General features: G+C 52.5%; 1 protein-coding gene across 2 annotated transcripts; it reads right to left on the bottom strand.

Annotated features, from left to right (window-relative positions):
- Window positions 1-30,667: 30,667 nt before the first annotated feature.
- Window positions 30,668-45,122, bottom strand: LOC140265216 (uncharacterized). 2 transcript variants are annotated; one of them, XM_072361116.1, is made up of 13 exons: window positions 44,727-45,122; window positions 39,542-39,662; window positions 38,749-38,853; window positions 38,413-38,504; window positions 37,800-37,872; window positions 33,483-37,127; window positions 33,312-33,368; window positions 33,090-33,146; window positions 32,895-32,954; window positions 32,753-32,817; window positions 32,450-32,525; window positions 32,241-32,287; window positions 30,668-32,149 (listed from the first exon to the last, which is right to left on the bottom strand). In XM_072361116.1, exons 6-13 carry the CDS (start codon window positions 33,801-33,803, stop codon window positions 31,948-31,950), a joined length of 885 nt encoding a protein of 294 aa, XP_072217217.1. In that variant the 5' UTR covers window positions 33,804-37,127; window positions 37,800-37,872; window positions 38,413-38,504; window positions 38,749-38,853; window positions 39,542-39,662; window positions 44,727-45,122; the 3' UTR covers window positions 30,668-31,947. The 2 variants fall into 2 exon arrangements, with proteins under 2 accessions (XP_072217217.1, XP_072217216.1); XM_072361115.1 differs by having other exon boundaries at window positions 32,895-33,146.
- Between the last annotated feature and the right edge of the window lie 25,436 nt (window positions 45,123-70,558).

The raw sequence follows: 70,558 nt of genomic DNA, 5'->3' as shown, positions 1-70,558 counted from the left end.
AGAGTGGTTTGGGGACCACATCCGCCAACTTCCTCTAGGAGCAAACTCTAGGGTGCAATCCATCCGGCCCCATGGACTTGTAAACATCCAGCTTTTGAAACAGGTCCAAAACTATCTCATAGTGGATCATGCAGGGCTTATTCTGTTCCCCCTCCATCTACCAGTGCAGGGGCCCGTGTTCCCAGGGAGCAACAAGTTTTACTATTAAAGACTGAAGCAAAGAAGGTATTAAGTAGCTCAGCCTCATCCCGATCCTTGGTGACTCAGTTGCCCTCAGCATCCAACAAGGGGTGGAGATTTTCCCTAGCCTTCCTCTTGTTGTTGATGTGTTTATAAACATAGTTACTGTTCTCCTTTACCTTAGCAGCCAAGCTCAGTTCTAGCTGCACTTTGGCTTTCCTAATCTTCTCCCTGCACAGCTTCACTACATACCTGTAATCCTCACTACATACCTGTAATCCTCACATCTGTAATCCTCATACCGGTAACCCTGTCACATCTAACTCCCCTCCCTTCCCCCCTCGGACCCAGTTTAAAGCCCTGGTAGTCAATCCAGAGAGCTTGTTCCCCAGCACACTTCTGCCCCACTCGCTCAGTTGAGTCCGTCAGGAGCCCACATACCCAGTTTCTCAAAGGCCTGCCCGAGATCCAAATACCCAAAGCCTTGATCAAGTCACCACCCCCTCAGTCAGCATGTTCTCCTCCATCTTCCTGGGTCCCAGCCGTCCACTGGAAGGACAGAGGAGAATGCTACCTGCACCCCTGATCCCTTCAGCATCTTTCCAAGGGATGCAAAGTCCTGTTGAACATTCTTTAGTTTCCTCATTGCAGCATCCTGGGACCCAGCCTGAATGACAACAGAAGGATAGCAGTCTTCCGGTTTAATGAGCCATGGTAGAGCCTTCCCACTGTCTCTAACATGTGTCCCTGGAAGAGAGCACGCCTCACTGGAGAGATTATCTGGGTGGCAAATGGGAGCCTCAGTGCCCCCCAGTAAGGAGTCCCCAGTTACTAAGACTCTCCGCCCTTTTTTGGTGGCACTGGTATTGAGGCAGTGCCCTGACCGGCCTCGCTCCCTGTGCTTGTTACTCCCTGTATTCTCAGTGTGCTTCTCAAGGCATGAGTTTGGACCACTTTGCAGACCTTCATCCCTCTCCTGTGCAAGAGCCTCTGTGAGGAACACACTCAAGAATTTCCAGTCAGGAAAGAAGAACTGTTTATTCAGCATTGTTTATTATATAACAGCTCTCTGTGAAGAGCTGTTTATTCAGCACTGCAGTAGTGTGTGCGCCCACTGCTGACCATTGCACAACTTGTCGGTGAAACCCATTCTGTTATATACCCTGGGTCTGGCGCAGGTAGAGCCTCTCCTGGCACCCACTGGTCGAGCATCTCAGGCTCACAGTCTACCGAAGCTCTTACTGCGTTACACTTCCACAGCTACGTTACACTTCCACACAATGTCTGTTAGCAACCCATTGTCTTTGGGCATGTTCTGTGCTTCTTACATCGAGAGGAGGGCAATGTTTTCAACAGCCTGCACTAGTTCTGTCCTGTACCGGACTCTCCCCTACCCTACATAATTACCTCACCTGACGCCTGTGCTTATTTTACTATGGTCAGAATGCCCTAGTCTCAAGTTTACTCTGATTGGAAGCTTTCTCTGTGAAAAGCAACTTAAGCTACAAACAGAAATACTGGCTATTTCCACTGCAAAAACACAGTCTGCCTCTCACACCTCAAATCTCTCACTCAGGGACGCTGCAGGGGACACTGCAGGGGTTGGCAGCACCATGGGGGCTTGGGAGCAGACGCTTCCTTCTGCTTAGAGTAGAGACGAGGCTCCAGCCCCTTTCCCCTCTCGGGCTGTCTAGATCTCTGACCTGCAGGTGAGCAGCTGGATTGGCTACTCCCACTCGCATGGACTCAGGATGAGGCTGCGTGTCTGCGGTGGAAGTAGGCTCACACCTCCTCCTGTCTGTCTCCCTCAGAGATCCCCAAGAGCTCCTCGGGTTGCTGCTATCTTGCAGCAGCCTGGCCGTCTGCTCCAGCAGCTCCTCGAGCAGGGTACACCGGCAACCAGGTTCTTTTAACTTAACTAGCTCGTAGGTATGGTGAGATGTTTCCTTTATTGCCATCTAAATGGAAACCACAGTGAACTGGACGACCCGCTGCTGTTCTTCTCCAGTGCCAGAGAAGTCCACGCATCCCAGCGCCACGAAAGGTGGTCCGTACAGCCCAGCACTGTAGGAGGCGGTTCCGCCCAACACCGCTTAAAGCCACTGTGCCCCAGCCTCCATTTGGTGCTGGGCCAGAAGGTCGCACTGCCCCACAGCGCAGAAGGCCACTGCCCCGCCCTCCATTATGTGCTGGGGGCACAGGGTCGCACTGTCCAACAGCACTGAAGGCCACTGCCCCACCCTCCATTATGAGCTGGGCCAGCACACAGCACAGAAGGCCACTGGCACAGCACCCCCACGGCATTCACTGTCTGCACACCCTTGCGACAGGGACGAGAGGCAGTGGGCGCTACGGGGTCAGGGGCAGCTGTCCTTGCAGACCCCACAAAGGAGAGCGACTGTCGGTGGCCTTTGGCCACAGCTTTTGGAGGCCAAGGGTCTTTTCAGATCCCCGTGGCCATGCTGCGAGACAGCGCGGGACGGGGACAAGCCAAGTACGGCCGGCCCTCTCCCCGCCGGGGCCCGGCACAGCCCCCGGCCTGCGCTGCGCAGCGGGAGAACAGCTGGGAGCTGGAGGTGCTGAAGGCCCAGCTGGAGGGCGAGCGGCTCCACTGCCAGGAGCTGCAGCGCCGCTGGGCTGCTGAGAGATGTGAGCTGCAGGAGGCGGCAGAGCGGGAGCGGCAGCTGCTGGTCGACCAGCTGCGTTGTGCCTGGGAGAAGCAGCAGGCCCAGGAAGAGCAGCGGCTGAAGGAGTGGGAGCAGCGGCAGCGGGCGACGGTGACCCGGCAGCTGCTGCGCTGGAAGGAGGCCGAGCTGCAGGCAACAAAGGAGCTGCTGCAGCGTGAGTGCGATGCGGCCCTGCGCCGGGCTCGGGAGCTGCAGCAGCAGCTGGCCAAGGTGCTGAGGAACCCTGCCAGGTGCAGCAGGGAGGCCCCTGCCCAGCTGCAGGACGTCCTCAGCAAGCTGCGCTGGGAGACGGATGGTGAGCAGCCTGCCTGCATCCGCCACCTCCAGCATCAGCTGGAGCTGGAGAGGAGGCTCTTCAACCAGTACATCGTGGGGAGCTGGGAGGGCAAGTCCCCTCACACAGAAAGCCATGGAACATCCTGCTCCCAGGACAGAGAAGGAGCTCTGTGCCGCCACCGTGCAGAGCAGGGCTCCAGTCGACCGGCTGTGAAGAACACTCACGTCCAGGTGAGATAACACACTGAGAGAGTGGGGATTGTTCAGCCTGGGGAGGGGAATTTCTGGCGACACCAAAGAGCAGCCCTCCAGTGCCTGAAGGAGACCAGGAGAAAGCTGGAGAGGAACTGGTTGTAAGGGAGGGTGGTGATACAACAAAGGACAACACCCTGAAAGTAGAAGAGGGGAGATCTGGATGAGATATAAGGAAGAAAGATGGGGCACCGTGAGGGTGCAGAGGCGCTGGCACAGGCTGCCCAGAGAGGCTGTGGTTGCCATACCCCTGGCAGTGCTCCAGGCCAAGCTGGAGGCACCTTTGGGCATCCGGACCTAGTGGAAGCTGTCCCTGCCCATGGCAAGGGCTTGGAACGGGAGAGTCTTGGAGGTCCCTTCCTACACAAACCATTCTGTTATTCTATGATTTTCTGGTTCTAGGTGCCAGAGACAGCCAAGGAAGACCTGGGGCTCCTGGGCAGCCGTCGCTCTCCTCGCCGGGGCCCAGCACAGCCCCCCGCCTGTCCTGCGCAACGGGAGGAGAACAGGCAGGAGCTGGAGGCACTGCAGGCCCAGCTGGAGGGCGAGCAGCTCCGCTCCCAGGAGCTGCAACGCCGCTGGGCCAGCGAGAGACGTGAGCGGCAGGAGGCGGCAGAGCGGGAGCGACAGCTGCTGTCCGACCGACTGCTCTCCAAGTGGGAGCAGGAACGGGTGTCAAAGCTGCAGCGCCAGCGGGAGCAGAGCCTGAGGCAGTGGAAAGCAGAGATCCGCCAACTGCTGCAGGAGAAGGAGGCCCAACTGCGCCAGATGCAGGAGCTGATGCAGAAGCGTCGCAATGACACCATCCGCCAGGCATGGCATCTGCAGCGGCAGCTGACAGAGGTGCTGCTGAAGAGCGGCAGCAGCAGAGTGGACCGCAGAATGCAGCTGGAAGTCCAGCGGCAGCTCTGCTGGAAGTCCCGCGGAGAGCAGGCAGCCCATACCCTGCGCCTCCAACTTGAGCTGCAGGAGCAGAGAAGACACTTCCTGCAGTACATCCTGGAGCACGGGGAGGGGCAGCCACCCGCCTCCTGCAACGGGGCCAGGGCCTGCCATCGGGCTGTAGCAGAGGTGGGTGTTCAGGCTGCAGAGCAACAAGAGGCCTGCCCACCTGAGCGCAGGGAGCTGCAGGAGCAGGACCTCCATCTGCAGAGGAAGCTGAAGGAGCTGCAGAGACAGTGCAGCCTCCTTGAAGAGCAGAGCTGCCTGCTGTGGAGCAGAAGCTCTCAGCAGATGCAGGAGGAGGTGGAGTGGCTCAAGGACAAGTCGCGTACACTCAGCCTCCGTACCCAGCAGCTGTGGGAAAGAGTCTGTCAGCTCAAGGAGGCCTCTACCACATCTGAAGAGACCACAGAGAAAGCAGAGGAAGTCAACCAGCCGCAGGGACAGAATTTGGAAAAGGAGAATGAGACAGCCAAGGAAGACCTGGGGTTCCCAGGCAGCACAACCAGCAAGCTTCTGGAGCAGTGTAGCTGCCCCCTACAAGTTATGAGCAACCTGGAGAGGCAGTGCCAGGCCCTGAAGGCCCAGAACCACCTGCTGAGAGAGGGATGCTCTCCAGAAGTGTGCCAGAAGCCGCAGAGTCTCCAGCAGGCTGAGGTCAAACTTGGAGCGCTCGGCAAGCGTCTGGACGAGAAATGCATGCAGCTCCAGGAGAATGGGAAAGAGCTGAGGCTGCACAGAAATCCTGAACAGGAATGCTCCAACCCCCAGGAAAAGCAGGGGGAGTCAAAAGTGTGGCCAATGGCAGTCTGCAGCATGCATTCTTGCAGACCAACATCACCACTAATACGAAGATTCTTAGCTCGTCACAGCTACGATCCTTTTGATGGCCCTAATGAGGACCCAGAAAATGAGCTTCCACTGACAGCTGGACAATACATTTACATCTGTGGAGACATGGATGAGGATGGCTGGTTTCTGGGAGAGCTGACGGACGGCACAAGAGGACTGGTCCCTTCCAATCTGGTGGAAGAAGTTTCAGATGATGACCTGGATACCACCGTGCCTCCATTGCTTCGTGATCTCCTGCTGGATACTGATGATGAAACAGAAGGAGCAGTGGCAGAAAGTTATGGTCACCATCTAGAAATCTGTGCATGTGTGTTGGCTCAGCCTGGAGGATGCCAAGATTCCTCTCCATAAGACAGCAACATCTAATCAAGATTCCACCTTTCTGGATGAAGGCTACCTCCTGCTCCACTTGATGTTCAAGTGGAGTGTGGTCCAACAGCAGCGAGACCTTAAAAATTCATCATTTGTATGACTGAGAATTTATTACATTGGACTAGATTAAAAAAAAAAAACAACACCAAAAACACCAAAAACATCAAAATACCAAAAACACCAAAAACACCAAAACAACATCAACAAAATTATTTAAAAAAATTAAAAAATAAAAATAACCAAACCCAAAATGCGTGTCCAATCTTCTTGTTTTCTGGAAGTCTGCTTTTGTAAAGGTACGAGGAAAGGAAGAGGCTGAGGAGAGCCTCCAAAGTCTTTCTCAAGCTCTCTACCTACAAGTATTAGAATCGAGAGAGAAAGGAATCATCACTGCTTGCCTCTGTTCTTTAGGGCACCTGAAGTACCTTGGAAGGCCACACTTCCTGAGCCCTACAGACAGTCTGTCCCAAAGCAACTGTTTGATCATTTCCATTGGGTGACAATGCATAGCGCTTGTATCATCTGCAGGCACGGACTCAGATGCAAATCCACATCCTTAACTGTAGGTCTGTACATCCTTTCTATACATACTCCAGCTCCCCCTTGAAATTTTCTGTCTGTCCCTGCATGTCAGCAGAGCACTTAACAAGTCTCCTTCATGTCTAGACACCAACTGCCCACACAAGTGCATGTGATAATGCACACGGCTGCGGCCAGCACTCTGTGTAAGGGAAGCTGTCAGAGAGCTGCCCATCAGGGAGGGATTCCTTGGTCTCAGCCTCTGCTTGCTTTTCTGGCTGGCTGTGAGGGACACTCACATCCAGGTGAGATGGCACACTGAGAGGGTGAGGATCTCTGGAGATAGGAGAGTTGCATTCCTTGAAGCCAGATGTGCATTCTTCATTCTCGAGTGTTGAATTCTCTTTTGGTGTTGAATGTCAGGGTGTGCATTGTGCATTCACGTGTGCAAAAAGGTGTTTGCAGGTGTACTGTTTGTTCTTGCACACTTGTGTGTATGCACATGGTTGAGAGCAAGGCTGTGCAAGTCTTCATGCATGAGTGAGCGTGCATGGAGTTGTGAGCAAGGGGGGGTTGCAGACATGTAGGTGTGCAGGGGTGAACAAATTTGTGCAGCTACACAAGTGTGTCCATGCACTGCAGAGATTTGTGCATGCATGTGGGAGGGCGTGCAAGGACGAGGTGATACGTGTGTGTGTGTGTGTGTGCAGGCGGGGAGTGCAAGACTGGGGTCGTGCCCATTTGCACAAGCACAGAGGTGTGCAAAGTGGTGGGCGATTGCTACTTGCAAGAAGCAAGCGTGTCAGTGCTCCAGTTGCAAGGAAGTGCATTGCTGGACCAGGTCAGAGCCGAGCCTGCAATGGCAGCCTCCTTTGCACAGCCCACCGAGGGTGACACAGTTGTGCTTTCTGAGCAGCTCAGGGACGTTCTGGACAGAAAGAGCCGAGTCCAAAGTGCCTGGTGTGAAGTGCTCCGAACATTGGGCTCTCTGGGCGAGCTCCGGGCTGACAGCTCCGCTCCCCTCTGCCCTCGCCTGGGCCTGCTGGGAGCTGCAGGGCCTGCTGGGAGCTGCAGGCCCCGCAGGAACTACCACTCCCAGGATGCTGTGCGGCAGCTCCGGGCGCCGCCATGACAGTGCTGGGTGCAGGGCTGTGCAGGGCTGGGCCTGTGGGCTCAGGTCGCCGGCTGCTCCTTCCCTGAGCCTGCCAGGAGGTAAGGCACTGTGAGGATGGTTTGGGGGAGCGGTCTGCAGTGTGCTGAGCAGTTGCTGTGCTGCCTGGGAAGGACGCAGCTCCCAGCCCACGGCTTGAGAAGGGAGAGCAGGGCCCATGTCTGGGTGCGGCAGTGCAGCACAGGCAGGAGCTGCCGAGGAAGCATTTCTCTCTCGGGGAGCTCTGCTGGTTTTGCTGCTCCAGGTGGATCTGTGCTGGGCGTTCCTGGTTCTCCGTTGGCACTTTCTCCATAGGGATGAATGGCAGCTCCCCCTTCCTTCCCAGCAGTGCCTCAGCAGCTGTCAGTGCTCCTGGAGCCCTGTTCTGTGCAGCTGTCTGTGCCATGGCTGCACTGAGCAGCGCTCTGAACGTCTGCAGCTCAGTTTCCTTCAGACAGACACACAGACATAACCTTGCCTTCTGCCTTGCTTCCTCCTCTTCTCTGGGCTATTGGCTACAGTCCTGCAAGAGTTAGGCCAGCTCTCTCCACTTTCCTGCTCTGCTTTCTGGTTCTGTGTGGAGCTGTATGGAGCAGTGGGTTGTGACATGGGCCGTGTTCTCCTTCCCTCACTCTGCCTGCTGGGTGCTAAAGCTCTTGGTTTGGCTTGGTTTGGTTTGGTTTGGTTTGGTTTGGTTTGGTTTGGTTTGGTTTGGTTTGTTTCTGGGGGGCTGCCATGCTCCAAGCAGTTCTGTTCCTGGCAGTGAGGCTGCAGGGAGGTCGGTCATCTCAGCAGTCATCGACGCTGTAAGTGCTGCAGCTCTGCAGCCATGTATGGCATTCCTAGTGTGCAGAGACAGACGGGACCCAGAGGGCTTATGGGGGGGCCGTAGAAGGGGGGGACATAGATTGGACTTGGAAAGAAGATGGAGGGGATATGGAGAAGACTAGGAAGAGGACGTAGAGAGGACATAGGTGGGACATGGAGGTGAGAGAGATGGGGCGTGAACTGGATAGAGAGGGGTGAGAAGGCAAGGTGGATGGTGGGGACATGGGCACAGGTCAAGGGCCAAGTCCAGCTCTGCAACCACAGCAACCTGTCGGGGACGCCGGCCTGCGGCTGGGGCTGGAGCAGAGCAAGATGGAGGGGGGAACCCTCAGGAACCGAAAACATCTCAAGATGGGGCTTTCTCCATCCCTCAGCCTGCAGCACAGCCACACGACCTAGGCAGGCCTCAGACTCTGATCCTGCTGCTGGGTACTGCAGGGTGCAGCCTGGCTCAGTCCTCTCTGCACCTGGCGACTGATGGCTGTGTGTGGGATCGCAGCGAGCCTCCTCCACATCAGGGGAGGGGATCCTGGAGGGGAGGGCTGTGTCCGATGGTGGTGGCAGATCTGGGACACTGCCCTTTCTGCTGCCCAGTTTGCCCTGAAGGTGGGCCCTGAAGGGGGCGCGGGGAGGTGGGCTTTCTAACTGAATGAACGGCCGCAGGCAGAGGTATAGCAAAGGTGAACGCAAGACATTTAATCATTTAACGTACCAAACAGTAAATAAATGACAATATTCCCAACCATTTCCCACCCTAACAATTCTTTCTGATCCCACCCCCTAAAACTCCCACCCCCAATCAGTTTCTCGCCCCCTCCCCCCCCCGCTCCCTCCCGCCAATAGTTCCCTCCCTCTGCCAAAAACCTCCCAGCCCCCTGTTGTAATACCGGAAGAATTGTACAGAGCAGCAGCCGTGGATCAAGAGAAGGACTTCACAGAGCAGCAGCTGTGGAGCAGGATCAACAGCACGAGGACCAAGGACACCTCTAGGAAAAGAATGAATGGCTCACGGCTTTGAAGGTAAGTTTTAGGGTTGTTATTGCGGTAGCTTTCCTCCAATGAGTGTGTGTGATTTTTAAACGCCTTTGTCTGTCTGCTATAAAAGTATGGCTTTTCGGGCAGTCAATGGACGCAGCTCAATTTAACCATGTTGCTGTGTGGCTGTTAGTCCTAGCGCGCTGGCCTTTTGCGTTCAGGTTAGCCAACTATTGTCTCAGGAACTAGAATTATTAGGAATTATCCATGTTCTCGTGCTGTTGATCCTGCTCCACAGCTGCTGCTCTGTGAAGTCCTTCTCTTGATCCACGGCTGCTGCTCTGTAAAATTCTTCTGGTATTACAACAGCCCCCCAGATTCCCACCCCAGGAATTCCTTCCTCCAAATTCCAACACTTTGAGAGTGTAACATTATCAGAGTACAATTTCTCCCCCAGAATTGCCACCCCACCAAGTTCCCTCCCCCTCCCCACATCCCCAGGGCCAGCAGTTACAGAGTCCAGTCATTTTGGATGCCAGCCATCTCCCACCGCAGACATTTGTCTCCCCAACGGTTTCCCACCCCCCAGATTCCCACCCCAACAGTAGCAGAGTACAGCCATTTCATTGCCCACCCCAAACTCCCACCCTCCAACCAGTCCCCCGGCCCAACAATTCCCCACCCCAAATTCCCACCTGCCAGCCATCCCCCGCCCTAATATTGGCCACCCCAAAAATTCCCACCCCCTCCCCCCCCAGCCAACCATCTCCCACCCCCCACCCAGCATTTCCCACCCCCCACCCAGCATTTCCCAGCCCGGAGCTTTGACAGTGCAACGCTTTGGCGGTCCATCAGCTTCAGAGCCCCGCAGTGCCCCAGTCCAAGATGCCGTTTGCGGACAGCCCAGTTTGGGAGGGGTAGGGCTGGGGCCGGTGCTGGTGCCCCTGGAACACTGCCGCTGCTCTCTGGGTGTCGTGGGGGCCGGCGAGGAGCCCAGGGCTACAGGGAAGCGCATCGGTCGGCTACGGCCACGTCTCCTGCTACAGCAAGTGGGCCGGTTTCTTGGTACACTCCCGCTGGAGCCGCTGTTGGGCTGTGATGGGCACCGAGTCCTCCTGCTGGCCGCCGTGCTGGCACAGGCAGCTCCGCCTAGCGCCGGTGTTTGTGGCCTAGAACATGCTGGCCATGCGGTGGCTTCCTGGTTGTGGCGGGGATGCTGCCAGTGTGCTGCTTGTAGCCGCTGCTCTTGCCTCTTGTGGTGGTGCAGGTGGGTGCTGTCACTTGGCCGGCTGGCTGCTGTCCCCGTGGTGCTTGTCTGCCAGCCGGCAGGAGATGCAGCCGGGTGGCAGTGGCAGGCGGCTGAGAAGCACCCAGGGCTGCCTCCGCCGTGCCTCCTCCATGAGCTGTCCAGTTTGCATCAGAGGAGGCACGGGGTGCTTGGCCGGCTGGCTGCTGTCCCCGTGGTGCTTGTCTGCCAGCCGGCAGGAGATGCAGCCAGGTGGCAGTGGCAGGCGGCTGAGAAGCACCTGGGGCTGCCTCTGTCGTGCCTCCTCCATCAGACGTGCAGTGCAGGGCGATGGAGGTGTGGGGGCAGCCAGGGGGGTGGGCAGCACCAGGCGGCTGAGATGCACCCGGGGCTGCCTCCGCCGCGCCTCTTCCATCAGATGTGCGGTGCGGGGCGACAGAGGTGCGGGGGCAGCCAGGGGGGTCGGCTCAGGCAGCTCAGGGGATGCAGGCAGGTCCTGGTTGTGCTGGGGGACCTCCAGAGCACTCGTCGCTTCTGAAAAAGCAAGAGCATCCCCCAGACCAGAAGGATGATGGCAGCCTTCCCACACCTGCTGACCTGCTGCAGACAGCCACCCGTCACCTCTGGAAGCCACAAACTCACCAACAATCCAGGTGAGCAAATTGTCCATTTCCACATCGTCCTCCGGTCTCTTGCTGCTGGGTGTCTCTTCTGGAACAGGCAGAAAATGCCCAGTGGGGCAGGGCCAGCTTTCCCACGCCCGCTCAGTGCAGACACCCCCCCACCAGCTCTGCTGACCCCAGACTCACCGTTGCTGATCCACGCCAGCAGATCGTCAAAGTCTTCGCTGTTGTCCAGGATGCCGGTCTCGGATGTGACTTCTGGAGAAGGAAGAAAATCCATTGCCCAGTGGGGCAAGGCCAGCTCTCCCACAGCCACTGGGTGCCAACCAGCCTGGCCAGCTCTGCTGCCCCCAGACTCACCGTCGTTGATCCATGCCAGCAGATCGTCCATGTCTGTGGTGTCCTGCGGGGTGCCTGCGCTTGTTGTTCGTGCTGGAAAAGCCAGAACATCCCCAGTGGGGCAATGCCAGCTTTCCCACAGCCGGCCGGTGCGGACAGCCAGCCGCCCGCTCTGCGGCCCCTGAACTCACCGCCTGATTCCAGCGTGGCAGCGCTGCATGTGAGCAGAGTCGTGTCGGGCTGGGGGCAGACGTCGGTGTGCGCTGGATGCCCCTGGTCCTCCATGAGCACCACGGCGTCTTGAAAGGGCTCCATCGGCGGCTCCCAGCTGGCGGGCAGGGTGCAGGGCACAGGGAGCACCTGCTGCTGCAGTGCCGGTACCTGCAAGAGAAGTGGCGGGGGGCCGGGGCGGCCGGGGGCCTGCAGCAGGCAGGTGCCTGCGGGCTGCGAGGGCTCTGCATGGGGCACGGCCGCAGGCCACAGCCCCATGGGCTGCTGGGGCAGCAGCGTCCCTGCCGGCAGGGGATGTCCCCAGCAGGGAGCAGGGGCGGTGGGGGGAGCCATCGCTGGGTGCAGCCCCCCAGGTAGCAGCTGCAGCAGCGGCAAGTGCAGCCCTGCAGTTGGGGACAGGCCCCCAGGTGGCAGCTGAGCCACGGTTGGGGGCAGCCCCCCAGCTGGGAGCTGCGCTGCCTGTCCCCAGACACCTGGTACCCCAGGCCAGACAGAGGCCTGAGGCGCCAGGTGGGTGGCAACGGGGACAGGGAGGGGTTGGGGTGGTACCGGCATCGGTCCGCGGATGGTGGGCTGCATCCAGGCGGGGTCCGGTGGCGGCACAGTCGCTTGAGTGAAGGTGGCGTCAGGTGTCAGAGGCACCGTCAGCGCTCCTCGAGGGATTCTCTCTGTGGGGAAAGGCCAGAAGGGGCACTGGGCTGAGATCTGGGCTGCTGGGCTGAGATCTGGCTCACGAGGGTGGCATCTGGGGCGCTGGGCTGGGATCTGGGGCGCTGGGGCCAGCTGAAGCTCGGGAGCAGGGGGAGCCTGCTGCCTTACCTGCCATGACAGCTGGAGAGTGGCAGTTAGGGGAGCCCCTCCCCCAACGGGGCTTCTGTGACCGTTGGGCTCAGCCCCTTTCCCCCAGGCTTGCCATGGTTTCATTTCTCATACCCAAACATCCTTCCCGTCCCATCTCTAACCTGATAGCGTGGACGTTTGCTCCTGGCTTCCAGTGTATCTTGGGGCAGAACAGGCAGCACTGTCTTTGCTGCTCTTCCCTCTTTGCTGCTTCCCTTTCCTGCTCTTCTCCTCAGCCACCATCCATCCAACCTTCAGCTCTTCTCCCTTACTCTTATCCTCTCCTCTTCAGCTCTTCTGCTCTTTTTCTTTCCTTGGATGCTCACTCCTCTCTCTCGTGCACGTCTACTCCTCTTCTGCTTTTCTTTCTTACCCGCATCCTCTCCCGTTCTTCTCATCTGCTCTTCCGACTTAGCCGTATCCTCTTTGCACCTCTCATGCTCTCCTCTTCTTCTCTTCCGACCACTATCTGCTCTTCTGCTCGAGGGCGCTTTTCCTTCTCTGCTCTTCTGCCCTCTCTTCCTCCCTTCTGCTCTTGTTCTCTTCTGCACTTCTCACTGACCGCTGTCCTCTCTTCCCGTCTTCTGTCCTTCTGCCATACGGCTATTCACTCTTCTCCTCTTCAGCTCCTCTCCACTTCTGCCTTTCTGCCTTACCTGTATCCTCTCCTCTCCCTTTCTGCTCTTCTCCTCGTCTGCGCGTCTTCCTTACCTTCACCCTCTCCTTTTTCTTCTGCTCTTCTCCCCTTCTGCTCATCTCCTCTTCCCGTTGTTTTGCTGCCTTGCCTGTCTCCGGTCCTTTCCTGTCTTGCCCTTTTTGTCTGCTGCTCTTCTTTCTTACCTGCATCCTTTCTTCTTCCTCTCTTCTGCTCTTCTTGAGTTCTGTCTTACCTGTATCCGCTCTTCCCGTCTCCTGCTCTTTTCCTGCTCTGCTCAGCGTCCAGACCCTCAGCAAACCCGTGGTGCTGGGCAGGAGGTGAAGCCAGGACCAGGATCTCACCAGTGTAAAAGCAGTTCTGGTTCAAACCCTCACCTTGCTGCTTTCCTCTCGTCTCAGCCTTGCTGGCAGGGTGCAGGAGAGCATCTTGGAGACAGTCCCACAAATCGTCAGAGGTGGGAAGGGAGCAGGAGAAATCAGCCTGAAGAAAACCTAGCTACAGTCAGTGCAGCATGATAGAAATGAATCCATCCTCTTAGTAAAACAAATATACATAGAGGGAATGCTTCTGGGCATGGGGACCTCAGGTGTTGCTGCAGGGGCTGAGGCTTGTATCCTGCATTCAGGCCATCTGATCTCTTTCCTGGTAAAACCAGGAAGAGAAGGTGTAAGATGGGGAATACTCATGCACAAATAGGCTTGTTTAATTATCTTTATCCCAAAAGGAGACACAGAAGCTTTTAGTTTTCTTTATTTGAATAAAGGGAGGGTCCACTGGGGCATACCCCTGCGAGGTCTCTCAAAGTCTCAGGGGACAGAGACACTCTTTTATCCCTGTTCCCTAATGTTAGTGGACCCTTCTCCCTTTCCCTATTGCTAAGGTACTCAGGGTTCACATTCTTCTCAGTTCACCTATTACACACTCATCTCCCCCCTGTAAGTACCTCCTGTGGAATGCTATAACAGGATGGAAGGTAATGCAATAATAGCAGGATGGAAAAGTCTTTGGCTACAGCGAATGAGAACAAGCCCAAATGCAGCAACAGCAGACATTAAGGAAAAAGGCTGCTCTCCTTCAGAAGGCCTCAGGCAAGTAGGGATCTCCAGAGAGATACCCTCACCTCCACTGCCAACCATAGAGTAAGGGCTGGGAGAGGGTGGATCCTGGCTTCATCCCTTCCTGTCACTCAGGTCCACTGCATGCACCTGAGCTCCCCTGGGTTGGCCCTGCCTTCCCACCAGGTGCTCCATCACTGTTTCAGGCCATGACTTAGCATTTCCGCTATACCCTGCCATTTCCTTTGTTGTTTTCCCCAGCTATCATTGTATCCCGTTTGACAAAATGTATACTCTTTGTTCTGTCAAGCATACGAGATTTACAGGCAGAAGCTAAGCTAGTATATATTGCCATATACCTGCAAGATCTTAAGTTTGTTTAACTAGTTCTTCTCAGATCTTATTTTGCAAGGACATTCTGTTCTTTCTTCATCTCAGCAAGCTAGGGCTCAGGAACCAAGAGCTCCCCTCTGGAGCCCTCCAGCTCAGGACTCTCCTCTTTTGCAGAGCCCAGTTATTTTTTAGGTGGTCAGCCAGAAGAACAACCGGTCAGGGAGGACATTGCTTGCTGTGGGTCTTGGCAACTGTCTCCCTCTCTGGAACAAGAAGATGGATCAGATCTGCTTTTCTTTCCGTTTTTGCACGACTTTCCAAATCTGTGCTCTGCACAGGCAATGAAGGGCACCTACCACGGGTGCAGAGTAGTCTGCTCCCAGCTTTGTTGCAGGCAGCGGTGCTCCTTGAACTATGTCATGGGTTTGCCCTCTTTTCTCTATTGCACTCTTAAGATTTCTTTTGCACTCACCCACCTTCACCTTGTGAGGCTCACTAGTGCTGCTGCACGCAGGCACACTGTAACTCTTTGGGACATGCTATCCCACTGAAAAAAAAACACCTCATTAGAGCAGGAGAGCCTGTGGATCTGTTTAACCAATTGCCTGTTTGTTAACACTTCTGTCGTTCTGCCCAGACACTCTTGTCTTTTGTCTTTTTTATTTGAAAGGGGAGTTTCAGTTTATGCTCAGGCTTCACTATATGCAGCACAGGCATGACGTACCAGTACAAAAGCATGGAATGACTTCCTGATGTGGATACTACTTCACTTGTTAGTAGGAGGGAACAGACCAACATCCAAACAAACATTTCACACAAGACTGAAATAACTTACTTACAGGGATTCTGGGCGATTTCCTGATGTATTTTATAAGCCTGGGTGCAAGAAGTCACTTGGTTTACAAAAAGTTTATTTTTAGGATTTATGTCTTGTAGCAAACGCTTTGAGAACTCCCTCAGAGCAGCACTGTTTGTGCAGATAGGTTAGACCAAAGCTGGAGAAGCAAACCACCTTCTTTCATCAGACCAAGTTTTCAGTTCACTTGCAGTGCCACAGTGTGTGTGTGTACTGATACATACGTACCTTTAAGACTCCTATGGACTCCCCTTTCCAAGACTTCCTGTTGTTCAGTTTCTTTGATTAGCTCTCTGTAAAAGGAAATAACATTCGGTCTTTATTGCCTTGATTTGTTACTCTTTGTTTCCATAAAGTAACTCAAGTTCTGCCTACTGATCAATCCAAAGAGCAATCAAAGATTATGAATAAGGGTCCCTTGGGAATTCACAGAAGTTGTGGACGCACCCTCTCTGGAAATGTTCAAGGCCAGGCTGGATAGTGCTTTGGGCAGCCTGGTCTAGTGGGAGGTGTCCTTGTCCACAGCAGGGTGGGGTGAAATAAGATGATCTCTGAGGTTCCTTCCAACCCAGACTGTTCTGTGATTTTACGATCTTTAAACTTTACTTAATATCACATTAAGAATAATGCTCGGAAATGCCCAACGCTCACCAGGAAAAACTCATATTAAAATGCTGTGTGGTTGTTTGGATCTTCTCACTCCTTCTGCATTCCCAGCTTTTCCTGCTGCAGTTGAGCTGCTGGAAGTAGTAACTACTTCTGTCTGCCCCCTGATGTCTGTTCCTGATACAGGACGAACAGATTTCTGCAACCTGTTACTTCATTTCCATTTAAAAAGGTCTAGTAAGCTTAATGTTGTTGTTGTCGTTTTGTTTTGTTTGTTTGTTTGTTTTCCTGTCATGAGATATGTATGTCTCACGCTCATCAAGGTATATGGGTTTGGAACCACTGCGTGCTGTTGTTGTACTATTTCATTAATTTTTCTCAAATCTTGCACTAATCGGTAGGAAACCTCAGGTTCTGTTTGACTGGCAAAATGGGGGTATTGAAAGGTGACAGATGTGGCTCCAGCAACCCATCCCTTAGTAATCACTGTTTTACAGGTTTAAGGCCAATACGTCCCTCAAATGGAACTGGATATTGTCTCTGTCTTATGACTTCATGTTTTTCTTGCATTTTTATTTTCAAAGGGGTTATTTTTAATCCCCCTCTATTTCCTCCTTGGACCCAAACCGCAGGGTCTCTCTCTCTCTCGTCTGCCTCAGTTAATACATTCACTGATACAGTAATCCCACCTTGACACGTTGTTATTTGCATTCCCAGTTTCATCAGCTATCCGCAGCAAGTTGGTCCCTGCATCAGGTACGTAGAATAATTGTCCTGCTATTGCTTTAAACACGAGTTTCAGCTCGATACTGTCATCCCAGTTCCCTCTACCCCCAGTTATCTTTAAGGTCTCATTTGTTAATTTGAGTCCTGAGAGCTCAATGCCTTGGTAAGATTCGGGGACTTGGGTACTGCCTCCCTAATCCCAGCCATTATTATGTCTCGCCGATCTTTCCTATTTTGCCGCTCTTGTGGATTATTACCATCCCAGTTGAGGTCTTCCACTGGCTATTTTTGCTCCAGGACGCCCTGGAGGGTTATTCTTTTCCCACTCTTGCGTAGCTGCTCACCTAATCATGCCATGCCTCTTGCTTCTCCAGTAAACAACAGAATAGACATCAGTTCCATCCACGAGTACAAATGTAGCCCCAGAAATTGATCAAACTGTTCTGCTACTCTTAGAGGATCCTCATCCGAGGATTTCAGTTCCTTCTTAAAATGTCTAACTTCTCCACTAGTGAGTGGGGAGTTGAATAGTTTACAGCCTATTTGTCCTTGTCCCAGCGGGAGCTCCCGTAAGGGGTACACTGAGGTGCTGGTACAGCTGGTGTCTGGGAAAGGAAAACTTTGCATATCACTTTTACATACAGGGTCTTGCAAATGACACCTGGAAGGAGGTACAGGCAGGAGGCCCAGCACCCTGCAACCTCCAGGTGAGTGAGAGCAGCCAAGGATTCCTTTGGGATCTGCAGGTTCGTAGTGTGGAGCATTACGTGGAGGAACATCTGAGTATAGAGATGATGGCAGAGGTACAGAGCTAAGCATCACAGAGAGGCACAGTCACTCTGCTTGTTTCCCAGCACAAGACAGAAACTAGGAGCAACAAGGAAAAAGTGGACGCATTCTGCTTCCCTCTTCTGTCCCACACCTGCCCTGTCAGAGGGGAGGAACAGCCACGCTCCCACTGAGACGTTCCTCTCACAGCCAGGCAGCCTCAGGTTGGAGAACTGCTGGCTGCAGGATGGGAAAACCAGTTGCAGGAGTGCGTGTACACAGGAGTGTGCGGAGGAGCGGGGTAGCAAAAGTGTGTGAGTGCATGTGTGAGTGTGTGCGGGGATGGGTGGTAAACGTGTGTGCATGCATGTGCGGAGTGCAAGGATGGGGTTGCGCACATTCGTATGAGCAGAGGGGTGTGCAAAGGGGTGGGGTTGCACATGCATCGGTGGGTAAGCGAGGAAGAGGTGGCACACGTGGGTGTCCCCAGGAGTGCTCAAAGGTGTGCGGTTGTACATGTGTGTAGATGCAAAAGCGTTCCTGGATGGTATTTGCACGTGGATGTGCAGAGAGTTTGCCAGCATGTGGATGCATGTGCATAAGCAGTGTGTGAAGGGATGTTCTTTCACGTCAGGGTGTGCACTGTGCATTCATGTGTGCAAAAAGGTGTTTGCAGGTGTACTGTTTGTTCTTGCACACTTGTGTGTATGCACATGGCTGTGAGCAAGGCTGTGCAAGCCTTCATGCATGAGTGAGCGTGCACGTAGTTGTGGACAAGGCTGGGGTTGCAGACATGTGGGTGTGCAGGGGTGAACAAACAGGTGCAGCTGCACAGGTGTGTCCATGCACTGCAGAGATCTGTGCGTGCATGAGGGAAGGTGTGCAAGGACGAGGTGGTACGTGTGCGTGTGTGTGCGTGTGTGTCTGTGTGTGTCTGTGTGTGTGCAGGCGGGGAGTGCAAGACTGGGGTCGTGCCCATTTGCATGAGCACAGAGGTGTGCAAAGCGGTGGGCGACTGCAACTTGCAAGAAGCAAGCGTGTCAGTGCTCCAGTTGCAAGGAAGTGCATTGCTGGAACAGGTCAGAGCTGAGCCTGCAATGGCAGCCTCCTTTGCACAGCCCACCGAGGGTGACGCAGTTGTGCTTTCTGAGCAGCTCAGGGACGTTCTGGACAGAAAGAGCCGAGTCCAAAGTGCCTGGTGTGAAGTGCTCCGAACATTGGGCTCTCTGGGCGAGCTCCGGGCTGACAGCACCGCTCCCCTCTGCCCTCACCTGGGCCTGCTGGGAGCTGCAGGGCCTGCTGGGAGCTGCAGGCCCCGCAGGAACTACCACTCCCAGGATGCAAAGCTCTTTGTTTCGTTGTGTTTTGTTTTGTTTTGTTGTGTTTTGTTTATTTGTTTTGGGGGGGCTGCCATGCTCCAAGCAGTTCTGTTCCTGGCAGTGAGGCTGCAGGGAGGTCGGTCATCTCAGCAGTCATCGACGCTGTAAGTGCTGCAGCTCTGCAGCCATGTATGGCATTCCTAGTGTGCAGAGACAGACGGGACCCAGAGGGCTTATGGAGGGGATGCAGAAGGGGGGGACATAGATTGGACTCTGAAAGAAGATGGAGGGGATATGGAGAAGACTAGGAAGAGGACGTAGAGAGGACGTAGGTGGGACATGGAGGTGAGATAGATGGGGCGTGAACTGGATATAGAGGGGTGAGAAGGCAAGGTGGATCGTGGGGACAGGGGCACAGGTCAAGGGCCAAGTCCAGCTCTGCAACCACAGCAACCTGTCGGGGACGCCGGCCTGCGGCTGGGGGTGAAGCAGAGCAAGATGGAGGGGGGGACATTCAGGAACCGAAAACATCTTCCAATGGGGCTTTCTCCATACCTCAGCCTGCAATGCAGCCACACGACCTAGGCAGGCCTCAGACTCTGATCCTGCTGCTGGGTACTGCAGGGTGCAGCCTGGCTCAGTCCTCTCTGCGCCTGGGGACTGATGGCTGTGTGTGGGATCGCAGTGAGCCTCCTCCACTACAGGCTGAGCCACTCAGCTCTCCAAGAATTCCCATAGCCCTTTCTCATCCCTCCATTCCCACGCAGAACTGACTGAGGAGGGGAGGGGGTCCTGGAGGGGAGGGATGGGTCCAACGGTGGTGGCAGATCTGGGTCGCTGCCCTTTCTGCTGCCCAGATTGCCCTGAAGGTGGGCCTGGGGGCCCGGGGAGGTGGGCTTTGTAACTGAATGAACGGCTGCAGGCAGAGGTATAGCAAAGTGAATGCAAGACATTTAATAATGGAATGTACAAAACAGTAAATAAATGACAATAGCTTGTGTTGCCAGGAGCGCATGGACAGTAAGCAAAGTGTTGTGCAGGCAGGGAGAAATGAGTGCTGTGGGTCCTGGGGGCAGCAATGAGAGATGCTCCTCCTGCTAGTGCTGTTCCACTGGAACTTCCCTTTGTTTTTCTACTTCTGGGAATGTTTGAACTGGTTGAAAGATGTCTACAGACAGAAGTGTAGCAAAGTGAATGCAAAACATTTAACAAGTCATTGAGATCTGACAGTGAAAGCAACTTTCTTTCCAAATATCTTATTTTCAGGAATAAAAAGCAGCATTTTGTGTAGAAAATGTTTTATTTTGGGGATAGAAAGCAGTGTTTTGGTGAGATACTATCTTCTATTTGGTAAAACAGATGATGTTTTGGGGAGAAAATGTCTTATTTTGGGGATATAAGGTGGCATTCTGGGAAGAAAATGTGTCATTTTTGAATACTACACTTGATGACACTGTCTCCCATGCTAACCTCCTGCAGAAGCTGGCAGCCCGTGGCTTGGATGGGTACACTCTCGGCTTGGTAAGGAGCTGGCAGGAGGGCCGGGCCCAGAGAGTGGTGGTAAATGGAGTTAAATCCAGTTGGAGACCAGTCACAAGAGGTGTTCCTCAGGGGTCGGTGCTGGGGCCTGTCCTCTTCAACATCTTTATTGATGACTTGGATGAGGGCATTGACTGCTCCCTCGGTAAGTTCGCAGAAGACATCAAATTGGCTGGGAGTGTGGATCTACCTGGGGGTAGCGAGGCCCTACAGAGGGATCTGGACAGGCTGGAGAGCTGGGCTGAAGCCAATGGGATGAGGTTCAACAAGACCAAATGCCGGGTCCTGCACTTTGGCCACAACAAGCCCAGGTGATGCTACAGACTTGGGGCGGAGTGGCTGGAGGACTGTGTGGAGGAACGGACCTGGGGGTATTGATTGATGCTCGGCTGAACATGAGCCCACAGTGTGCCCGGGTGGCCAAGAAGGCCAACGGCATCCTGGCTTGCATCACAAACAGTGTTACCAGCAGGAACAGGGAGGTGATTGTCCCCCTGTACTCGGCACTGGTGAGGCCGCACCTCGAGGGCTGTGTTCAGTTTTGGGCCCCTCACTGCAAGAGAGACATTGAGGCCCTGGAACGCGTTCAGAGGAGGGCTACGAAGCTGGTGAGGGGTCTGGAGCACAGACCGTATGAGGAGAGGAAGGAAAGGGGGAGGGAAAGGAAAGAAAGCGAGAGGAAAGACACGACATGAGCCGTTCATGATCGGGTCCTTTTCCCGGCAGCCGCCCCCCCCCCCAACAGGCCCCGGCCCCGGCCCCGGCCCCCAGCCCGGCCTGAGCCACGTGACAGGAAGTGCTTGGTGCCGGCGGCGAGCACTTCCGGGGCGGTGCAACATGGCGGGCCGGGAGGAGCGGGCTGTGCGCTGCGGACGGGGTCGGGCCTCGGTGCGGGGGCACGGAGGGGCTGCCGGGGGAGGAGCTCGCGGCGCTGCCGGCACCCAGAGGCGGCTCCCGGGCGGCTCCACGGTCTCGCTGCGGAGTCAGCCGGCCGGCCCCAAAAGCCTGGAGGCAGAGCCTGAGCCGGCCCGGATCGTGCGGTGCGGCTCCGGCCGTGCTGGGCCGCGCGGCAGGAAGACGTCCGTTTGTTTGCCGGTCGCTCGCTGGCTGTAAGATCCGGGTGGCGCCGGGTGCCGAGCCGCGACTCCCCGGCGTGCTTCGGTCCGCTGTTGTGCTGACTTGCGGGATCAAACTCTATAATCCAGAGATCGGTTATAAAGCAGGTATGTTTATTCCAGCTTCCTTTACTTATTTCTATAAACTACCTTTAACTATCCCCCTTTTAGTCCCCCTTTGTTCCAAATTCCTGCTTCGCTCTTCATTCCCCCCTTTTCTTTCATCTAGCAGGATTTCTCTCCTGCTAGATCATTCCTTTCCAGTGTGTGGCATCTAGATTCCCTTATCATTTCTATGTTCTTGTTGATTGTCACCCACCAAAACAGTGACTCAGATCCTGCAGCATTTTGATTTCTTGCCTTAAATTTATCAGGGACACCTCTAGGTACCTGACTGAATCTATATACATTTCTTTTTCAAATGCCAGGGTGAATGGTAGAACTCATTGAACAAGCGCACAGGTGCCTCCCCAGTGAGATGGTTAAGTCGGACCATAAAATCTTTCCCCCACGGTACCACCAGAGATCTGCCCTGGAGATTCCCAATCTTGTATAATTTCCTGCTGAGTCCTCCATAACATTCAAGACCTCACTGCATAAGGAAGTTTCCCATAGGCCTGGTAGCCTTCACACCCTGCCGTGAGAGGCAAGCTGTGTGGTTACCTACTGCTGTAGAGATTGCAGGAGGGATCTTGACATCTGTATCAGGCATTGGAGGAACGAGAGAGAGAGATCTGCAGTCTCTGTTTCCCAGGCAGTTTTCTCTTGGTACAGGGCAATCATGCATCACATTCTCTTGGGGTCCTTGGTCCACCCCAGCAGAAAGGGCACCACCTGAGCTACGGGCCATTCTTATACACAAGCAAAGCAATTGCTACGGTTGGGACTCTGGACAGTACACTTAATCCATTCTACCCAGGCATTAATGTCCCCGTATCTTGTTTCGATTTCCAGTGTTTGCCTAAGATCTTTTATCTCCTGAACTGTCCTAACTGCAGGGTTTTTAGGGAGATTTTCTACCCCTTTTTAAGCTCTTCCCTATCCTGGATGTTCTGGGTATTTTCAAGGAGTGTATATGTCCAGCCTCAATAGGCAGTTGTCCACTATACATCATTCCATACACTACAAGAGTCCCTCATTCACATCAAAACTATCAGTTGGTCCCTCCCCTGCATTACTGTCAAATTTTACATTTTCCAGATAATTATCAGGATAACGAATGGGTGCAGCAGTAAAAACTCCTTGTTACAACATGGAAAACTTTTGTGAGCATTAGTTCTATATAGGTTATAATACTCTCCCACTTACATATACAATTTATTCACCTATTTGAGGAGAAGTTAAAGGTTAGTTAAAATGATAATAAAAAAAATGCATATATAAAAAACTTTTCATGATTTCCTTCTAATTCTTATCTTTTAAAGGTTTTTCTGTGGCAACAGTTCCCACGCCTCAGGGCTAGTGGATGCCTTTACCAGTGTGTAGTGAGTCCATCCTTTCTCGGCATCCTCACAGCTGTTTCAGTCATTAGAAGTACTTGGAACGGTCCTTCCCAGTCAGGCTGCAGCTTTGTCTCCTTCCCCGTCTGGATCAGGATCCAGTCCCCAGCTTGAAATGGGTGAACTAGAGATTTCAAAGATGATGTTTGTGCTAATAGTCCTTGGATCCTGGTCAGTAGCAGTTACTGCATAAACTGCCTTACAGTCTCCTTGTTTCACAAAACTGCAGCTGTGCAGTAAACCAGGAACTTCTGCATCTTCTAGGGGTTTGTCCTTTAGGTCTGACTGACCGTCTGAAATGTGCAGCTTCTGTTGTTTCAAAGTAGTCAGGAGATACTGGTTCTCCAGGTGTTCGCTAAGGAAAGATACTGGGTTGACAACATTAGTCACAACCATCTCTACAACATCCTGCTCTATCAGGATGGGCCTGGTATTTCAGGAATCTTTGGGGTGAGAGCCAATGTCCCCCTTTTGCCTCCAATACAGTAAACACTGGATGAGATATTAAAACTGGTATCCTTTGTCCCAGTGTAGATTTACAGGCTGCTTGAATATTGAGCACCAGTGCAGCCACTGCCCTCAGACACCCCGGCCATCCCTTACTCGCTTCCTGGGCAATTTGCAGCTCAGGGGTTTGGCAGATGGCTTCTTTCCTGGCATTCCTTAAGGTTCAAAGTCCAGCTGTAATCTCCCAAATATGTCACTTGCTGTTGAGTTATTTGTGCTTTCTGTAAACCAAGAAACTCGGCAGACTCACAGACCATTGCACAGTTCTCTTTTGTTGCTGTGGCATCCACGTGCTGCAGTAAAGTTCCACCCTGGGATGGAGGATCCCAGGTCTCGGGCTCACGAGTTGACCAGTTCACAAAAATCATTAAGCTGTTCTCACAGCCCTGGGTAACACTGTGCTGGTTAACTGAGTCTCTTCTCCCCATATTGGCCAAACCAGGCAGAAGAGACATGCTTCAAATCCAGAAGGTAAACTCCACCTATTCATTCCTTGACTGGGTTAATAAGGTGCATGGATTTGCCACCACTGAGTGTATCTCAGTGTAATGAGAATTACTGAGTGTAATTCTATTACTTGTCCTCAAGTCTTGTACCAAACTATTGCACTTGCTATCAGAAATTTTTGCAAAATTGGAGTCCAAACTCCAAAAAGTTATCTATTATTTCTTCTATCCTTCTACAGTTACATATCCTTATAGGGCACCGCTTTACCCTGACTGGGCAATCTCTTGCTTTTAACTTCTATTTAGGGCTTCATGTTTGGCCCTAATGCCCACCCCCCTATGTGCATCATATTTGAGATTGCTGTGACTCCGGGGGGTACAACATTGTTTTTCCCCATTTGTGTTAAAGCCAGACTTACAGCTTTTAATCAGTCAATATTGTTCGACCCTTAGCTCCAGTTTTATTAAATTTCTTGCCAGAGTAACCTGGCAGGTACAAGAATTGCTGTATTCCTACTTTTATTTAATTAATCCAAAAATGTAAACCCTTTTCTTGTTGGGCAGTAGCTTCTACTACTGCTACAAAACCATCTATGGGTAGTAAGAAGCACCCATATCCACCAGAAAATAAACCGCTTCATCCTGCTTCCCTAGATGCAGTTTCCCTTTGCAGTTTGCACACTGCTTTCCTTCCAGGGGCGGAACTTTCCCTGGGCTCTTCAAGCCCCCCACTTCCTTCACCTCTCCCTGAGGGGATCTCTGGGTCCTATGGCCCTATTCTAGCACCACAACAGTAACAGCTGTTATTATCACCAATTCCCTTACTATCTGTTTGTCAATCAGTTTGCTTTGTTTTGTTTTCATATCGTTCACCTCTCTTCAGTCCTGATATCCCTGTTATACCTTGCCAGTCCTTGCCTTCTTCAGCCTGTGTCTGTCCCAAACTTTCTCACTTTCCAAACTCTCATCGTTACATAAACTACTAACATCCTATTTCAGTTTCATCTCCTTCTCTCCAGAGGTGTCCAGCGCTAACACTGGAATTTCAGGCTTCCCAGACCTCTGCACATGAAGGCTGTTCTCACCTCCAGTGCCCTGTCCCCTCCCCCTTTGTGGATTACAGCAGCAGTCTCTGTCTGGCTCTCTTTCTCTCCAAGAGTTCTTGCTGGGGGGGGGAGTAACAGTGCAGGGGGTTGCTCTCATACAGGCACAGATAAACTCGCCTTCTCTTTAACTCTTTTTCCTTTGCACGCTATTCCACTATTTGTTCCCTCAGTTACATTTCCACATACCCTCAGTTATACTTCTGTATCATTAACAATTACAATTCTTATACCATCAAAGCAGTTTGTTCCATTCCGTTCAGAGCCCACTGAACAAACAGTACAGTTTTTCAGTTTCCACAAACACCCTTAGTACCATATAACTTTCCTTTAGCAATCCATAGTGTTCAGTTCCTTGGGCTGTTCCGCCCTTATTTTTATGGCCTTATTTCATGTTTTTCTTGATTCCCAATTTCATCTTTATCCCCTAGTTTTAATTCAGTATTCTCAAAAATTGGTACTGTTATCCAGGTTCTCTCTACCCCTGTTGTCTTTAAGGCCTCATTTGTTAATTCGAGTCCTGATACCTTATGGACCAGCAATGAATGAGGTGCCCCCATATCAACTAAAAACACAACTTCTTCACCCTCAGGTCCCACTTTTATATTTACATGTGGCTCCTGGTGGGACCAAAATTCTGAAAGCCCCAGAAATTGATCTCATTGTTCTGCTACTCTTATTTAACTCATTTTTTATTTATTTTTATCTCAATTAAAGATTTCATTTCCTTCTTAAAATTTCTAATGTCTCCACTAGTGAGTGGGAGTTTACATAGCATATTTGTCCTTGTCCCAGTGGGACCTCCCATAAGGGGTACACTGAGGTGTTGGTACAGCTAGCGTCCCTTTCACATTGTTCTAATTCTCTTCAGAGCCCAGCATGCCCCCCTTGTCTGTGAAATGACCCTATGTGCTTTACCATTTTCTCTTACTGGGGCAGTGCCTGTCTCCCTTTGTGCTACATTGGGGTTACATGGGGGGGAGATTCTCTAGAGGGTCCCATTGATGAGTTTTTTTGTTTGTTTGTTTGTTTTTCCTAATTCCTCTTCCTCCTGGTCCCAGCCTTTTTCTTTTTACTAATTACAGGCTGATTTCTTGTATCTAACAGGCAGCATATTCTGATTCCTCCTTCAAAAAGGGGTTTTGTTCTTATATATATACATATAAATTCAAGATCTGACAAACCCAAACTTCATCAGATCCATATTTTGGCCAAATATTGATTTTCCCTGTAGTGGCTCTCTAGGCCATATCTGTACACAATATTTAAACAACTTTTCCCTGTCCTTTTTCCTGATTTTGGGATCATTTTTTCTTAGGTATCTCTTTCCCTTGTGTTCCCCCCCATTACTCTGTTTTCTATTGATTCCTACACACACAACGGGGGGGGGGGGAACCGATGGTTGAAAGCAAATCTCGAAAAGCCAACACGTTAAAGCGGAGGTAACACAACCCTACTGCGCTACCAATAATTAATAAGACAAACACACAGCAACATATAGAACATGAAAGAGACTTTCGCTTCATCCGTCCCCTCGCAGGAGGTCGGAACCGCGGGTCGGGACTCCGCTCTCGCCCCGCAGCTGTGCTGCGTCTCACTCACACCACAGCCACACAGACTGCACAAGACCGGTCTTTACACACTTCAAGGTACAACATTTCAGTACTTAGTTTCAATGTACAGTAACAAGCGCTAATAAGAGATGCTAATAATGGCCAAATACACAACAATTCCTGCTAATACAGCTAGGAAAACCCAGGCTAACACTGACAGAGTGTACTTTGTCACCAACCAACCAGCCCCTTAAGGGGGAGCAAAAATAGCTCTCCTCGTGCACGCACGGTAATCCCGGTGGGACTTGAACCCACAGCTGAAACTGCCTTAGTGGGACCCAAACCCACAATTAGAACAGCTCAGACCGCTTCAGTGGGACTTAAACCCACAATTGAAACGGCTCAGAGACCGCTTCAGTGGGACTTGAACCCACGATCTACACGGCCCCTGATCGTGATTACACAACCAACAACCCGGGCCCTTTACCAAAGGGGAGAGCATGACAGCTCACACCTCCCGCGCAGGACGTCTCCTCACGACTTACGGATTCCCCTGTACCCATTAAACATCCCTTATCCGCCGATAGAGGGTCCTTGTCTGCTCCCGCAGTGATCGGATGAGGGAAGGGAGTCCTTCCGAGAAATCTCGGGGCGCGCCAAAGGTGTCCCCTCTCTCAGCCGGTCCTGCAGCCGAACAGAGAGGGTCCCATCTGGGGTGCCAAAATGATTTGCGGAATCAAACTCTATAATCCAGAGATCGGTTATAAAGCAGGTATGTTTATTCCAGCGTTGTGCAGCGCCGGGTGCAAGGGGGATAGCTCCTCCAAACTTGCACACCGACTGGTAACATCGTGACACAGATATAGGTACATTTAGTGCATAGTCAATGATTTCTTGGACTTCTAATACATAGTCAATAGTTCTTGGAATTCTGATACATATTCAATAGCTCTTTAGCATGCAGACCCCCTCTTGTCTTATCAGGGGGAATGCAACTCCTCTTCTGGTATTTACTCCTCCTTGCCTGATGTTGTCTGTGAGGTCTCACTCCTTATCTGCATCCTCCCTGCTCTCCTAGGCCCCTTGTTTCTTTTACTTGTTACTTTTAAGTTTCCTTTACTTATTTCTATAAGCTACCTTTAACTATCCTTTACTTGTTTCTATAAACTACCTTTACTATCCCCTTTAGCCCTCCTTTGTTCCAAATTCCTGCTTCACTGTTCACTACCTTTAACTATCCCCCTTTTAGCCCCCCTTTATTTGGAATTCTAGCAGAGCATCTGTTTCCTGCTTCACTGTTCAGGATGACACAAAGTACAAATGTCTGAGTTAGAACAGCACACAACACCAACTTGTCGCAGACAGCAGCCCGTGGTTCTGCAGGAGTGCTGACACAAATACTACAGAGCAAATGTAGGGTAAGGAACGATCCAGCGAGAGTTGATTTTACATTCCGTTTTTGGGGTGTCCTTTGCCTTCCAAGAATATTTGCTATGGGATTTCATTAAGCTTAGGGAAGCTGGCCTCAGCGGAGCTGAGTCAGTTGACACAGGCTGGCCAGGGAGAGAAGTGTTTTGCTGGCTTATCAGCAACTGGATGGTGACTCACAGGGGCAACTGGCAAGAGTGAGGCCTTGGGACAGAAGGTGTTAAATCGAGGATCTTCTCCTTTTGTTGTGAGCTTTCTGATGCCTCCACCCCTCACTGCCATCCCCCCACCTCCTGCTCATCTGGGGGAGGGGACGAAGGCATCAGTTTTCCTTGAGCTTCCATTAAATCTCATGGAACACCCTTTTGCCAGCCCATTATCCAGAGACAATGACATTTATGATCAGTATTTCGCCTACTTGTACTTACTGGCAATGAGACCCTTCCAGTCCCATTGAGCTTTGGGCCGGGTGGCCCAGGGGCAAGTCTGACTGCTGCAAGCCTCACTCCCCTTGGCTCAGATTTACTGGTAGAAGAAATCACCGGCCCATATTTTCTCCCACAGTTAGTTAACTCTTGGGTAACCTTCCCCCATGTCCGTACTTTGTATCCTGACTGCAGATGGTTGGATGTTACAATTCCTTCTAACACTGCCCGGGTTCTTTCTCCCTGGGACACAGCCAGTATCTTCCCTTGCAGTTGTACGCCCATGGGTTTCAGCGATTCTCGAAGCCCCCTGATTAAAAGAGTCATCCTCTCAGGATCAACAGGCAACAGGTGATTCATTATGTGGCTGCTTTATTCTATTGTGCATCATTTGGAGACAGGCAGCCTTTTGAACACTTTCCACTAATTGATCAGCTGTCCCAGTAATGACAAGAGGGTCTCTCCCTTTCTAAAGTGTTAAGACCGCCTGCCCAATAGGCATCCCTCTGTGTTAAGGACCAAGGAGCATCTTTAACTACTGTTGCCAGTTGTTATAAATACTCCTGGTCCCCAATAACCTTCAGCCTCCTTTTCAGTTAATAGTATTTGGTCTCCACCCGTGAGACTGACCCTCCATACATACTGTGCCTTTGGAGAGAGACCAAAATCTCTTTTTAATTTTGCTAACTCAGTGGCAGAGAAGGGAATTTCTTTAACATTCATTTGATGTTAACACGTTAATGCTGTGATCAAATGCATCTTCAGTTTTTATCTAAGGATGCAATTGGGTTGGCGAGTCCTCTACTTTGTCAAGCCTGGACTTTATTTCTTTCAGTCTTTCTAGAGGATGGATTTTTTCTTGAGGCAAGTTATGAACGACAGCGTTGCTGTTATCCCTACACGTTAACAGCTCCTTAAAAGCCATTTCCAACAGAACTGAATTATGTTTTTCTCTTTGTAGCTGTTCCCCAATTCACCATTTGAATTGTTCACCACTTGATCCTGCAGAGTTTTTACCAACTCTTGTATTGCTTTTGGAGAAACCTACATACAGATGCCACTTTGACTCTGCCCTGTATTTCCCAGTTTATCCCACAGTTCCCACTGTGTCCAATAGAACCACCTCTGCCCTGTTGTCATGGTGTTGTTATGTTGCTGTCAATATTCCACATCATAACATCATGTGCAGCATGTTATGGATATTTGGATATTGTGACGTCGTGGCCAGAGAGAAGTCACGGGAGGAGGACATCTATAATGACATCTATAATCTCGCTCCCAGGCTGGAGCTCTCTCTCTCTCTCGAACTCTCGGAGAGTGGGAAGCGTTCCAGCCGTGTTGCCTAGAGGTTACAGTCAGCCTCTCGGTTTTTGGGGACTGTGTCTCTCTGTTTTGTTCGATTTATTAGCCTCAATCATATTGTATTGTGTTATCATGTATTCCGATATCATATTTAGTAAAATAAGTTTTTCCTCCTTAGATTGCTGCCACTGTTCTCTTTTCCCATTCCCCTTTTTCCCTTCCTTTTCCGGGCTGGGGTCCCTATGGGGCAGCTGCCCCCTGTCACAGGCACAGGTAAATCTAGGTAACCGTGACACAGCATCACCCCAGTGTCACCCCAACACAGCCCCAGTGTCACCCCAACGTCAGCCCAACATCAACCCAGCAGCATCACCCCAGCATCACCCCAACACAGCCCCAGTGTCACCCCAACATCACCCCCGTGTCACCCTAACACAGACCCAATATCACCCCAACATCACCCCCATGTCACCCTAACACAGCCCCAATGTCACCCCAACATCACCCCCATGTCACCCTAACACAGACCCAACATCACCCCAATGTCACCCCAGCATCACGCCAACACAGCCCCAATATCACCCCTGTGTTACCACAATACCACCCCAATGTCACACCAATGTCACCCCAGCATCACCCCAACGTCATTCCAACACAGCCCCAATGTCACCCAAACGTCACTCCCTTCAGTCACCTCCCAGTGAGCAGCACCCCAGCATTAGACCAACAATGTCAGTGCCCAGCACTGGGGGGCCCCAGGGGGAAGTGGGGGCTCTGAGGGATGCAGGGGGGCTTTGGTAGCACTGGGAGGTTCTGAGTGCGCTGAGGGGCACTGGGGGCAATGGAGGGCATTGAGGGGCACTGGGGGGGCAGTGTAGGGCATTGGGGGGCTCTGAAGGGCACTGAGAAGCTCTGAGGGGCACTGGGGGGCAGTGGAGGGCATTGGGAAGCTATGAGGGGCATTGGGGGGCAGTGGAGAATAATGGGGGGCTCTGAGGAGCACTGGGGAGCAGTGAAAGTCATTGTGGGCCTCTGAGGGGCACTGGGGGGCAGTGGAGGGCATTGGGGGGCTCTGAGGAGCACTGGGGACAGTGGAGGGCATTGGGGGGCTCTGAGGAGCACTGAGGAGCACTGAGGAGCAATGGAGGACACTGGGGAGGGCTCTGAGGGTCACTGGGGAGCTCTGAGGGGCACTGGGGGCAATGGAGGGCATTGGGGTCTCTGAGGAGCACTGGGGTGCAGTGGAGGGCATTGAGGGGCTCTCAATATCTTATCATAGGATCATAGGATGGCCTGCATTGAGGAGCACTGTAATGATCATCTCGTTTCAACTGGTGCAGCTGGAGGCCATTCCTTCTCGTCCTATCATTGTTATGCAAGAGAAGAGACTGACCCCCAGCTCACCACGGCCTCCCTTTGGAAGTTATAGGGAGCAATAAGGTCTCCCCTGAGCCTTTTTTGTAGTGAGGGGCCCAACAATGAACACAGCACTGGAGCTGCAGCTCTGGATCTCATTTGGCACTGGGGTGCACCCTTTTGCTAAAGGGGTTCAATCTTTGGCCCTTTTGAAAGGGCTTCACCCTTTTATTTCTTGGGGTTATGCAGTTTGCTGTAGGGCTGACCCATTTGGCCTCGGGGTTCTGCTTTTAGGTTCCATTTCTCCCCATTTTCCATCTCTATCCCCCTCCAGGGCTCCATAGCAGAGACACTTTATCTTTGCTGCAGCCTTCATGGATAAACTGCAGTGGGCAGAAGAGATGCATGCAGACAAAGCAGCAGGCATCTGAGTGCAGAGGGATGCTGCCCATCCCATTTCTCTTCCCATCTACGTCTGCTCTCACTCTGTGCTTTTCAAGGGGTGGATCTTTTCCCACCTCCTGAGCCTCCCCTGCTCAGCAAAGAGGCACAACCACCAAATTGAGGGGAATAATAGGTAGGTATTTATTGAGGGCTTTCTTAACAACCAATTGGAGGTAACATTGGCTAATGGGCTAATTACAATGAGAGGCCGTTAGCATAGGCCATGGCTGCTTTGATGAGTCAAAGAATGAAAGAAGACCAAGAGAAAAGACAGAAAACGGGGAAGAAAACGAGACAGAGAGGCAGCAAAGCGAGGTGGTTCAGTGCTGGTAGATCCAGCCACGTCCTGCTGTCGGGTGCGGATCTTCCGTCTGATGGGCCGTCGGAGGTTTGTTGTTCAGCTGACAGCGGCTCCCGATGACAGTCCAGACTGATTTCCAACAAGTCCAACGTGGTGGCACTCAGCCGCCTGCCAGCACTGCCCCACTGCTGTGCCTGGGGGCAGGAGCACAGGAGAGGCCCCTTCCATGTGGACAGAGCCCTGTCCCCTGCCCCAGCACGCAGCCCCGAGCTGGGAGGGGTTATTGAGCTGGGCGGTCAGATGGGCAGCAGCCCATCACAGACCACACGCAGGGTCCTGCTTGCAAAGTACGCCACGGGAGCGTACATTGGCTGGGGCAGCACCCGCAGCAGGAGCCGATAGAGCAGCTCCTGGTCATAGTGCCGGGCGTAAAATAGGGCAGAGCCCAGCACAGCAATGAGCAGCAGCTGGAGGCAGACCAAGATGAGGCAGATGGTCCTGTGGGGCAAAAGAGGGGTCCTGGCCATCAGCCCACTGATGGGAGCCCGGCAGCTGTTGGCTGGGCACAGGGCAAGGAGGGGAGACTCACTGCATCCAGAAGGAGAGCCCACGTCTCCTGGCCCGCTCCTTCTTCTCCTGTAGGTGAAGATGGGGCAGGGATGGTGGTCAGGGCCCGCTGCGCAGCAGGGCTTCATGCAGGACTTGGGAGCCCAGCAGCACAACGGTGCTGCAGGGAGCCCTGTCCCCAGGGAGACCTCTGTTGGATGGGGTGAGGGTGCTGTGTGTTCTGCCCCTTACCAGCTGTGCCTCCACCAGCTCCGGCAGCACAGCCCCAGGCACACGCTCTACCTCCAGCTCCATCTGATGCTGCCGCCTGTGGGCAACAAGGCTTGGTTGGAGGCTGCCGGCCTCTGTCACCGCGGGGGCTCCCCAGCAGCGTGTGCCCACCCCAGGGCTGGGACGGGGCCGCTCTGCCACACCATGCAGGAAGCAGAGCCCCATCCCCAGCAGCGCTGCACCCATTGCTGCCCCAGGTGTGTCAGAGACCCCCGTGTGCAGGCGTGGGCTGCAGGGTCCCATGGGTGGCTCCCATGCACTCACCAGGCACCCTCCAGCTCCAGCTCCTCCCGCTCCTCTCGCAGGCGCTGTTTCTCCCGGCGCAGCACCTGGCAGACAAAAGGCTGAGCTCCATGTCCACAACACGGGGGTGGGCAGCCCCGCTCCCCTCGCCCCTCCACACTACCTCCATCTCCTCGCTCCCAGCCTTCAGCTGCTCCTCCAGCTGGGCAATGAGCTGCTTCTCCTGCAAGACAACGGCTGTAATGAGGGCTGGCCGCGTTGGGACCCACGGACCCGAGGGATGGGGACCGAGGTCCTCCTGCACAGCCAGAGGCGTGAGGATGCCGAGCTGTGAGGACGAGCCCTCACTGCCCCCTACCTGCTCCAGCTCCTCCTTACGGGCAGCCGTTCTTTCAGCCCGTATTTGCTGGGCGTCCTGTGCGAAAGAGAAGAGCAGCGGCCGTCAGGGCACCGGCGCTCCCACGGGGCTCCGTCCCCTCCTGCCTCCTCCATCGGGGCAAGCAGGGCCTGCAGGGCTGGAGCTGCAGACCCACACGAGGGCACTTCTCCCACCGCACCCCACACAGCAGCATCTGCTCACCTTCAGCAAAGACGCCCTGGCCGCGGCCGTGCGGTTCTCCATCATCCGCTCATAAGCCTGTGCGAGGGGAAAGGAGCGGCGTTGGCACCCGGCTCTCTGCTGCCATGCCGTGGGCAGGGTGCCCTCCAGCCGGCAGCTCGGCCCTTCTGTGCCCGTCCACCCAGAGCTCACCTGCTCCAGCTGCTGCAGCAGCTCCACGCGCTGCAGAGCTGTTAATGTTCCGCTGGCAAACTGGGCCCGCATTGCTGCACCACTGGCACAGCTGCTCGCAGGACCTGCACCGCCTGCAGAATGGGGCCGGCAGGTTCGGCGCTGACCCACTGCCCCTGCCCCACCCCGGGGGGGCTCTGTGAGGTCAGCGCGACATTGTGACGTCACCAGCACAGGAGGGTCCTGGGAGGTCACAGGGACAGAACGTGGTTTGTGCTGGAAGAGTCCTTGAAGGTCATTAAGAACCAGAGAATGCCCTCTCTTTGGGTTCCCATATCCCATCCTTATGGAACCAACAGATCTCCTTTCTTTAGCAGCCCTATTCTCATCTCTTTCGGTCCCCAACCCCCGTTCTTCTCCCTTTCAGCTCCCCCTTCCTCTCTATTTGGCACCCCCAAGTCTCTGGGCACCTTTATTTCCCTCCCCTTAGTCTCCCTGCCCCCCCGCCCTGCCCCTATTTCCAACCCCAACCGTCCAGGTGAGCGGCACGGGGACACTACAGCCCCACAGGGCACTTGGGGGACCCTGGGTGTCTCCGCAGCCCTGAGGACCGGGCATCAGGGGCTGGGAATTAATTGATGGCATGGAGGGGACTGTCCGTGGCCTGTTCCACGGGGACCTGGGCACTGTCACCTCCAGCCCTTCCTTTGCGCTCTATGGGGCTGTGAAGAGGAATGGATCTGGAGGGGGCAGGCTCAGGGTGCCCTATGGATGGCCAGAGTCACCATGCAGGTGGGACAGGGGCTGTGGCTTCCGTCCCCAGTGGACCCACATTCTGCCCCGGGTCTCTCGGCTGCTGCCAGTCCTTCTCCTGCCCTGAGTCCTTGGGGACAAACCCTGCAGGGACAAGGCTCCTCCTTGCCAGTGCTGCCCTCTGGTGCCCAGTGAGGACCCTGATGGTCAGTGACACCCTCTGATGATCAATAAATCCCTCAGCAAACCTACACTCTGTGTGTCCGTGTCCTTGTTCTCGTGCTCAGCAGGGACTGCTGGGATCTGTCCCTGCCTGGCAGTGCTCACCTCACAGTTCTGGGAGGCCTCCCCAGCTCCATGCCATGCACACCATGTCCTGCACCCCTGTGGGCTTCCCCTCCCTCACTCATCATCTGCTCCAAAGTCCTAAAGGATGCAGCTCCTCATGCTGCCATCAACCCTAGTACCCTCCCTCTGCTCTCTCTCAGTTCCTCTGTACATTTCCTCCCAAACCCTTCACCCTTTGATCCACCTCTGCATGGACACAGTGTGACCACAACACCCTCCTTTTAGCCCCTCTCTTATTGCAGCCACTTGTCACACCTTTGGGTCTGCTTTAGGCCGCGTGCCTCAGTGCCCCAACCCCCTACCCATCACCCCGAACAAGGGCTGCATATCCCCTCCCATGGACACCTCCAATCTCCCGATGACCAATGAAGCCCTCTGATGACCAGTGACATCCCAACTCAATCAATAAAGCCTTCTGATGGTCAGTGAACATCTCTGACAACCAGTGGAGCCCTCTGCCAACCAACAAAGCCTTCGGATGACCGCAGCCACCTTCTGACATCACTGCAAGCCCTCTGATGGCCTGCAGCTTGCTGCTTCGTGTGCAGGGAAGAAAAGGGTGTGAAAGGAAGATGTTGACATCAGTAATGGTCTGTAATGTTTGTGTCACCACTCCTGCAGAACCACGGGCTAGTGTCTGTGACAAGTTGGTGATGTGTGCTGTTGTAACTCAGACGTTTGTACTTTGTGTGATCCCGTGTTTTATTCAGCTTACACAACGCGATGTGTCCTCCGTGTGCTTTGTAACCACTGCTACTGGTGACAGACAAGGCCAACAAGTCAGGGCAACATTTGTAACCGAGCCCCAAACTCCTTTGGAGCAATTGTGTCCCACTGAAGTCCCTCTTCCCACGCCAAGCGGGAATGAGATGCACAATCAGCCAGGGTTGGCCTTGCCGTGTCTGCACCCCATCATGTGGGTACCTGCAGTGCCCAGGCCAGATGATGTGCCCGGCAGTGCAAAGCCGGCCCACGTGTGTGCAGATGGCAAGAGCGTGCCTGCAGCATTGTGCACGGACAGGGCCGTGTGTGGAGGGCATTCCCCATTGCAGCTCCGTGCTACCTGTTGTGGTTTGGGGATGTTTTGTAGATATCCCACATCAGAACATCATGCAGAGCGGTGGCAGTTCAAGAGTTCACCTTCTGGTCCTGTGGCCTGCCTTCTTTGGGCACTGTGGCTCTCAGAAGGGAGGGGAGGAGTGGCATTTCCCCAGAGGACTTTGAGCCCAGAGGAAGAAAGATGGAGCTCCCAGAAGGATGCCAGTATTTGACTTACGGAGAAATTGTTACAGTTACCTGAGTATTGGAAATTACAATACAAGGAAATTTCAACAATGAATTTCAGTGCAGTATTTTACCATCCAGTGCTGCTGATCCAAGCTCATGGCCTTGTTCAATAGAGCACATATACACAAACAGTCTGGAATCCACGTACAAACTTTCAAGTCCTCCGAGAACTGATAATGCTAATACTGCATCATCAGTTCATCACCAAAAATGATAAGTACCATCATTTTCAATACCCAGTTATTTTGTACCTCTTCCCGAGACACCAAAGAAGTCTTCAGAGAAAACTGACAGCATCGTGGAAGAATAACACTGAGGATAACGTCCATTAACACTCCCGACAGGAAACATCAGTCTGCAAACGGGAATCTAAGTTGAATCAGTGCAATCCCAGGTGGTCTTGTCTTTTGCAAAACAAGTGAAGAACCACAGTGTGAACATAGTTTGAAAAGTTAGAGGTGTTACACAGAAGAAGATCAGAACTCCTCAGAGGGCACAAGCAAATCTCCAGCAACTTTGGGCAGACGGTTATTTTGCTGAAATTAGCAAGACTGTGAGGAAAACAAAGCAAAGCTACACCCTGGATTGGTGCCACAGTTTGACATCCCCTGAACAGCAGTCTGAGTCCCACTGGCACGTGAGCAGACTCCAGGCAAGGAAAAACAGTCCAGCCACTCTTGAGTTAGAAGAATAGCTTAAGTGATGAATTTGCTCACAGTAGGCAGAGGACGGTTACAAGCCGGCTCTAATAACACTGCTGTCAAGAGGTGATGATGTTGCTGCAGCACTGCAGCTACTACTGAACTTCCCAGTACATCAGTAGCCAAATATGCTACTGAATAGGAAAGACAAAACTATTTAAAAAAAACCTCTCCATCCTTAAGGACACATTCTAAGTGACGAAAGGTAAAACAAAGCAGAGCCCAGAGCTGTATTAAATCTCTACTCGGGTCACAATTCCTTTGTCGCCATATCTGATTGCTCTTTTGGTTTCTGAAAGTGCTCGGTAGAAATCCAGAGTTTACGTGGATAAAACCTCAGGATAACATCCATTTACTTACACGCGACTATTGTTAAATAATCCAAGTCAAGTCTACTTTACAAGGAAGTGTGCAACAAGCAGAAGAAGCGAAGAAGAACGTCACGTTGAGTTCACATTCTTCAAGGTGCAAATCACAGCTATTCCTGCCCCAAACCTTCTGTTCTTCAATTGCAAATAACAGCTTTTCCTTCAGCTGCTCCTAATTCTTCTAGGGTGGAAGGTGCAAGCGACTGAAACTGAAAACAAAGAGAAACCTTAAGTATTGAACAACAGCTTAGACCACCAAAAAAATCCACTAGGAACACAGGCATGTGAACTGTCCTGTTCAGAGGGATAACTGCATTTGTACCCTCTAAAACAGCCGTATCTTGATGTGCACTTGTCTCTGAGAGTTAAAGCACAACAAGCACTTGAGCAGGGATAACTTTCCAGAACTGGCAACGTGTTTAGTAACAACTCTCACCTTATCTCTCTTCTGTATCTGAAAGTTAAAATCTGAGCATCTTCACAAAGCACCAGCAGAACTGAGAAACTGAGCAGAAGCTACATTTCCTCCAGCCAAGAGGGAGCACGAATGCGGCTATTTGTTTTCATTGCCAAGATCAGGTCTGGTGATCATGAAAGATCGATCCCAGACTCTTTAGAATAAAGTACTACCTTCAGTACTAAAAGTAACTTGATGTTTTTAGTGGTGTGCAAATCCACGGCATTTACAATGGAATCAGCTCCACAACAAAACTGCTCTTCAGAAGTTCAGCTATTACTCAGCAGAGCTTACTGCCATCACCCAGTGATTTGCTTTCACACAATCTCAGCCACTTCCATATCACACCCACTTCCTACAATCTGAAAGGAGATTGCCATCCGTAAGAACAGAACCACGGCAGAGTTCGATCCTTCGTACTTACCAGGTGTGACTTCTAGGGAACCGGTTTTCCTTCCCAACTTTCTCAACGCAAAATTTTTGGGGTCCGTTGCTCCCTGTACAAAAATCAAACCATGAATCCTGAGGTCTAACTGCCCGTGTCTACCAGTAGGTAATACAGGACAACAGCGTGTGAAAGGCTCGAAAACAAGATTAGAACTACTTGCAGAGCACAAAGACATCTGTCTCTCACTACATCCCTCTGAAACAATCCACGTAGTGAAATGCAAAAATATGAAGCTGTTTTCAAAGAAACTCAACCACTGCATCACATCGTTGGTTTGGTACTGGAAGGAATCTCTGGAGTTTACCTAGTCCTTCCACTGTGAGCAAGCAGGGATACCCAGAGCAGGCTGCCCTGCCAGGACCACGTCCAAACCATCTATCATGTCACTGATGCAAGGCGTGTTCACATTCCCTCCGTCCCTTTTTCTCTACCAATATGCAAGACTCAGAAAAAAGATTCCATATAAATTCATTAAAAAAGACCCTTAAACACACAGCTTGGTCCTTATTAGGAAAAAAACAAAGAAACAAAAAAAAAAACAAACAAGGAATAAAAGTGAGCATAAAATGCATTAAAGAGGGCTCGTTACCCATGAGGTCAGCAAATCCTCCTACTGGTAATCCGCACGTTCCAGTAACAAACTGTAGAAGTCTCATTCTCATTATCTATTTCTTTCACAAACTGAAAAATAATAATAAACACTGATGTTAAGTTTAATATTGAGACATTCACTTCCCCATCACCCCTAGGACAGCTGGATCAGCAGTTATCATTTATATTTACACGGATCAGCAGTTATCATTTATATTTACACGGATCAGCAGTTACCATTTATATTTACACGCTACGTATCTGTTGAGTAATTCTGACTGCTGCTCACTAAGCTGTTGCTGTGTTCTTGTGAGGAAAAAAGATGTCTACAAACCTGCCAGATCCACAGCATCTGTCTGCTGCTTCTGGTACCATGCCGGTAGATGGTATGCCTCTGCCAGGCATTTGGATCAATTTCTTGCATTCCACACAGGAGCACCTTTAGGGGAGAAAAAGGATCATAAACATGGAAACTACAACCTACTACTTTGCTTCTACAGCAAGACTATTGTACTCCAATACTACTGTACTTCAAAGCACTTGCAATCACAGTACGCTCATTTTTAATATTAAACTCTCAGACTTCCACAGCAAATAACAACATCCGCTCACGAAGAAAATGTGGAGAGGCCACAAAAGAGAAAACCCAGTCATGAAAACGTTTGTATTTAGACATTCAAACCATACTTTCTCCTTGCCTAACCGTACCATTCTGTGCTAGAAATACGATGTTCTGCTGCAGAGTATAATTTGGAGAGAACAAAAGCAGCTAAAACCTGGTCCACTCAGTAATTTAACCATCCGCTCATATTTGGTTCTTATCTCCCTTGCTTTCCAATTGCTCACTCTTTAAACACATGCAAATCACATTGTCAAGGATGACAAAACACTGTTAGCCAAAAAATTTACACTGGCAGAATCTTAACGTTAGAAACGTGCACGTTGGTTGCAAAGAAGAAAGTTAAGAACAACGCGCTAACCAAACACTAACTGATACATACAGCTTCTCTCGCACATCCTGAAAACAGAACCGCCAGCCTCAATGAACTCTGCTCTTCAGACACTGACTGAAATTGAAGGATTACGTGGAGCAGCCTGGATCTGGCAATAGTCAAAGAATCCTTTACCTCCAGCTCCTTAGCACCAACATACTGCAGACACTGCTGTGGCAGAATTGCATTGAAGCCTTCAAAAAAAGCTTGCGTCTGTTCCTCAGCGCCTCGGGAAAGTCTCCATTCTGCTACCAGCCTGGAAAAGACACAGTAGGATCATTTAAAACGGGCTACGCTAACCCAAGTTCATCTCTGTTAGTTTCTTTTGAAATGAACCGTAAGCTGTGTTAAGAAAAATGATGGAAAGCTCTGGGGATAGAGCACTGTATAACTGTATTCTAATTGTATTCGCAACCTGGTAGAAGTTTGCTGCGTTTCTTCGTTTATAGAAAGCACAAATAAAAGCAAGTGACATATTTGGGAGATTACAGCTGAAGTTTGAACCTTACACCTGGAGTAATGGGAGGGAACACAAGGGAAAGAGATACCTAAGAAAAAATGATCCCAAAATCAGGAAAAGGACAGGGTAAAGTTGTTTAAATATTGTGTACAGATATGGCCTAGAGAAAATCAATATTTGGCCAAAATATGGATCTGATGAAGTTTGGGTTTGTCAGATCTTGAATTTATATGTATATATATAAGAACAAAACCCCTTTTCGAAGGAGGAATCAGAATATGCTGCCTGTTGGATACAAGAAATCAGCCTGTAATTAGTAAAAAGAAAAAGGCCGGGACCAGGAGGAAGAGGAATTAGGAAAAACAAACAAACAAACAAAAAAACTCATCAGTGGGACCCTCTAGAGAATCTTCCCCCATGTAACCCCAATGTAGCACAAAGGGAGACAGGCACTGCCCCAGTAAGAGAAAATGGTAAAGCACATAGGGTCATTTCACAGAAAAGGGGGGCATGCTGGGCTCTGAAGAGAATTAAAACAATGTGAAAGGGACACTAGCTGTACCAACACCTCAGTGTACCCCTTATGGGAGGTCCCACTGGGACAAGGACAAATATGCTATGTAAACTCCCACTCACTAGTGGAGACATTAGAAATTTTAAGAAGGAAATGAAATCTTTAATTGAGATTTAAAAAAAAAAAAAAAAAAAGAGTTAAATAAAAGTAAGAGTAGCAGAACAATGAGATCAATTTCTGGGGCTTTCAAAATCTTGGTCCCACCAGGAGCCCCATGTAAATATAAAAGTGGGACCTGAGGGTGAAGAAGTTGTGTTTTTAGTTGATATGGGGGCACCTCATTCATTGCTGGTCCATAAGGTATCAGGACTCGAATTAACAAATGAGGCCTTAAAGACAACAGGGGTAGAGAGAACCTGGATGACAGCACCAATTTTTGAGAGTACTGAATTAAAACTAGGGGATGAAATTGGGAATCAAGAAAAGCATGAAATAAGGCCATAAAAATAAGGGTGGTACAGCCCAAGGAACTGAACGCTATGGATTGCTAAAGGAACGTTATATGGTACTAAGGGTGTTTGTGGAAACTGAAAAACTGTATTGTTTGTTCTGTGGGCTCTGAACGGAATGGAACAAACTGCTTTGATGGTATAAGAATTGTAATTGTTAATGATACAGAAGTATAACTGAGGGTATGTGGAAATGTAACTGAGGGGACAAATAGTGGAATAGTGTGCAAAGGAAAAAGAGTTAAAGAGAAGGTGAGTTTATCTGTGCCTGTATGAGAGCAACCCCCTGCACTGTTACTCCCCCCCCCCACCAAGAATTCTTGGAGAGAAAGAGAGAGAGAGCCAGACAGAGACTGCTGCTGTAATCCACAAAGGGGGAGGTGGAAAGGGGGAAGTGAAGGGGACAGGGCACTGGAGGTGAGAACAGCCTTCATGTGCAGAGGTCTGGGAAGCCTGAAATTCCAGTGTTAGCACTGGACACCTCTGGAGAGAAGGAGATAAAACTGAAATAGGATGTTAGTAGTTTATGTAACGATGAGAGTTTGGAAAGTGAAAAAGTTTGGGACAGACACAGGCTGAAGAAGGCAAGGACTGGCAAGGTATAACAGGGATATCAGGACTGAAGAGAGGTGAACGATATGAAAACAAAACAAAACAAACTGATCGACAAACAGATAGTAAGGGAATTGGTGATAATAACAGCTGTTACTGTTGTGGTGCTAGAATAGGGCCATAGGACCCAGAGATCCCCTCAGGGAGAGGTGAAGGGAGTGGGGGCTTGAAGAGCCCAGGGAAAGCTCCGCCCCTGGAAGGAAAGCAGTGTGCAAACTGCAAAGGGAAACTGCATCTAGGGAAGCAGGATGAAGAGGTTTATTTTCTGGTGGATATGGGTGCTTCTTACTACCCATAGATGGTTTTGTAGCAGTAGTAGAAGCTACTGCCCAACAAGAAAAGGTTTATGTTTTTTGGATTAATTAAATAAAAGTAGGAATACAGCAATTCTTGTACCTGCCAGGTTACTCTGGCAAGAAATTGAATAAAACTGGAGCTAAGGGTCCAACAATATTGACTGATTAAAAACTGTAAATGTGGCTCTAACACAAACAGGAAAAACAACGTTGTACCCCCAGGAATCACAGCAATCTCAAATATGATGCACATAGGGGGGTGGGCATCAGGGCCAAACATGAAGCCCTAAATAGAAGTTAAAAGCAAGAGATTGCCCAGTCAGGGTAAAGCGGTGCCCTATAAGGATATGTGACTGTAGAAGGATAGAAGAAATAATAGATAACTTTTTGGAGCTTGGACTCCAATTTTGCAAAAATTTCTGATAGCAAGTGCAATAGTTTGGTACAAGACTTGAGGACAAGTAATAGAATTACACTCAGTAATTCTCATTACACTGAGATACACTCAGTGGTGGCAAATCCATGCACCTTATTAACCCAGTCAAGGAATGAATAGGTGGAGTTTACCTTCTGGATTTGAAGCATGTCTGTTCTGCCTGGTTTGGCCAATATGGGGAGAAGAGACTCAGTTAACCAGCACAGTGTTACCCAGGGCTGTGAGAACAGCCTAAAGATTTTTGTGAACTGGTCAACTCGTGAGCCCGAGACCTGGGATCCTCCATCCCAGGGTGGAACTTTACTGCAGCACGTGGATGCCACAGCAACAAAAGAGAACTGTGCAATGGTCTGTGAGTCTGCTGAGTTTCTTGGTTTACAGAAAGCACAACTAACTCAACAGCAAGTGACATATTTGGGAGATTACAGCTGGACTTTGAACCTTAAGGAATGCCAGGAAAGAAGCCATCTGCCAAACCCCTGAGCTGCAAATTGCCAAGGAAACGAGTAAGGGATGGCCAGGGTGTCTGAGGGCAGTGGCTGCACTGGTGCTCAATATTCAAGCAGCCTGTAAATCTCCATTGGGCCAAAGGATCCCAGTTTTAATATCTCATCCAGTGTTTACTGTATTGGAGGCAAAAGGGGGACATTGGCTCTCACCCCAGAGATTCCTGAAATACCAGGCCCATCCTGATAGAGCAGGATGTTGTAGAGATGGTTGTGACTAATGTTGTCAACCCAGTATTTTTCCTTAGCGGAACACCTGGAGAACCAGTATCTCCTGACTGCTTTGAAACAACTGAAGCTGCACATTTCAGACGGTCAGTCAGACCTAAAGGACAAACCCCTAGAAGATGCAGAAGTTCCTGGTTTACTGCACAGCTGCAGTTCTGTGAAACAAGGAGACTGTAAGGCAGTTTATGCAGTAACTGCTACTGACCAGGATCCAAGGACTATTAGCACAAACATCATCTTTGAAATCTCTAGTTCACCCATTTCAAGCTGGGGACTGGATCCTGATCCAGATGGGGAAGGAGACAAAGCTGCAGCCTGACTGGGAAGGACCGTTCCAAGTACTTCTAATGACTGAAACAGCTGTGAGGATGCCGAGAAAGGATGGACTCACTACACACTGGTAAAGGCATCCACTAGCCCTGAGGCGTGGGAACTGTTGCCACAGAAAAACCTTTAAAAGATAAGAATTAGAAGGAAATCATGAAAAGTTTTTTTATATATGCATTTTTTTATTATCATTTTAACTAACCTTTAACTTCTCCTCAAATAGGTGAATAAATTGTATGTGTAAGTGGGAGAGTATTATAACCTATATAGAACTAATGCTCACAAAAGTTTTCCATGCTGTAACAAGGAGTTTTTACTGCTGCACCCATTCGTTATCCTGATAATTATCTGGAAAATGTAAAATTTGACAGTAATGCAGGGGAGGGACCAACTGATAGTTTTGATGTGAATGAGGGACTCTTGTAGTGTATGGAATGATGTATGGTGGACAACTGCCTATTGAGGCTGGACATATACACTCCTTGAAAATACCCAGAACATCCAGGATAGGGAAGAGCTTAAAAAGGGGTAGAAAATCTCCCTAAAAACCCTGCAGTTAGGACAGTTCAGGAGATAAAAGATCTTAGGCAAACACTGGAAATCGAAACAAGATACGGGGACATTAATGCCTGGGTAGAATGGATTAAGTGTACTGTCCAGAGTCCCAACCGTAGCAATTGCTTTGCTTGTGTATAAGAATGGCCCGTAGCTCAGGTGGTGCCCTTTCTGCTGGGGTGGACCAAGGACCCCAAGAGAATGTGATGCATGATTGCCCTGTACCAAGAGAAAACTGCCTGGGAAACAGAGACTGCAGATCTCTCTCTCTCGTTCCTCCAATGCCTGATACAGATGTCAAGATCCCTCCTGCAATCTCTACAGCAGTAGGTAACCACACAGCTTGCCTCTCACGGCAGGGTGTGAAGGCTACCAGGCCTATGGGAAACTTCCTTATGCAGTGAGGTCTTGAATGTTATGGAGGACTCAGCAGGAAATTATACAAGATTGGGAATCTCCAGGGCAGATCTCTGGTGGTACCGTGGGGGAAAGATTTTATGGTCCGACTTAACCATCTCACTGGGGAGGCACCTGTTCAATGAGTTCTACCATTCACCCTGGCATTTGAAAAAGAAATGTATATAGATTCAGTCAGGTACCTAGAGGTGTCCCTGATAAATTTAAGGCAAGAAATCAAAATGCTGCAGGATCTGAGTCGCTGTTTTGGTGGGTGACAATCAACAAGAACATAGAAATGATAAGGGAATCTAGATGCCACACACTGGAAAGGAATGATCTAGCAGGAGAGAAATCCTGCTAGATGAAAGAAAAGGGGGGAATGAAGAGCGAAGCAGGAATTTGGAACAAAGGGGGGCTAAAAGGGGGATAGTTAAAGGTAGTTTATAGCAATAAGTAAAGGAAGCTGGAATAAACATACCTGCTTTATAACCGATCTCTGGATTATAGAGTTTGATCCCGCAAGTCAGCACAACAGCGGACCGAAGCACGCCGGGGAGTCGCGGCTCGGCACCCGGCGCCACCCGGATCTTACAGCCAGCGAGCGACCGGCAAACAAACGGACGTCTTCCTGCCGCGCGGCCCAGCACGGCCGGAGCCGCACCGCACGATCCGGGCCGGCTCAGGCTCTGCCTCCAGGCTTTTGGGGCCGGCCGGCTGACTCCGCAGCGAGACCGTGGAGCCGCCCGGGAGCCGCCTCTGGGTGCCGGCAGCGCCGCGAGCTCCTCCCCCGGCAGCCCCTCCGTGCCCCCGCACCGAGGCCCGACCCCGTCCGCAGCGCACAGCCCGCTCCTCCCGGCCCCGCCATGTTGCATCGCCCCGGAAGTGCTCGCCGCCGCCGCCAAGCACTTCCTGTCACGTGGCTCAGGCCGGCCTGGGGGCGGCCCGGGGCCTGTTGGGGGGGGGCGGCTGCCGGGAAAGGACCCGATCATGAACGGCTCGTGTCGTGTCAATCAATACCCCCAGCTCCGTTTCCTCCACACAGTCCTCCAGCCACTCCGCCCCAAGTCTGTAGCATCACCTGGGCTTGTTGTGGCCAAAGTGCAGGACCCGGCATTTGCTCTTGTTGAACCTCATCCCATTGGCTTCAGCCCGGCTCTCCAGCCTGTCCAGATCCCTCTGTAGGGCCTCGCTACCCCCAGGCAGATCCACACTCCCAGCCAATTTGATGTCTTCTGCGAACTTACCGAGGGAGCAGTCAATGCCCTCATCCAAGTCATCAATAAAGATGTTGAAGAGGACAGGCCCCAGCACCGACCCCTGAGGAACACCTCTTGTGACTGGTCTCCAACTGGATTTAACTCCATTACCACCACTCTCTGGGCCCGGCCCTCCTGCCAGCTCCTTACCCAGCCGAGAGTGTACCCATCCAAGCCACGGGCTGCCAGCTTCTGCAGGAGGTTAGCATGGGAGACAGTGTCATCAAGTGTAGTATTCAAAAATGACACATTTTCTTCCCAGAATGCCACCTTATATCCCCAAAATAAGACATTTTCTCTCCAAAACATCATCTGTTTTACCAAATAGAAGATAGTATCTCACCAAATCACTGCTTTCTATCCCCAAAATAAAACATTTTCTACACAAAATGCTGCTTTTTATTCCTGAAAATAAGATATTTGGAAAGAAAGTTGCTTTCACTGTCAGATCTCAATGACTTGTTAAATGTTTTGCATTCACTTTGCTACACTTCTGTCTGTAGACATCTTTCAACCAGTTCAAACATTCCCAGAAGTAGAAAAACAAAGGGAAGTTCCAGTGGAACAGCACTAGCAGGAGGAGCATCTCTCATTGCTGCCCCCAGGACCCACAGCACTCATTTCTCCCTGCCTGCACAACACTTTGCTTACTGTCCATGCGCTCCTGGCAACACAAGCTATTGTCATTTATTTACTGTTTTGTACATTCCATTATTAAATGTCTTGCATTCACTTTGCTATACCTCTTTTCAGCCGTTCATTCAGTTACAAAGCCCACCTCCCCGGGCCCCCAGGCCCACCTTCAGGGCAATCTGGGCAGCAGAAAGGGCAGCGACCCAGATCTGCCACCACCGTTGGACCCATCCCTCCCCTCCAGGACCCCCTCCCCTCCTCAGTCAGTTCTGCGTGGGAATGGAGGGATGAGAAAGGGCTATGGGAATTCTTGGAGAGCTGAGTGGCTCAGCCTGTAGTGGAGGAGGCTCACTGCGATCCCACACACAGCCATCAGTCCCCAGGTGCAGTAAGGACTGAGCCAGGCTGCACCCTGCAGTACCCAGCAGCAGGATCAGAGTCTGAGGCCTGCCTAGGTCGTGTGGCTGCATTGCAGGCTGTGGTATGGAGAAAGCCCCATTGGAAGATGTTTTCAGTTCCTGAATGTCCCTCCCTCCATCTTGCTCTGCTTCACCCCCAGCTGCAGCTCGGCGTCCCCCAACATGTTGCTGTGGTTGCAGAGCTGGACTTGGCCCTTGACCTGTGCCCCTGTCCCCACGATCCACCTTGCCTTCTCACCCCTCTATATCCAGTGCATGCCCCATCTATCTCACCTCCATGTCCCACCTACGTCCTCTCTACGTCCTCTTCCTAGTCTTCTCCATATCCCCTCCATCTTCTTTCCGAGTCCAATCTATGTCCCCCCCTTCTGCATCCCCTCCATAAGCCCTCTGGGTCCCATCTGTCTCTGCACACTAGGAAGGCCATACATGGCTGCAGAGCTGCAGCACTTACAGCGTCGATGACTGCTGAGATGACCGACCTCCCTGCAGCCTCACTGCCAGGAACAGAACTGCTTGGAGCATGGCAGCCCGCCCAAAACAAATAAACAAAACACAACAAAACAAAACAAAACACAACAAAACAAAACAAAACAAAACAAAACAAAACAAAACAAAACACAACAAAACAAAGAGCTTTGCATCCTGGGAGTGGTAGTTCCTGCGGGGCCTGCAGCTCCCAGCAGGCCCTGCAGCTCCCAGCAGGCCCAGGCGAGGGCAGAGGGGAGCGGTGCTGTCAGCCCGGAGCTCGCCCAGAGAGCCCAATGTTCGCAGCACTTCACACCAGGCACTTTGGACTCGGCTCTTTCTGTCCAGAACGTCCCTGAGCTGCTCAGAAAGCACAACTGCGTCACCCTCGGTGGGCTGTGCAAAGAAGGCTGCCATTGCAGGCTCAGCTCTGACCTGGTCCAGCAATGCACTTCCTTGCAACTGGAGCACTGACACACTTGCTTCTTGCAAGTAGCAATCGCCCACCGCTTTGCACACCTCTGTGCTCGTGCAAATGGGCACGACCCCAGTCTTGCACTCCCCGCATGCACACACACACACACAGACACACACACACACACGCACACACACGCACACGTACCACCTCGTCCTTGCACACCTTCCCTCATGCATGCACAGATCTCTGCAATGCGTGGACACACCTGTGCAGCTGCACCGGTTTGTTCACCCCTGCACACCCACGTCTGCAACCCCAGCCTTGTCCACAACTACGTGCACGCTCACTCGTGCATGAAGGCTTGCACAGCCTTGCTCACAGCCATGTGCATACACACAAGTGTGCAAGAACAAACAGTACACCTGCAAACACCTTTTTGCACACATGAATGCACAGTGCACACCCTGACGTGAAAGAACATCCCTTCACACACTGCTTATGCACATGCATCCACATGCTGGCAAACTCTCTGCACATCCACGTGCAAATACCATCCAGGAACGCTTTTGCATCTACACACATGTACAACCGCACACCTTTGAGCACTCCTGGGGACACACACGTGTGCCACCTCTTCCTCGCTTACCCACCGATGCATGTGCAACCCCACCCCTTTGCACACCCCTCTGCTCATACGAATGTGCGCAACCCCATCCTTGCACTCCGCACATGCATGCACACACGTTTACCACCCATCCCCGCGCACACTCACACGTGCACTCACACACTTTTGCTACCCCGCTCCTCCGCACACTCCTGTGTACACGCACTCCTGCAACTGGTTTTCCCATCCTGCAGCCAGCAGTTCTCCAACCTGAGGCTGCCTGGCTGTGAGAGGAACGTCTCAGTGGGAGCGTGGCTGTTCCTCCCCTCTGACAGGGCAGGTGTGGGACAGAAGAGGGAAGCAGAATGCGTCCACTTTTTCCTCGTTGCTCCTAGTTTCTGTCTTGTGCTGGGAAACAAGCAGAGTGACTGTGCCTCTCTGTGATGCTTAGCTCTGTACCTCTGCCATCATCTCTATACTCAGATGTTCCTCCACGTAATGCTCCACACTACGAACCTGCAGATCCCAAAGGAATCCTTGGCTGCTCTCACTCACCTGGAGGTTGCAGGGTGCTGGGCCTCCTGCCTGTACCTCCTTCCAGGTGTCATTTGCAAGACCCTGTATGTAAAAGTGATATGCAAAGTTTTCCTTTCCCAGACACCAGCTGTAACAGCACCTCAGTGTGCCCCTTACGGGAGCTCCCGCTGGGACAAGGACAAATAGGCTGTAAACTATTAAACTCCCCACTCACTAGTGGAGAAGTTAGACATTTTAAGAAGGAACTGAAATCCTCGGATGAGGATCCTCTAAGAGTAGCAGAACAGTTTGATCAATTTCTGGGGCTACATTTGTACTCGTGGATGGAACTGATGTCTATTCTGTTGTTTACTGGAGAAGCAAGAGGCATGGCATGATTAGGTGAGCAGCTACGCAAGAGTGGGAAAAGAATAACCCTCCAGGGCGTCCTGGAGCAAAAATAGCCAGTGGAAGACCTCAAATGGGATGGTAATAATCCACAAGAGCGGCAAAATAGGAAAGATCGGCGAGACATAATAATGGCTGGGATTAGGGAGGCAGTACCCAAGTCCCCGAATCTTACCAAGGCATTGAGCTCTCAGGACTCAAATTAACAAATGAGACCTTAAAGATAACTGGGGGTAGAGGGAACTGGGATGACAGTATCGAGCTGAAACTCGTGTTTAAAGCAATAGCAGGACAATTATTCTACGTACCTGATGCAGGGAACAACTTGCTGCGGATAGCTGATGAAACTGGGAATGCAAATAACAACGTGTCAAGGTGGGATTACTGTATCAGTGAATGTATTAACTGAGGCAGACGAGAGAGAGATAGACCCTGCGGTTTGGGTCCAAGGAGGAAATAGAGGGGGATTAAAAATAACCCCTTTGAAAATAAAAATGCAAGAAAAACATGAAGTCATAAGACAGAGACAATATCCAGTTCCATTTGAGGGACGTATTGGCCTTAAACCTGTAAAACAGTGATTACTAAGGGATGGGTTGCTGGAACCACATCTGTCACCTTTCAATACCCCCATTTTGCCAGTCAAACAGAACCTGAGGTTTCCTACCGATTAGTGCAAGATTTGAGAAAAATTAATGAAATAGTACAACAACAGCACGCAGTGGTTCCAAACCCATATACCTTGATGAGCGTGAGACATACATATCTCATGACAGGAAAACAAACAAACAAACAAAACAAAACGACAACAACAACATTAAGCTTACTAGACCTTTTTAAATGGAAATGAAGTAACAGGTTGGAGAAATCTGTTTGTTCGTCCTGTATCAGGAACAGACATCAGGGGGCAGACAGAAGTAGTTACTACTTCCAGCAGCTCAACTGCAGCAGGAAAAGCTGGGAATGCAGAAGGAGTGAGAAGATCCAAACAACCACACAGCATTTTAATATGAGTTTTTCCTGGTGAGCGTTGGGCATTTCCGAGCATTATTCTTAATGTGATATTAAGTAAAGTTTAAAGATCATAAAATCACAGAACAGTCTGGGTTGGAAGGAACCTCAGAGATCATCTTATTTCACCCCACCCTGCTGTGGACAAGGACACCTCCCACTAGACCAGGCTGCCCAAAGCACTATCCAGCCTGGCCTTGAACATTTCCAGAGAGGGTGCGTCCACAACTTCTGTGAATTCCCAAGGGACCCTTATTCATAATCTTTGATTGCTCTTTGGATTGATCAGTAGGCAGAACTTGAGTTACTTTATGGAAACAAAGAGTAACAAATCAAGGCAATAAAGACCGAATGTTATTTCCTTTTACAGAGAGCTAATCAAAGAAACTGAACAACAGGAAGTCTTGGAAAGGGGAGTCCATAGGAGTCTTAAAGGTACGTATGTATCAGTACACACACACACTGTGGCACTGCAAGTGAACTGAAAACTTGGTCTGATGAAAGAAGGTGGTTTGCTTCTCCAGCTTTGGTCTAACCTATCTGCACAAACAGTGCTGCTCTGAGGGAGTTCTCAAAGCGTTTGCTACAAGACATAAATCCTAAAAATAAACTTTCTGTAAACCAAGTGACTTCTTGCACCCAGGCTTATAAAATACATCAGGAAATCGCCCAGAATCCCTGTAAGTAAGTTATTTCAGTCTTGTGTGAAATGTTTGTTTGGATGTTGGTCTGATCTCTCCTACTAACAAGCGAAGTAGTATCCACATCAGGAAGTCATTCCATGCTTTTGTACTGGTACGTCATGCCTGTGCTGCATATAGTGAAGCCTGAGCTTAAACTGAAACTCCCCTTTCAAATAAAAAAGACAAAAGACAAGAGTGTCTGGGCAGAACGACAGAAGTGTTAACAAACAGGCAATTGGTTAAACAGATCCACAGGCTCTCCTGCTCTAATGAGGTGTTTTTTTTTCAGTGGGATAGCATGTACCAAAGAGTTACAGTGTGCCTGCGTGCAGCAGCACTAGTGAGCCTCACAAGGTGAAGGTGGGTGAGTGCAAAAGAAATCTTAAGAGTGCAATAGAGAAAAGAGGGCAAACCCATGACATAGTTCAAGGAGCACCGCTGCCTGCAACAAAGCTGGGAGCAGACTATTCTGCACCCGTGGTAGGTGCCCTTCATTGCCTGTGCAGAGCACAGATTTGGAAAGTCGTGCAAAAACGGAAAGAAAAGCAGATCTGATCCATCTTCTTGTTCCAGAGAGGGAGACAGTTGCCAAGACCCACAGCAAGCAATGTCCTCCCTGACCGGTTGTTCTTCTGGCTGACCACCTAAAAAATAACTGGGCTCTGCAAAAGAGGAGAGTCCTGAGCTGGAGGGCTCCAGAGGGGAGCTCTTGGTTCCTGAGCCCTAGCTTGCTGAGATGAAGAAAGAACAGAATGTCCTTGCAAAATAAGATCTGAGAAGAACTAGTTAAACAAACTTAAGATCTTGCAGGTATATGGCAATATATACTAGCTTAGCTTCTGCCTGTAAATCTCGTATGCTTGACAGAACAAAGAGTATACATTTTGTCAAACGGGATACAGTGATAGCTGGGGAAAACAACAAAGGAAATGGCAGGGTATAGCGGAAATGCTAAGTCATGGCCTGAAACAGTGATGGAGCACCTGGTGGGAAGGCAGGGCCAAACCAGGGGAGCTCAGGTGCATGCAGTGGACCTGAGTGACAGGAAGGGATGAAGGGAAGGACAGAAGACGGGAAGAGAGGACAGCGGTCAGTGAGAAGTGCAGAAGAGAACAAGAGCAGAAGGGAGGAAGAGAGGGCAGAAGAGCAGAGAAGGAAAAGCGCCCTCGAGCAGAAGAGCAGATAGTGGTCGGAAGAGAAGAAGAGGAGAGCATGAGAGGTGCAAAGAGGATACGGCTAAGTCGGAAGAGCAGATGAGAAGAACGGGAGAGGATGCGGGTAAGAAAGAAAAGCAGAAGAGGAGTAGACGTGCACGAGAGAGAGGAGTGAGCATCCAAGGAAAGAAAAAGAGCAGAAGAGCTGAAGAGGAGAGGATAAGAGTAAGGGAGAAGAGCTGAAGGTTGGACGGATGGTGGCTGAGGAGAAGAGCAGGAAAGGGAAGCAGCAAAGAGGGAAGAGCAGCAAAGACAGTGCTGCCTGTTCTGCCCCAAGATACACTGGAAGCCAGGAGCAAACGTCCACGCTATCAGGTTAGAGATGGGACGGGAAGGATGTTTGGGTATGAGAAATGAAACCATGGCAAGCCTGGGGGAAAGGGGCTGAGCCCAACGGTCACAGAAGCCCCGTTGGGGGAGGGGCTCCCCTAACTGCCACTCTCCAGCTGTCATGGCAGGTAAGGCAGCAGGCTCCCCCTGCTCCCGAGCTTCAGCTGGCCCCAGCGCCCCAGATCCCAGCCCAGCGCCCCAGATGCCACCCTCGTGAGCCAGATCTCAGCCCAGCAGCCCAGATCTCAGCCCAGTGCCCCTTCTGGCCTTTCCCCACAGAGAGAATCCCTCGAGGAGCGCTGACGGTGCCTCTGACACCTGACGCCACCTTCACTCAAGCGACTGTGCCGCCACCGGACCCCGCCTGGATGCAGCCCACCATCCGCGGACCGATGCCGGTACCACCCCAACCCCTCCCTGTCCCCATTGCCACCCACCTGGCGCCTCAGGCCTCTGTCTGGCCTGGGGTACCAGGTGTCTGGGGACAGGCAGCGCAGCTCCCAGCTGGGGGGCTGCCCCCAACCGTGGCTCAGCTGCCACCTGGGGGCCTGCCCCCAACTGCAGGGCTGCACTTACCGCTGCTGCAGCTGCTACCTGGGGGGCTGCACCCAGCGATGGCTCCCCCCACCGCCCCTGCTCCCTGCTGGGGACATCCCCTGCCGGCAGGGACGCTGCTGCCCCAGCAGCCCATGGGGCTGTGGCCTGCGGCCGTGCCCCATGCAGAGCCCTCGCAGCCTGCAGGCACCTGCCTGCTGCAGGCCCCCGGCCGCCCCGGCCCCCCGCCACTTCTCTTCCAGGTACCGGCACTGCAGCAGCAGGTGCTCCCCGTGCCCTGCACCCTGCCCGCCAGCTGGGAGCCGCCGATGGAGCCCTTTCAAGACGCCGTGGCGCTCATGGAGGACCAGGGGCAGCCAGCACCCACCGACGTCTGCCCCCAGCCCGACACGACTCCGCTCACCTGCAGCGCTGCCACGCTGGAATCAGGCGGTGAGTTCAGGGGCCGCAGAGCGGGCGGCTGGCTGTCCGCACCGGCCGGCTGTGGGAAAGCTGGCATTGCCCCACTGGGGATGTTCTGGCTTTTCCAGCACGGACAACAAGCGCAGGCACCCTGCAGGACACCGCAGACATGGGCGATCTGCTGGCATGGATCAACGACGGTGAGTCTGGGGGCAGCAGAGCTGGCCAGGCTGGTTGGCACCCAGTGGCTGTGGGAGAGCTGGCCTTGCCCCACTGGGCAATGGATTTTCTTCCTTCTCCAGAAGTCACATCCGAGACCGGCATCCTGGACAACAGCGAAGACTTTGACGATCTGCTGGCGTGGATCAGCAACGGTGAGTCTGGGGGCAGCAGAGCTGGTGGGGGGGTGTCTGCACTGAGCGGGCGTGGGAAAGCTGGCCCTGCCCCACTGGGCATTTTCTGCCTGTTCCAGAAGAGACACCCAGCAGCAAGAGACCGGAGGACGATGTGGAAATGGACAATTTGCTCACCTGGATTGTTGGTGAGTTTGTGGCTTCCAGAGGTGACGGGTGGCTGTCTGCAGCAGGTCAGCAGGTGTGGGAAGGCTGCCATCATCCTTCTGGTCTGGGGGATGCTCTTGCTTTTTCAGAAGCGACGAGTGCTCTGGAGGTCCCCCAGCACAACCAGGACCTGCCTGCATCCCCTGAGCTGCCTGAGCCGACCCCCCTGGCTGCCCCCGCACCTCTGTCGCCCCGCACCGCACATCTGATGGAAGAGGCGCGGCGGAGGCAGCCCCGGGTGCATCTCAGCCGCCTGGTGCTGCCCACCCCCCTGGCTGCCCCCACACCTCCATCGCCCTGCACTGCACGTCTGATGGAGGAGGCACGACGGAGGCAGCCCCGGGTGCTTCTCAGCCGCCTGCCACTGCCACCCGGCTGCATCTCCTGCCGGCTGGCAGACAAGCACCACGGGGACAGCAGCCAGCCGGCCAAGTGACAGCACCCACCTGCACCACCACAAGAGGCAAGAGCAGCGGCTACAAGCAGCACACTGGCAGCATCCCCGCCACAACCAGGAAGCCACCGCATGGCCAGCATGTTCTAGGCCACAAACACCGGCGCTAGGCGGAGCTGCCTGTGCCAGCACGGCGGCCAGCAGGAGGACTCGGTGCCCATCACAGCCCAACAGCGGCTCCAGCGGGAGTGTACCAAGAAACCGGCCCACTTGCTGTAGCAGGAGACGTGGCCGTAGCCGACCGATGCGCTTCCCTGTAGCCCTGGGCTCCTCGCCGGCCCCCACGACACCCAGAGAGCAGCGGCAGTGTTCCAGGGGCACCAGCACCGGCCCCAGCCCTACCCCTCCCAAACTGGGCTGTCCGCAAACGGCATCTTGGACTGGGGCACTGCGGGGCTCTGAAGCTGATGGACCGCCAAAGCGTTGCACTGTCAAAGCTCCGGGCTGGGAAATGCTGGGTGGGGGGTGGGAAATGCTGGGTGGGGGGTGGGAGATGGTTGGCTGAGGGGGGAGGGGGTGGGAATTCTTGGGGTGGCCAATATTAGGGTGGGGGATGGCTGGCGGGTGGGAATTTGGGGTGGGGAATTGTTGGGCCGGGGGACTGGTTGGAGGGTGGGAGTTTGGGGTGGGCAATGAAATGGCTGTACTCTGCTACTGTTGGGGTGGGAATCTGGGGGGTGGGAAACCGTTGGGGAGACAAATGTCTGCGGTGGGAGATGGCTGGCATCAAAAATGACGACTCTGTAACTGCTGGCCCTGGGGATGTGGGGAGGGGGAGGGAACTTGGTGGGGTGGCAATTCTGGGGGAGAAATTGTACTCTGATAATGTTACACTCTCAAAGTGTTGGAATTTGGAGGAAGGAATTCCTGGGGTGGGAATCTGGGGGGCTGTTGTAATACCAGAAGAATTTTACAGAGCAGCAGCCGTGGATCAAGAGAAGGACTTCACAGAGCAGCAGCTGTGGAGCAGGATCAACAGCACGAGAACATGGATAATTCCTAATAATTCTAGTTCCTGAGACAATAGTTGGCTAACCTGAACGCAAAAGGCCAGCGCGCTAGGACTAACAGCCACACAGCAACATGGTTAAATAGAGCTGCGTCCATTGACTGCCCGAAAAGCCATACTTTTATAGCAGACAGACGAAGGCGTTTAAAAATCACACACACTCATTGGAGGAAAGCTACCGCAATAACAACCCTAAAACCCCCCTTCAAAGCCGCGAGCCATTCATTCTTTTCCTAGAGGTGTCCTTGGTCCTCGTGCTGTTGATCCTGCTCCACAGCTGCTGCTCTGTGAAGTCCTTCTCTTGATCCACGGCTGCTGCTCTGTACAATTCTTCCGGTATTACAACAGGGGGCTGGGAGGTTTTTGGCAGAGGGAGGGAACTATTGGCGGGAGGGAGCGGGGTGGGGAGGGGGCGAGAAACTGATTGGGGGTGGGAGTTTTAGGGGGTGGGATCAGAAATAATTGTTAGGGTGGGAAATGGTTGGGAATATTGTCATTTATTTACTGTTTGGTATGTTAAATGATTAAATGTCTTGCGTTCACCTTTGCTATACCTCTGCCTGTGGCCGTTCATTCAGTTAGAAAGCCCACCTCCCCGCGCCCCCTTCAGGGCCCACCTTCAGGGCAAACTGGGCAGCAAAAAGGGCAGTGTCCCAGATCTGCCACCACCATCGGACACAGCCCTCCCCTCCAGGATCCCCTCCCCTGTAGTGGAGGAGGCTCGCTGCGATCCCACACACAGCCATCAGTCACCAGGTGCAGAGAGGACTGAGCCAGGCTGCACCCTGCAGTACCCAGCAGCAGGATCAGAGTCTGAGGCCTGCCTAGGTCGTGTGGCTGCGCTGCAGGCTGAGGGATGGAGAAAGCCCCATCTTGAGATTTTTTCCGTTCCTGAGGGTTCCCCCCTCCATCTTGCTCTGCTCCAGCCCCAGCCGCAGGCCGGCGTCCCCGACAGGTTGCTGTGGTTGCAGAGCTGGACTTGGCCCTTGACCTGTGCCCCTGTCCCCACAATCCACCTTGCCTTCTCACCCCTCTCTATCCAGTTCACGCCCCATCTCTCTCACCTCCATGTCCCACCTACGTCCTCTCTACGTCCTCTTCCTAGTCTTCTCCATACCCCCTCCATCTTCTTTTGGAGTCCAATCTATGTCTCCCCTTTCTACATCCCCTCCATAAGCCCTCTGGGTCCCATCTGTCTCTGCACACTAGGAATGCCATACATGGCTGCAGAGCTGCAGCACTTACAGCGTCGATGACTGCTGAGATGACCGACCTCCCTGCAGCCTCACTGCCAGGAACAGAACTGCTTGGAGCATGGCAGCCCCCCCAAAACAAATAAACAAAGCAAAACACAACAAAACAAAGAGCTTTGCTACCCAGCACAGTGAGGGAAGGAGAACACGGCCCATGTCACAACCCACTGCTCCATACAGCTCCACACAGAACCAGAAAGCAGAGCAGGAAAGTGGAGAGAGCTGGCCTAACTCTTGCAGGACTGTAGCCAATAGCCCAGAGAAGAGGAGGAAGCAAGGCAGAAGGCAAGGTTATGTCTGTGTGTCTGTCTGAAGGAAACTGAGCTGCAGACGTTCAGAGCGCTGCTCAGTGCAGCCATGGCACAGACAGCTGCACACAACAGGGCTCCAGGAGCACTGACAGCTGCTGAGGCACTGCTGGGAAGGAAGGGGGAGCTGCCATTCATCCCTATGGAGAAAGTGCCAACGGAGAACCAGGAACGCCCAGCACAGATCCACCTGGAGCAGCAAAACCAGCAGAGCTCCCCGAGAGAGAAATGCTTCCTCGGCAGCTCCTGCCTGTGCTGCACTGCCGCACCCAGACATGGGCCCTGCTCTCCCTTCTCAAGCCGTGGGCTGGGAGCTGCGTCCTTCCCAGGCAGCACAGCAACTGCTCAGCACACTGCAGACCGCTCCCCCAAACCATCCTCACAGTGCCTTACCTCCTGGCAGGCTCAGGGAAGGAGCAGCCGGCGACCTGAGCCCACAGGCCCAGCCCTGCACAGCCCTGCACCCAGCACTGTCATGGCGGCGCCCGGAGCTGCCGCACAGCATCCTGGGAGTGGTAGTTCCTGCGGGGCCTGCAGCTCCCAGCAGGCCCTGCAGCTCCCAGCAGGCCCAGGCGAGGGCAGAGGGGAGCGGTGCTGTCAGCCCGGAGCTCGCCCAGAGAGCCCAATGTTCGGAGCACTTCACACCAGGCACTTTGGACTCGGCTCTTTCTGTCCAGAACGTCCCTGAGCTGCTCAGAAAGCACAACTGCGTCACCCTCGGTGGGCTGTGCAAAGGAGGCTGCCATTGCAGGCTCGGCTCTGACCTGGTCCAGCAAAGCACTTCCTTACAACTGGAGCACTGACACGCTTGCTTCTTGCAAGTAGCAATCGCCCACTGCTTTGCACACCTCTGTGCTTGTGCAAATGGGCACGACCCCAGTCTTGCACTCCCCGCCTGCACGCACACACACACACATGTACCACCTCGTCCTTGCACGCCCTCCCACATGCATGCACAAATCTCTGCAGTGCATGGACACACTTGTGTAGCTGCACAAATTTGTTCACCCCTGCACACCTACATGTGTGCAACCCCCCCTTGCTCACAACTCCATGCACGCTCATGCATGAAGACTTGCACAGCCTTGCTCTCAACCATGTGCATACACACAAGTGTTCAAGAACAAACAGTACACCTGCAAACACCTTTTTGCACACGTGAATGCAGAATGCACACCCTGACATTCAACACCAAAAGAGAATTCAACACTCGAGAATGAAGAATGCACATCTGGCTTCAAGGAATGCAACTCTCCTATCTCCAGAGATCCTCACCCTCTCAGTGTGCCATCTCACCTGGACGTGAGTGTCCCTCACAGCCAGCCAGAAAAGCAAGCAGAGGCTGAGACCAAGGAATCCCTCCCTGATGTGCAGCTCTCTGACAGCTTCCCTTACACAGAGTGCTGGCCGCAGCCGTGTGCATTATCACATGCACTTGTGTGGGCAGTTGGTGTCTAGACATGAAGGAGACTTGTTAAGTGCTCTGCTGACATGCAGGGACAGACAGAAAATTTCAAGGGGGAGCTGGAGTATGTATAGAAAGGATGTACAGACCTACAGTTAAGGATGTGGATTTGCATCTGAGTCCGTGCCTGCAGATGATACAAGCACTATGCATTGTCACCCAATGGAAATGATCAAACAGTTGCTTTGGGACAGACTGTCTGTAGGGCTCAGGAAGTGTGGCCTTCCAAGGTACTTCAGGTGCCCTAAAGAACAGAGGCAAGCAGCGATGATTCCTTTCTCTCTTGATTCTAATACTTGTAGGTAGAGAGCTTGAGAAAGACTTTGGAGGCTCTCCTCAGCCTCTTCCTTTCCTCGTACCTTTACAAAAGCAGACTGCCAGAAAACAAGAAGACTGGACACGCATTTTGGGTTTGGTTATTTTTATTTTTTAATTTTTTTTAATAATTTTGTTGTTGTTGTTTTGGTGTTTTTGATGTTTTTGGTGTTGTTTTTTTTTTAAATCCAGTCCAATGTAATAAATTCTCAGTCATACAAGTGATGAATTTTTAAGGTCTCACTGCTGTTGGACCACACTCCACTTGAACATCAAGTGGAGCAGGAGGTAGCCTTCATCCAGAAAGGTGGAATCTTGATTAGATGTTGCTGTCTTATGGAGAGGAATCTTGGCATCCCCCAGGCTGAGCCAACACACATGCACAGATTTCTAGATGGTGACCATAACTTTCTGCCACTGCTCCTGCTGCTTCATCATCAGTGTCCAGCAGGAGATAACGAAGCTATGGAGGCACGGTGGTATCCAGGTCATCATCTGAAACTTCTTCCACCAGATTGGAAGGGACCAGTCCTCTTGTGCCGTCCGTCAGCTCTCCCAGAAACCAGCCATCCTCATCCATGTCTCCACAGATGTAAATGTATTGTCCAGCTGTCAGTGGAAGCTCATTTTCTGGGTCCTCATTAGGGCCATCAAAAGGATCGTAGCTGTGACGAGCTAAGAATCTTCGTATTAGTGGTGATGTTGGTCTGCAAGAATGCATGCTGCAGACTGCCATTGGCCACACTTTTGACTCCCCCTGCTTTTCCTGGGGGTTGGAGCATTCCTGTTCAGGATTTCTGTGCAGCCTCAGCTCTTTCCCATTCTCCTGGAGCTGCACGCATTTCTCGTCCAGATGCTTGCCGAGCGCTCCAAGTTTGACCTCAGCCTGCTGGAGACTCTGCAGCTTCTGGCACACTACTGGAGAGCATCCCTCTCTCAGCAGGTGGTTCTGGGCTTTCAGGGCCTGGCACTGCCTCTCCAGGTTGCTCAGGGAACGTTGGGGGCAGCTATACATCTCCAGTAGCTTGCTGCTTGTGCTGCCTGGGAACCCCAGGCCTTCCTTGGCCGTCTCATTCTCCTTTTCCAAATTCTGTCCCTGCGGCTGGTTGACTTCCTCTGCTTTCTCTGTGGTCTCTTCAGATGTGGTAGAGGCCTCCTTGAGCTGACAGACTCTTTCCCACAGCTGGTGGGTACGAAGGCTGAGCGTACGCGTCTTGTCCTTGAGCCACTCCACCTCCTCCTGCATCTGCTGAGAGCTTCTGCTCCACAGCAGGAAGCTCTGCTCTTCAAGGAGGCTGCACTGTCTCTGCAGCTCCTTCAGCTTCCTCTGCAGATGGACGTTCTGCTCCTGCAGCTCCCTGCGCTCAGGTGGGCAGGCCTCTTGTTGATCTGCAGCCTGAACACCCACCTCTGCTACAGCCCGATGGCAGGCCCTGGCCCCGTTGCAGGAGGCGGGTGGCTGCCCCTCCCCGTGCTCCAGGATGTACTGCAGGAAGTGTCTTCTCTGCTCCTGCAGCTCACGCTGGAGGCGCAGGGTATGGGCTGCCTGCTCTCCGCGGGACTTCCAGCAGAGCTGCCGCTGGACTTCCAGCTGCATTCTGCAGTCCACTCTGCTGCTGCCACTGATCAGCAGCGCCTCCACCAGTTGCGGCTGCAGATGCCATGCCTGGAAGATGGTGTCATTGCGACGCTTCTGCATCAGCTCCTGCATCTGGCGCAGTTGGGCCTCCTTCTCCTGCAGCAGTTGGCGGATCTCTGCTTTCCACTGCCTCAGGCTCTGCTCCCGCTGGCGCTGCAGCTTTGACACCCGTTCCTGCTCCCACTTGGAGAGCAGTCGGTCGGACAGCAGCTGCCGCTCCCGCTCTGCCGCCTCCTGCCGCTCACGTCTCTCGCTGGCCCAGCGGCACTGCAGCTCCATGGAGCAGAGCTGCTCGACCTCCAGCTGGGTCTGCAGTGCCTCCAGCTGCTGCCTGTTCTCCTCCTGCCATGCAGGGCAGGCAGGGGGCTGTGCCGGGCCCCAGCGAGGAGAGGGCCGGCTTCCCAGGAGCCCCGGGTCTTCCTTGGCCGTCTCATTCTCCTTCTCTAAATTCTGTCCCTGCGGCTGGTTGACTTCCTCTGCCTTCTCTGTGTCCTCTTCAGATGTGGTAGAGGCCTCCTTGAGCTGACAGACTCTTTCCCACAGCTGCTGGGTACGGAGGCTGAGCGTACGCGTCTTGTCCTTGAGCCACTCCACCTCCTCCTGCATCTGCTGAGAGCTTCTGCTCCACAGCAGGCAGCTCTCTTCAAGGAGGCTGCACTGTCTCTGCAGCTCCTTCAGCTTCCTCTGCAGATGGACGTCCTGCTCCTGCAGCTCCCTGCGCTCAGGTGGGCAGGCCTCTTGTTGATCTGCAGCCTGAACACCCACCTCTGCTACAGCCCGATGGCAGGCCCTGGCCCCGTTGCAGGAGGCGGGTGGCTGCCCCTCCCCGTGCTCCAGGATGTACTGCAGGAAGTGTCTTCTCTGCTCCTGCAGCTCACGCTGGAGGCGCAGGGTATGGGCTGCCTGCTCTCCGCGGGACTTCCAGCAGAGCTGCCGCTGGACTTCCAGCTGCATTCTGCGGTCCACTCTGCTGCTGCCGCTCTTCAGCAGCACCTCTGTCAGCTGCCGCTGCAGATGCCATGCCTGGCGGATGGTGTCATTGCGACGCTTCTGCATCAGCTCCTGCATCTGGCGCAGTTGGGCCTCCTTCTCCTGCAGCAGTTGGCGGATCTCTGCTTTCCACTGCCTCAGGCTCTGCTCCCGCTGGCGCTGCAGCTTTGACACCCGTTCCTGCTCCCACTTGGAGAGCAGTCGGTCGGACAGCAGCTGTCGCTCCCGCTCTGCCGCCTCCTGCCGCTCACGTCTCTCGCTGGCCCAGCGGCGTTGCAGCTCCTGGGAGCGGAGCTGCTCGCCCTCCAGCTGGGCCTGCAGTGCCTCCAACTGCTGCCTGTTCTCCTCCCGTTGCGCAGGACAGGCGGGGGGCTGTGCTGAACCCCAGCAAGGAGAGGGCCGGCTGCATAGGAGCCCCAGATCTTCCTTGGCTGTCTCTGGCACCTAGAACCAGAAAATCATAGAATAACAGAATGGTTTGTGTAGGAAGGGGCCTCCAAGACTCTCCCGTTCCAAGCCCTTGCCATGGGCAGGGACAGCTTCCACTAGGTCCGGATGCCCAAAGGTGCCTCCAGCTTGGCCTGGAGCACTGCCAGGGGTATGGCAACCACAGCCTCTCTGGGCAGCCTGTGCCAGCGCCTCTGCACCCTCACGGTGCCCCATCTTTCTTCCTTATATCTCATCCAGATCTCCCCTCTTCTACTTTCAGGGTGTTGTCCTTTGTTGTATCACCACCCTCCCTTACAACCGGTTCCTCTCCAGCTTTCTCCTTCAGGCACTGGAGGGCTGCTCTTTGGTGTCGCCAGAAATTCCCCTCCCCAGGCTGAACAATCCCTATTCTCTCAGTGTGTTATCTCACCTGGACGTGAGTGTTCTTCACAGCCGGTCGACTGGAGCCCTGCTCTGCACGGTGGCGGCACAGAGCTCCTTCTCTGTCCTGGGAGCAGGATGTTCCATGGCTTTCTGTGTGAGGGGACTTGCCCTCCCAGCTCCCCACGATGTACTGGTTGAAGAGCCTCCTCTCCAGCTCCAGCTGATGCTGGAGGTGGCGGATGCAGGCAGGCTGCTCACCATCCGTCTCCCAGCGCAGCTTGCTGAGGACGTCCTGCAGCTGGGCAGGGGCCTCCCTGCTGCACCTGGCGGGGTTCCTCAGCACCTTGGCCAGCTGCTGCTGCAGCTCCCGAGCCCGGCGCAGGGCCGCATCGCACTCACGCTGCAGCAGCTCCTTTGTTGCCTGCAGCTCGGCCTCCTTCCAGCGCAGCAGCTGCCGGGTCACCGTCGCCCGCTGCCGCTGCTCCCACTCCTTCAGCCGCTGCTCTTCCTGGGCCTGCTGCTTCTCCCAGGCACAACGCAGCTGGTCGACCAGCAGCTGCCGCTCCCGCTCTGCCGCCTCCTGCAGCTCACATCTCTCAGCAGCCCAGCGGCGCTGCAGCTCCTGGCAGTGGAGCCGCTCGCCCTCCAGCTGGGCCTTCAGCACCTCCAGCTCCCAGCTGTTCTCCCGCTGCGCAGCGCAGGCCGGGGGCTGTGCCGGGCCCCGGCGGGGAGAGGGCCGGCCGTACTTGGCTTGTCCCCGTCCCGCGCTGTCTCGCAGCATGGCCACGGGGATCTGAAAAGACCCTTGGCCTCCAAAAGCTGTGGCCAAAGGCCACCGACAGTCGCTCTCCTTTGTGGGGTCTGCAAGGACAGCTGCCCCTGACCCCGTAGCGCCCACTGCCTCTCGTCCCTGTCGCAAGGGTGTGCAGACAGTGAATGCCGTGGGGGTGCTGTGCCAGTGGCCTTCTGTGCTGTGTGCTGGCCCAGCTCATAATGGAGGGTGGGGCAGTGGCCTTCAGTGCTATTGGACAGTGCGACCCTGTGCCCCCAGCACATAATGGAGGGCGGGGCAGTGGCCTTCTGCGCTGTGGGGCAGTGCGGCCTTCTGGCCCAGCACCAAATGGAGGCTGGGGCACAGTGGCTTTAAGCGGTGTTGGGCGGAACCGCCTCCTACAGTGCTGGGCTGTACGGACCACCTTTCGTGGCGCTGGGATGCGTGGACTTCTCTGGCACTGGAGAAGAACAGCAGCGGGTCGTCCAGTTCACTGTGGTTTCCATTTAGATGGCAATAAAGGAAACATCTCACCATACCTACGAGCTAGTTAAGTTAAAAGAACCTGGTTGCCGGTGTACCCTGCTCGAGGAGCTGCTGGAGCAGACGGCCAGGCTGCTGCAAGATAGCAGCAACCCGAGGAGCTCTTGGGGATCTCTGAGGGAGACAGACAGGAGGAGGTGTGAGCCTACTTCCACCGCAGACACGCAGCCTCATCCTGAGTCCATGCGAGTGGGAGTAGCCAATCCAGCTGCTCACCTGCAGGTCAGAGATCTAGACAGCCCGAGAGGGGAAAGGGGCTGGAGCCTCGTCTCTACTCTAAGCAGAAGGAAGCGTCTGCTCCCAAGCCCCCATGGTGCTGCCAACCCCTGCAGTGTCCCCTGCAGCGTCCCTGAGTGAGAGATTTGAGGTGTGAGAGGCAGACTGTGTTTTTGCAGTGGAAATAGCCAGTATTTCTGTTTGTAGCTTAAGTTGCTTTTCACAGAGAAAGCTTCCAGTCAGAGTAAACTTGAGACTAGGGCAGTCTGACCATAGTAAAATAAGCACAGGCGTCAGGTGAGGTAATTATGTAGGGTAGGGGAGAGTCCGGTACAGGACAGAACTAGTGCAGGCTGTTGAAAACATTGCCCTCCTCTCGATGTAAGAAGCACAGAACATGCCCAAAGACAATGGGTTGCTAACAGACATTGTGTGGGAGTGTAACGTAGCTGTGGAAGTGTAACGCAGTAAGAGCTTCGGTAGACTGTGAGCCTGAGATGCTCGACCAGTGGGTGCCAGGAGAGGCTCTACCTGCGCCAGACCCAGGGTATATAACAGAATGGGTTTCACCGACAAGTTGTGCAATGGTCAGCAGTGGGCGCACACACTACTGCAGTGCTGAATAAACAGCTCTTCACAGAGAGCTGTTATATAATAAACAATGCTGAATAAACAGTTCTTCTTTCCTGACTGGAAATTCTTGAGTGTGTTCCTCACAGAGGCTCTTGCACAGGAGAGGGATGAAGGTCTGCAAAGTGGTCCAAACTCATGCCTTGAGAAGCACACTGAGAATACAGGGAGTAACAAGCACAGGGAGCGAGGCCGGTCAGGGCACTGCCTCAATACCAGTGCCACCAAAAAAGGGCGGAGAGTCTTAGTAACTGGGGACTCCTTGCTGGGGGGCACTGAGGCTCCCATTTGCCACCCAGATAATCTCTCCAGTGAGGCGTGCTCTCTTCCAGGGACACATGTTAGAGACAGTGGGAAGGCTCTACCATGGCTCATTAAACCGGAAGACTGCTATCCTTCTGTTGTCATTCAGGCTGGGTCCCAGGATGCTGCAATGAGGAAACTAAAGAATGTTCAACAGGACTTTGCATCCCTTGGAAAGATGCTGAAGGGATCAGGGGTGCAGGTAGCATTCTCCTCTGTCCTTCCAGTGGACGGCTGGGACCCAGGAAGATGGAGGAGAACATGCTGACTGAGGGGGTGGTGACTTGATCAAGGCTTTGGGTATTTGGATCTCGGGCAGGCCTTTGAGAAACTGGGTATGTGGGCTCCTGACGGACTCAACTGAGCGAGTGGGGCAGAAGTGTGCTGGGGAACAAGCTCTCTGGATTGACTACCAGGGCTTTAAACTGGGTCCGAGGGGGGAAGGGAGGGGAGTTAGATGTGACAGGGTTACCGGTATGAGGATTACAGATGTGAGGATTACAGGTATGTAGTGAGGATTACAGGTATGTAGTGAAGCTGTGCAGGGAGAAGATTAGGAAAGCCAAAGTGCAGCTAGAACTGAGCTTGGCTGCTAAGGTAAAGGAGAACAGTAACTATGTTTATAAACACATCAACAACAAGAGGAAGGCTAGGGAAAATCTCCACCCCTTGTTGGATGCTGAGGGCAACTGAGTCACCAAGGATCGGGATGAGGCTGAGCTACTTAATACCTTCTTTGCTTCAGTCTTTAATAGTAAAACTTGTTGCTCCCTGGGAACACGGGCCCCTGCACTGGTAGATGGAGGGGGAACGGAATAAGCCCTACATGATCCACTATGAGATAGTTTTGGACCTGTTTCAAAAGCTGGATGTTTACAAGTCCATGGGGCCGGATGGATTGCACCCTAGAGTTTGCTCCTAGAGGAAGTTGGCGGATGTGGTCGCCAAACCACTCTCCATCATTTTTTGGCAGTCTTGGCTGACTGGGGATGTCCCGGTGGATTGGAGGCTGGCGAATGTGATGCCCATCTTCAAAAAGGGTCAGAAAGATGATCTTGGCAGCTACAGGTCCATCAGTCTCTCCTCAGTGTCCGGGAAGGTTATGGAAAGGATAATCTCAGGAACCATCAGGGACCAATTAAAGGTCAGGCCTAGTTAGCATGGGTTTAGGAATGGTAGAACCTGTTTGACTAACCTGATTTCATTCTATGACAAGGTGACCTGCTTGGTGGATGAAGGGAAGGCTGTCGATGTGGTCTACCTACACTTCAGTAAGGCCTTTGACACTGTCCCCATAACATTCTTGCAGAGAAGCTGGCTGCCCGTGGTTTGGATGGGCGCACACTCTGCTGGGTGAAGCACTGGCTGGATGGCCGGGCCCAGAGAGTTGTGGTCAAATGGGGTGGAATCCAGTTGGCGGTCGGTCACGAGCGGCATCTCCCAGGGCTCGGTGCTTGGGACCGCTTTTGTTTAACATCTTCATTGATAATCTTGATGGGGGGATTGAGTGCTCCCTCAGTAAGTTTGCAGACGACACCAAGTTGAGAGGGAGTGTTGATCTGCCTGAGGGGAGATGGGCACTACAGAGGGACCTGGATAGACTTGATCGATGGGCCAAGGTTAATGGAATGAGTTTCAATGGGACCAAGTGTCGGGTCCTGCATTTTGGTCACAACAACCCCAGGCAACCCTACAGGCTTGGGGAGGTGTGGCTGGAAAGCTGCCTGATGGAAAGGGACCTTGGTGTGCTGATGGACAGTCAGCTGTATATGAGCCAGCAGTGTGCCCAGGTGGCCAAGAGGGCCAATGGCATCCTGGCTTGGATCAGGAATGGTGTGGTGAGCAGGACTAGGGAAGTCATCCTGCCCCTGTACTCGGCATTGGTGAGGCCTCACCTTGAGTACTGTGTTCAGTTTTGGGCACCTCAGTACAAAAAAGACATGGAGGTGCTGGAGCAGGTCCAGAGAAGGGCAACAAGGCTTGTGAAAGGCTTGGAGAATCAACCCTATGAGGAGAGGCTGAGGAAGCTGGAGTTGTTTAGTCTGGGGAAAAGGAGGCTGAGGGGAGACCTCATCACTCTCTTGCAGTATCTGAAGGGTGCTTACAGTGAGAGCAGGACAAGTCTCTTCTCACTGGTGACAAGTGACAGGACGAGGACAAATGACCTCAAGTTGTGCCAGGGCAAGTTCAGGTTGGACACGAGGAAACACTTCTTTACAGAAAGGGCAGTTAAACACTGGAATGGGCTCCCAGGGAGGTGGTTGAGTCACCATCACTGGATGTGTTTAAGTGCTGTTTGGATGTGGTGCTCAGGGATATGATTTAGCAGAGAGTTAATAGAGTTAGGGTACTGGTTAGGCAGTGGTAGGACTTGATGATCTTAGAGGTCTTTTCCAACCTGGGTAATTCTATGATTCTATGATTCTATGAAGCTTGGAAACTTCTGACGTGATAACCCATATCCAAGAACTTGTCCTGTGCAGGGTCTCACAGGGAATGAGCAAGAGGGGTCCTGACAACCAACATGCAAGCCAGCTGCTGCTGCTGGCCTCTCAGAGGCACTGACAGATGTGAGCCTGAAAGAACAGACCCCAGCCAGGAGCCCAGGGATGGCCCGTCAGCCATCAGGGAGACAACGGCCAGGTGAGGGAGGCACGTGGAGAAGGCTTTGTGCCGTCCCTGCTCAGAGGGCATCCTCAGCACAGCCATGAAGATCTGCACATAGGACGCGACTATGAAAACAAAGCACCCAAAGCATAAACTGACACTAAAAATGAGCAACACAACTTCCCTGAGTTGGGAGCCTGAGCAGGAGAGCTTGAGGATCTGGGGGATTTCACAGAAAAACTGGTTGACAACATTGCCTTGACAGAGAGGCAGTGAAAACATACTGGCAGTGTGAAGCAAGGAATAGAGAACTCCAGTGCCCCAGGCAGCTGCTGCCATGGTGGCACAAGCTCTGCTGTCCATCAAGGTCCCGTAGTGCAGGGGCTTGCAGATGGCAACGTAGCGGTCGTAGGACATGATGGTGAGAAGGGAATACTCTGCTGACATGAAGAATGAGAAGAAAAAGAGCTGTGCAGCACATCCTGCGTAGGAGATGGCCCTGGTGTCCCAGAGGGTGTTGGCCATGGCTTTGGGGAGAGTGGTGGAGATGCAGCCCAGGTCGAGGAGGGCCAGGTTGAGCAGGAAGAAGTACATGGGGGTGTGCAGGCGCTGGTCGCAGGCTACGGCTGTGCTGATGAGGCCATTGCCCAGGAGGGCAGCCAGGTAGATGCCCAGCAAGAGCCAGAAGTGCAGGAGCTGCAGCTGCCGCGTGTCTGCCAACGGCAGCAGGAGGAACTCCCTGATGGAGCTGCTGTTGGGCATCTGCTGTTGCTGGGCTTGGAGTCCTGCTCAGAGTACAAAAGATAATGACAAATCCAGACCATTCTCAGACACTCCTCCTGCTATACTATAAAAGTTTTCCTTTCCCTTTGGATACTCTTCATTTAACTCCAGAAGTTGTTTTCATGAGTTTCACCATCCCTTAATGAGTAGAAGATTGGGGAGCTCTTACTTTCTTCTCATTTCCTAATCACATTCCAGTCTCCTGGATATTTTCCTCTTTACTCCAGCTGCTCTTACAGACCCCAGCCCCAGTCTCTGTACACTTCAATTAGTCTTAGAGAAATCAGCCTGTTTGCAGGGCAATTGGACTATTAATGTCTGCAGAATACAACGATAAGTGAAACTGATTGTATCCTCTTAGGAAGGAGAGGCTGAAAGCACATTCTGTGTGACTGTTCCCAAAACAAACAAACAAACAAACAAAAAACGATGGATTGAAGAAATATATGTCTCAGAGCTGTGTTTATGTTTGGCAGCCCCTTTAGATTTCTGCCTCCAAGTCTCTTCTCTTCCCTACGAACAGGAAATGAAACCCCCTGCCTTGGCTCTCCTCTTGCAAAGGGCCCTCACAAACATTCTGTTGTGCTGTGGAGCTGTGATCCCCTGCCCCAGGCAGCAGCTGTGGCAGCACAAGCTCTGCCGGGGGGCTCCTTCCCCCCACACGTCTCCCCGCAGCGCCCTGGGCAGCTCCCCGGGCAGGCTGAGTGCTGAGCCTGGCAGGCGGCAGAGTCCCATAGCCGGCACACAGCCCCTGGGGCACAGCAGGGACCCTGCTCTGCACGACAGCCCTGGGCACCCGCCTGCAGCCCCAGCTGCACAGCCTGCAGCCGTGCTGGGACACGCAGCACTCAGGGCTGTGCTTTCATACTGCAGCACGGAAGCCCTCAGCTAAAGCAAAAGGCTTTTTCCACAGCAAGGAAACATGCAGTGCCTGCAGCCAGATCTGCTATGGGATGTCTCAGATTTAGTTATCCCTCTATGAAAAGCAGCTGCATGGTCTTCAGTGAGACTTACTGTGTCATGGTCTGTGAGCAATGCTTCTGCAGTGAGCTCACAGCCTGCTCACATCGTACACATCCTTCAAGCTCTCTCCCATCTCTCTCCTCTCCTGTCACCTGCAGGCTGTGCTGTGCACAAGAGCTGCTCCTGGGCACAGCTGTCTCTCTGCAGCTCTGCCCACTTGTATGAGCTCCCTGTGTCCCAGGAGCCCAGCCCAGCTGAGCAGAAGATTGTGTCATTTTTATCCTTCCCACTCGTCTCCCCTGAGATGTCCCTGCATCTTCATGGCCAACAGCTCCTGAAGGAGAACAGCATCATGACTGTACATTAAAATCTGTTTAATTTAACACCAGATTTCCAGCAGTCAGTAAATAATTCCAGACATGTGGTGAGTCCTCCCGCAGAGTGTTTGCTGAAACAAAAAGGGAACACATACAAGGACAGGATATCATAGAATCATAGAATCACCAAGGTTGGAAAAGACCTAAAAGATCATCCAGTCCAACTGTTCACCTATCACCAATAGCTCCCACTAATCTATGTCCCTCCAATAATTCCTTGAACACCTCCATGGTCAGTGACTCCACCACACCTCTGGGCAGTCCATTACAGGTCCCAAAGTACAGGACATGGCATTTGGTCTTGGTGAACCTCATCCCATTGGCTTCAGCCCAGCTCTCCAGCCTGTCCAGATCCCACAGTAGGGCCTGGCTACCCCCAGGCAGATCCACGCTCCCAGTCAATTTGATGTCATCTGCAAACTTTCTTAGGGTGCACTCGATGCCCTCATCCAGGTCATCAATAAAGATATTGAAGAGGACAGGCCCCAGCACTGACCCCTGGGGAACACCAGGTAGGTGCACAGGTAGGCGGTCAGGCGGGTCTTGAATATCTCCAGAGAAGGAAACTCTTACAAGCACCTTGGCAGCCTGTTCCAGTGCTCCGTCACCTGCTCTGTAAAGAAGTTCTTGCACACATTAGTGCGGAACTTCCCATGCTCCAGTTAGTGGCTAGTTCCCCTTGTCCTGTCTCCATACACTGCTCAAAAGAGTCTGGCCTTACCACTTTGCCCCCCACATCTCAGATATTTATAAACCTGGATTAGATCCCCTCTAAGTCGTCTTTTCTCAAGGGTAAACTGACCCAGTTCGCTTAGCCTTTCTTCATAGGGGAGATGCTCCAGTCCCTTCACCATCTTTGTGGCCCTCTGCTGGGGTGTTTCCAAGAGATCCCTGTCTTTTTTGTACTGGGGAGCCCAGAACTGACACAGTATTCCAGATGAGGCCTCACCAGGGCAGAGTAGAGGGGGAGGATCACCTCCCTCGACCTGCTGGCCACGCTCTTTTTAATGCACCCCAGAATGCCATTGGCCTTTTTGGCTACAAGGGCACACTGCTGGCTCATGGCCAACCTGTTGTCCACCAGGACGCCCAGGTCCCTCTCAGCAGAGCTCCTCTCCAGCAGGTCTTCCCCCAGCCTGTACTGGTGCATGCAATTATTCCTCCCCAGGTGCAAGACTCTACACTTGCTTTTGTTAAACCTCATCCGGTTTCATACTGCCCAGCTCTCCAGCCTGTCCAGGTCTCTCTGAATGGCCACACAGCCTTCAGGAGTGTCAGCCAATCCTCCCAACTTTGTATCATCAGCAAACTTGCTGAGGGGGGCCACTATTTCCTCATCAAGGTCATTGATGAAGATGTTGAACAAGACCGGACCCAGCACCAACCCCTGGGG

Source organism: Excalfactoria chinensis, unplaced genomic scaffold, assembly GCF_039878825.1.
Source record: "Excalfactoria chinensis isolate bCotChi1 unplaced genomic scaffold, bCotChi1.hap2 Scaffold_71, whole genome shotgun sequence".
Lineage (NCBI taxonomy): Eukaryota > Metazoa > Chordata > Aves > Galliformes > Phasianidae > Excalfactoria > Excalfactoria chinensis.
Note: the sequence above shows the minus strand (reverse complement) of the source record. Positions and strands in the feature narration are given on the sequence as shown.

Coding starts and splice junctions, on each gene's coding strand:
- LOC140265216 (XM_072361115.1), bottom strand. CDS start 33,803: ATGGGATATGGGAACCCAAAGAGAGGGCATTCTCTGGTTCTTAATGAC. Junction 33,369..33,482: donor TGCTGCAGCAGCTGGAGCAG/GTGAGCTCTGGG, acceptor CCCCTCGCACAG/GCTTATGAGCGGATGATGGA. Junction 33,147..33,311: donor CCAGGGCGTCTTTGCTGAAG/GTGAGCAGATGC, acceptor TCTTTCGCACAG/GACGCCCAGCAAATACGGGC.